We start from the raw sequence: 71,288 nt of genomic DNA on the forward strand, positions 1-71,288 counted from the left end.
TGTGTATAGCAGGATAGCAGACATACTGCCAGTTGTTAGACAGGCCGGAGAGGTAAGGTCACAAATGTCTATAGCAGGATAGCAGACGTACTGCCAGTTGTTAGACATGCCAGAGAAGTAAGGTCATACATGTGTAAAGCAGGATAGCAGACATACTGCCAGTTGTTAGACAGGCCGGAGAGGTAAGGTTACACATGTGTATAGCAAGATAGCAGACATACTGCCAGTTGTTAGACAGTCCGGAGAGGTAAGGTTACACATGTCTATAGCAGGATAGCAGACATACTGCCAGTTGTTAGACAGGCCGCAGAGGTAAGATCACACATGTGTATAGCAGGATAGCAGACATACTGCCATTTGTTAGACAGGCCGGAGAGGTAAGATCACACATGTGTATAGCAGGATAGCAGACATATTGCCAGTTGTTAGACAGGCCATAGAAATAAGACCACACATGTGTATAGCAGGATAGCAGACATACTGCCAGTTGTTAGACAGGCCAGAGAGGTAAGGTTACACATGTGTATAGCAAGATAGCAGACATACTGCCAGTTGTTAGACAGGCCGGAGAGGTAAGGTCACACATGTGTATAGCAGAATAGCAAACATACTGCCAGTTGTTAGACAGGCCGGAGAGGTAAGATCACACATGTGTATAGCAGGATAGCAGACGTACTGCCAGTTGTTAGACAGGGCGGAGACGTAAGATCACTCATGTGTATAGAAGGACAGCAGACATACTGCCAGTTGTTAGACAGGCCAGAGAGGTAACGTCACACATGTGTATAGCAGGATAGCAGACATACTGCCAGTTGTTAGACAGGCTGGAAAGGTAAGGTCACACATGTGTATAACAGGATAGCACACATACTACCAGTTGTTAGACAGGCCGGAGAGGTAAGGTCACACGTGTGTAGAGCAGAATAGAAGACATACTGCCAGTTGTAAGACAGGCCGGAGAGGTAAGGTCACACATGTGTATAGCAGAATAACAGACATACTGCCAGTTGTTAGACAGGCCGGAGAGGTAAGGTCACACATGTGTATAGCAGGATAGCAGACATACTGCCAGTTGTTAGACAGGCCGGAGAGGTAAGGTCACACATGTCTATAGCAGGATAACAGACGCACTGCCAGTTGTTAGACAGGCCAGAGAGGTAAGGTCATACATGTGTATAGCAGGATAGCAGTCATACTGCCAGTTGTTAGACAGGACGGAGAGGTAAGGTCACACATGTGTATAGCAGGATAGCAGACGTACTGCCAGTTGTTAAACAGGCCGGAGAGGTAAGGTCACACATGTGTATAGCAGGATAGCAGACGTACTGCCAGTTGTTAGACAGGCCGGAGAGGTAAGGTTACACATGTGTATAGCAGGATAGCAGACATAATGCCAGTTGTTAGACAGGCCGGAGAGGTAAGGTTACACATGTGTATAGCAGGATAGCAGACGTACTGCCAGTTGTTAGACAGACCCGAGAGGTAAGGTCACACATGTGTATAGCAGGATAGCAGACATACTGCCAATTGTTAGACAGGCCGGAGAGGTAAGGTCACAAATGTCTATAGCAGGATAGCAGACGTACTGCCAGTTGTTAGACAGGCCAGAGAGGTAAGGTCATACATGTGTAAAGCAGGATAGCAGACATACTGCCAGTTGTTAGACAGGCCGGAGAGGTAAGGTTACACATGTGTATAGCAAGATAGCAGACATACTGCCAGTTGTTAGACAGTCCGGAGAGGTAAGGTTACACATGTTTATAGCAGGATAGCAGACATACTGCCAGTTGTTAGACAGGCCGCAGAGGTAAGATCACACATGTGTATAGCAGGATAGCAGACATACTGCCAGTTGTTAGACAGGCCGGAGAGGTAAGATCACACATGTGTATAGCAGGATAGCAGACATATTGCCAAATGTTAGACAGGCCAGAGAGGTAAGACCACACATGTGTATAGCAGGATAGCAGACATACTGCCAGTTGTTAGACAGGCCGGAGAGGTAAGGTTACACATGTGTATAGCAAGATAGCAGACATACTGCCAGTTGTTAGACAGGCCGGAGAGGTAAGGTCACACATGTGTATAGCAGAATAGCAAACATACTGCCAGTTGTTAGACAGGCCGGAGAGGTAAGATCACACATGTGTATAGTAGGATAGCAGACGTACTGCCAGTTGTTAGACAGGGCGGAGAGGTAAGATCACTCATGTGTATAGAAGGATAGCAGACATACTGCCAGTTGTTAGACAGGCCAGAGAGGTAACGTCACACATGTGTATAGCAGGATAGCAGACATACTGCCAGTTGTTAGACAGGCTGGAAAGGTAAGGTCACACATGTGTATAACAGGATAGCAGACATACTGCCAGTTGTTAGACAGGCCAGAGAAATAAGATCACACATGTGTATAGCAGGATAGCAGACATACTGCCAGTTGTTAGACAGGACGGAGAGGTAAGGTCACACATGTGTATAGCAGGATAGCAGACGTACTGCCAGTTGTTAGACAGGCCGGAGAGGTAAGGTCACACATGTGTATAGCAGGATAGCAGACGTACTGCCAGTTGTTAGACAGGCCGGAGAGGTAAGGTTACACATGTGTATAGCAGGATAACAGACATAATGCCAGTTGTTAGACAGGCAGGAGAGGTAAGGTTACACATGTGTATAGCAAGATAGCAGACGTACTGCCAGTTGTTAGACAGGCCGGAGAGGTAAGGTCACACATGTGTATAGCAGGATAGCAAACATACTGCCAGTTGTTAGACAGACCGGATAGGTAAGATCACACATGTGTATAGCAGGATAGCAGACATACTGCCAGTTGTTAGACAGGCCAGAGAGGTAAGGTCACACATGTGAATAGCAGGATAGCAGACATATTGCCAGTTGTTAGACAGGCTGGAGAGGTAAGATCACACATGTGTATAACAGGATAGCAGACATACTACCAGTTGTTAGACAGGCCGGAGAGGTAAGGTCACACGTGTGTATAGCAGAATAGCAGACATACTGCCAGTTGTTAGACAGGCCGGAGAGGTAAGGTCACACATGTGTATAGCAGAATAACAGACATACTGCCAGTTGTTAGACAGGCTGGAGAGGTAAGGTCACACATGTGTATAGCAGGATAGCAGACATACTGCCAGTTGTTAGAGAGGCCGGAGAGGTAAGGTCACACATGTCTATAGCAGGATAGCAGACATACTGCCAGTTGTTAGACAGGCCAGAGAGGTAAGGTCATACATGTGTATAGCAGGATAGCAGACATACTGCCAGTTGTTAGACAGGACAGAGAGGTAAGGTCACACATGTGTATAGCAGGATAGCAGACGTACTGCCAGTTGTTAGACAGGCCGGAGAGGTAAGGTCACACATGTGTATAGCAGGATAGCAGACGTACTGCCAGTTGTTAGACAGGCCGGAGAGGTAAGGTTACACATGTGTATAGCAGGATAGCAGACATAATGCCAGTTGTTAGACAGGCCGGAGAGGTAAGGTTACACATGTGTATAGCAGGATAGCAGACGTACTGCCAGTTGTTAGACAGGCCAGAGAGGTAAGGTCACACATGTGTATAGCAGGATAGCAGACATACTGCGAGTTGTTAGAGAGGCCGGAGAGGTAAGGTTACACATGTGTATAGCAAGATAGCAGACGTACTGCCAGTTGTTAGACAGGCCGGAGAGGTAAGGTCATACATGTGTATAGCAGAATAGCAAACATACTGCCAGTTGTTAGACAGGCCGGAGAGGTAAGATCACACATGTGTATAGCAGGATAGCAGACGTACTGCCAGTTGTTAGACAGGGCGGAGAGGTAAGATCACTCATGTGTATAGAAGGATAGCAGACATACTGCCAGTTGTTAGACAGGCCAGAGAGGTAACGTCACACATGTGTGTAACAGGATAGCAGACATACTGCCAGTTGTTAGACAAGCTGGAAAGGTAAGGTCACACATGTGTATAACAGGATAGCAGACATACTGCCAGTTGTTAGACAGGCCAGAGAAATAAGATCACACATGTGTATAGCAGGATAGCAGACATATTGCCAGTTGTTAGACAGGCCGGAGAGGTAAGGTTACACATATGTATAGCAGGAGAGCAGACATACTGCCGGTTGTTAGACAGACCGGATAGGTAAGATCACACAGTTGTATAGCAGGATAGCAGACATACTGCCAGTTGTTAGACAGGCCAGAGAGGTTAGGTCATACATGTGTATAGCAGGATAGCAGACATACTGCCAGTTGTTAGACAGGACGGAGAGGTAAGGTCACACATGTGTATAGCAGGATAGCAGACGTACTGCCAGTTGTTAGACAGGCCGGAGCGGTAAGGTCACACATGTGTATAGCAGGATAGCAGACGTACTGCCAGTTGTTAGACAGGCCGGAGATGTAAGGTTACACATGTGTATAGCAGGATAACAGACATAATGCCAGTTGTTAGACAGGCCAAAGAGGTAAGGTTACACATGTGTATAGCAAGATAGCAGACGTACTGCCAGTTGTTAGACAGGCCGGAGAGGTAAGGTCACACATGTGTATAGCAGGATAGCAAACATACTGCCAGTTGTTAGACAGACCGGATAGGTAAGATCACACATGTGTATAGCAGGATAGCAGACATACTGCCAGTTGTTAGACAGGACGGAGAGGTAAGGTCACACATGTGTATAGCAGGATAGCAGACGTACTGCCAGTTGTTAGACAGGCCGGAGAGGTAAGGTCACACATGTGTATAGCAGGATAGCAGACGTACTGCCAGTTGTTAGACAGGCCGGAGAGGTAAGGTTACACATGTGTATAGCAGGATAGCAGACATACTGCTAGTTGTTAGACAGTACGGAGAGTTAAGGTCACACATGTGTATAGCAGGATAGCAGACGTACTGCCAGTTGTTAGACAGGCCGGAGAGGTAAGGTCACACGTGTATATAGCAGAATAGCAGACATACTGCCAGTTGTTAGACAGGCCGGAGAGGTAAGGTCACACATTTATATAGCAAGATAGCAGACATACTGCCAGTTGGTAGACAGGCCGGAGAGGTAAGGTCACACATGTCTATAACAGGATAGCAGACGTACTGGCAGTTGTTAGACAGGCCGGAGAGGTAAGTGTCGGTGATTTAGAGACAGTTTTACTTACGCGTCAAACGTTAACATTACTTTTAACGCCGTTTTCCATTCACATTGTTAACGTCATCATTATCTTCTGTTAACGTTGTGCTATTGTTATGTATCATGTTACTATATTGAGTTGAGTTTATACGATCAAACGAACCAGACGTTGTTTTACTGCCTGTCTAAACTTTTAGCTAACCCATCCGTCACAGTAAGGTTACACATGTGTATAGCAGGATAGCAGACATAATGCCAGTTGTTAGACAGGCCGGAGAGCTAAGGTTACACATGTGTATAGCAGGATAGCAGACGTACTGCCAGTTATTAGACAGGCCAGAGAGGTAAGGTCACACATGTGTATAGCAAGATAGCAGACATACTGCCAGTTGTTAGACAGACCGGAGAGGTAAGGTCACACATGTGTATAGCAGGATAGCAGACATACTGCCAGTTGTTAGACAGGCCGGAGAGGTAAGGTCACACAGGTGTATAGCAGAATAACAGACAAACTGCCAGTTGTTAGACAGGCCGGAGGTAAGGTCACACATGTGTATAGCAGGATAGCAGACATACTGCCAGTTGTTAGACAGGCCGGAGAGGTAAAGTCACACATGTCTATAGCAGGATAGCAGACGTACTGCCAGTTGTTAGACAAGCCAGAGAGGTAATGTCACACATGTGTATAGCAGGATAGCAGACATGCTGCCAGTTGTTAGACAGGACGGAGAGGTAAGGTCACACATGTGTATAGCAGGATAGCAGACGTACTGCCAGTTGTTAGGCAGGCCGGAGAGGTAAGGTCACACATGTGTATAGCAGGATATCAGACGTACTGCCAGTTGTTAGACAGGACGGAGAGGTAAGGTTACACATGTGTATAACAGGATAGCAGACATAATGCCAGTTGTTAGACAGGCCGGAGAGGTAAGGTTACACATGTGTATAGCAGGATAGCAGACGTACTGCCAGTTGTTAGACAGGCCAGAGAGGTAAGGTCACACATGTCTATAGCAGGATAGCAGACGTACTGCCAGTTGTTAGACAGGCCAGAGAGGTAAGGTCATACATGTGTATAGCAGGATAGCAGACATACTGCCAGGTTGTTAGACAGGACGGAGAGGTAAGGTCACACATGTGTATAGCAGGATAGCAGACGTAATGCCAGTTGTTAGACAGGCCGGAGAGGTAAGGTCACACATGTGTATAGCAAGATAGCAGACATACTGCCAGTTGTTAGACAGGCCGGAGAGGTAAGGTCACACATGTGTATAGCAGGATAGCAGACATACTGCCAGTTGTTAGACAGGCCAGAGAGGTAAGGACACACATGTGTATAGCAGGATAGCAGACATACTGCCAGTTGTTAGACAGGCCGGAGAGGTAAGATCACACATGTGTATAGCAGGATAGCAGACGTACTGCCAGTTGTTAGACAGGCCGGAGAGGTAAGGTCACACATGTCTATAGCAGGATAGCAGACATACTGCCAGTTGTTAGACAGGACGGAGAGGTAAGGTCACACATGTGTATAGCAGGATAGCAGACGTACTGCCAGTTGTTAGACAGGCCGGAGAGGTAAGGTCACACATGTGTATAGCAGGATAGCTGACATAATGCCAGTTGTTAGACAGGCCGGAGAGGTAAGGTTACACATGTGTATAGCAGGATAGCAGACGTACTGCCAGTTGATAGACAGGCCTGAGAGGTAAGGTCACACATGTGTATAGCAGGATAACAGACATACTGCCAGTTGTTAGACAGGGCGGAGAGGTAAGGTCACACATGTGTATAGCAGGATAGCAGACGTACTGCCAGTTGTTAGACAGGCCGGAGAGGTAAGGTCACACATGTGTATAGCAGGATAGCAGACGTACTGCCAGTTGTTAGACAGGCCGGAGAGGTAAGGTCACACATGTGTATAGCAGGATAGCAGACATACTGCCAGTTGTTAGACAGGACGGAGAGGTAAGGTCACACATGTGTATAGCAGGATAGCAGACGTACTGCCAGTTGTTAGACAGACCGGAGAGGTAAGGTCACACATGTGTATAGCAGGATAGCAGACGTACTGCCAGTTGTTAGACAGGCCGGAGAGGTAAGGTTACACATGTGTATAGCAGGATAGCAGACGTACTGCTAGTTGTTAGACAGTACGGAGAGTTAAGGTCACACATGTGTATAGCAGGATAGCAGACGTACTGCCAGTTGTTAGACAGGCCGGAGAGGTAAGGTCACACGTGTATATAGCAGAATAGCAGACATACTGCCAGTTGTTAGACAGGCCGGAGAGGTAAGGTCACACATTTGTATAGCAAGATAGCAGACATACTGCCAGTTGGTAGACAGGCCGGAGAGGTAAGGTCACACATGTCTATAACAGGATAGCAGACGTACTGGCAGTTGTTAGACAGGCCGGAGAGGTAAGTGTCGGTGATTTAGAGACAGTTTTACTTACGCGTCAAACGTTAACATTACTTTTAACGCCGTTTTCCATTCACATTGTTAACGTCATCATTATCTTCTGTTAACGTTGTGCTATTGTTATGTATCATGTTACTATATTGAGTTGAGATTATACGATCAAACGAATCAGACGTTGTTTTACTGCCTGTCTAAACTTTTAGCTAACCCATCCGTCACAGTAAGGTTACACATGTGTATAGCAGGATAGCAGACATACTGCCAGTTGTTAGACAGGCCAGAGAGGTAAGGTTACACATGTGTATAGCAGGATAGCAGACGTACTGCCAGTTATTAGACAGGCCAGAGAGGTAAGGTCACACATGTGTATAGCAAGATAGCAGACATACTGCCAGTTGTTAGACAGACCGGAGAGGTAAGGTCACACATGTGTATAGCAGGATAGCAGACATACTGCCAGTTGTAAGACAGGCCGGAGAGGTAAGGTCACACAGGTGTATAGCAGAATAACAGACAAACTGCCAGTTGTTAGACAGGCCGGAGGTAAGGTCACACATGTGTATAGCAGGATAGCAGACATACTGCCAGTTGTTAGACAGGCCGGAGAGGTAAGGTCACACATGTCTATAGCAGGATAGCAGACGTACTGCCAGTTGTTAGACAGGCCAGAGAGGTAAGGTCACACATGTGTATAGTCGGATAGCAGACATGCTGCCAGTTGTTAGACAGGCCGGAGAGGTAAGGTTACACATGTGTATAGCAGGATAGCAGACATAATGCCAGTTGTTAGACAGGCCGGAGAGGTAAGGTTACACATGTGTATAGCAGGATAGCAGACGTACTGCCAGTTGTTAGACAGGCCGGATGTAAGGTCACACATGTCTATAGCAGGATAGCAGACGTACTGCCAGTTGTTAGACAGGCCAGAGAGGTAAGGTCACACATGTGTATAGCAGAATAACAGACAAACTGCCAGTTGTTAGACAGGCCGGAGGTAAGGTCACACATGTGTATAGCAGGATAGCAGACATACTGCCAGTTGTTAGACAGGCCGGAGAGGTAAAGTCACACATGTCTATAGCAGGATAGCAGACGTACTGCCAGTTGTTAGACAAGCCAGAGAGGTAAGGTCACACATGTGTATAGCAGGATAGCAGACATGCTGCCAGTTGTTAGACAGGACGGAGAGGTAAGGTCACACATGTGTATAGCAGGATAGCAGACGTACTGCCAGTTGTTAGACAGGACGGAGAGGTAAGGTTACACATGTGTATAACAGGATAGCAGACATAATGCCAGTTGTTAGACAGGCCGGAGAGGTAAGGTTACACATGTGTATAGCAGGATAGCAGACGTACTGCCAGTTGTTAGACAGGCCAGAGAGGTAAGGTCACACATGTCTATAGCAGGATAGCAGACGTACTGCCAGTTGTTAGACAGGCCAGAGAGGTAAGGTCATACATGTGTATAGCAGGATAGCAGACATACTGCCAGGTTGTTAGACAGGACGGAGAGGTAAGGTCACACATGTGTATAGCAGGATAGCAGACGTACTGCCAGTTGTTAGACAGGCCGGAGAGGTAAGGTCACACATGTCTATAGCAGGATAGCAGACATACTGCCAGTTGTTAGACAGGACGGAGAGGTAAGGTCACACATGTGTATAGCAGGATAGCAGACGTACTGCCAGTTGTTAGACAGGCCGGAGAGGTAAGGTCACACATGTGTATAGCAGGATAGCTGACATAATGCCAGTTGTTAGACAGGCCGGAGAGGTAAGGTTACACATGTGTATAGCAGGATAGCAGACGTACTGCCAGTTGATAGACAGGCCTGAGAGGTAAGGTCACACATGTGTATAGCAGGATAACAGACATACTGCCAGTTGTTAGACAGGCCGGAGAGGTAAGGTTACACATGTCTATAGCAGGATAGCAGACATACTGCCAGTTGTTAGACAGGCCGGAGAGGTAAGGTCACACATGTCTATAGCAGGATAGCAGACGTACTGCCAGTTGTTAGACAGGCCAGAGAGGTAAGGTCATACATGTGTATAGCAGGATAGCAGACATACTGCCAGTTGTTAGACAGGGCGGAGAGGTAAGGTCACACATGTGTATAGCAGGATAGCAGACGTACTGCCAGTTGTTAGACAGGCCGGAGAGGTAAGGTCACACATGTGTATAGCAGGATAGCAGACGTACTGCCAGTTGTTAGACAGGCCGGAGAGGTAAGGTCACACATGTGTATAGCAGGATAGCAGACATACTGCCAGTTGTTAGACAGGACGGAGAGGTAAGGTCACACATGTGTATAGCAGGATAGCAGACGTACTGCCAGTTGTTAGACAGACCGGAGAGGTAAGGTCACACATGTGTATAGCAGGATAGCAGACGTACTGCCAGTTGTTAGACAGGCCGGAGAGGTAAGGTTACACATGTGTATAGCAGGATAGCAGACATACTGCTAGTTGTTAGACAGTACGGAGAGTTAAGGTCACACATGTGTATAGCAGGATAGCAGACGTACTGCCAGTTGTTAGACAGGCCGGAGAGGTAAGGTCACACGTGTATATAGCAGAATAGCAGACATACTGCCAGTTGTTAGACAGGCCGGAGAGGTAAGGTCACACATTTGTATAGCAAGATAGCAGACATACTGCCAGTTGGTAGACAGGCCGGAGAGGTAAGGTCACACATGTCTATAACAGGATAGCAGACGTACTGGCAGTTGTTAGACAGGCCGGAGAGGTAAGTGTCGGTGATTTAGAGACAGTTTTACTTACGCGTCAAACGTTAACATTACTTTTAACGCCGTTTTCCATTCACATTGTTAACGTCATCATTATCTTCTGTTAACGTTGTGCTATTGTTATGTATCATGTTACTATATTGAGTTGAGATTATACGATCAAACGAATCAGACGTTGTTTTACTGCCTGTCTAAACTTTTAGCTAACCCATCCGTCACAGTAAGGTTACACATGTGTATAGCAGGATAGCAGACATACTGCCAGTTGTTAGACAGGCCGGAGAGGTAAGGTTACACATGTGTATAGCAGGATAGCAGACGTACTGCCAGTTATTAGACAGGCCAGAGAGGTAAGGTCACACATGTGTATAGCAAGATAGCAGACATACTGCCAGTTGTTAGACAGACCGGAGAGGTAAGGTCACACATGTGTATAGCAGGATAGCAGACATACTGCCAGTTGTAAGACAGGCCGGAGAGGTAATGTCACACAGGTGTATAGCAGAATAACAGACAAACTGCCAGTTGTTAGACAGGCCGGAGGTAAGGTCACACATGTGTATAGCAGGATAGCAGACATACTGCCAGTTGTTAAACAGGCCGGAGAGGTAAGGTCACACATGTCTATAGCAGGATAGCAGACGTACTGCCAGTTGTTAGACAGGCCAGAGAGGTAAGGTCACACATGTGTATAGTCGGATAGCAGACATGCTGCCAGTTGTTAGACAGGCCGGAGAGGTAAGGTTACACATGTGTATAGCAGGATAGCAGACATAATGCCAGTTGTTAGACAGGCCGGAGAGGTAAGGTTACAAATGTGTATAGCAGGATAGCAGACGTACTGCCAGTTGTTAGACAGGCCGGAGGTAAGGTCACACATGTCTATAGCAGGATAGCAGACGTACTGCCAGTTGTTAGACAGGCCGGAGAGGTAAGGTTACACATGTGTATAGCAGGATAGCAGACGTACTGCCAGTTGTTAGACAGGCCGGAGGTAAGGTCACACATGTCTATAGCAGGATAGCAGACGTACTGCCAGTTGTTAGACAGGCCAGAGAGGTAAGGTCACACATGTGTATAGCAGAATAACAGACAAACTGCCAGTTGTTAGACAGGCCGGAGGTAAGGTCACACATGTGTATAGCAGGATAGCAGACATACTGCCAGTTGTTAGACAGGCCGGAGAGGTAAAGTCACACATGTCTATAGCAGGATAGCAGACGTACTGCCAGTTGTTAGACAAGCCAGAGAGGTAAGGTCACACATGTGTATAGCAGGATAGCAGACATGCTGCCAGTTGTTACACAGGACGGAGAGGTAAGGTCACACATGTGTATAGCAGGATAGCAGACGTACTGCCAGTTGTTAGGCAGGCCGGAGAGGTAAGGTCACACATGTGTATAGCAGGATATCAGACGTACTGCCAGTTGTTAGACAGGACGGAGAGGTAAGGTTACACATGTGTATAACAGGATAGCAGACATAATGCCAGTTGTTAGACAGGCCGGAGAGGTAAGGTTACACATGTGTATAGCAGGATAGCAGACGTACTGCCAGTTGTTAGACAGGCCAGAGAGGTAAGGTCACACATGTCTATAGCAGGATAGCAGACGTACTACCAGTTGTTAGACAGGCCAGAGAGGTAAGGTCATACATGTGTATAGCAGGATAGCAGACATACTGCCAGTTGTTAGACAGGACGGAGAGGTAAGGTCACACATGTGTATAGCAGGATAGCAGACGTAATGCCAGTTGTTAGACAGGCCGGAGAGGTAAGGTCACACATGTGTATAGCAAGATAGCAGACATACTGCCAGTTGTTTGACAGGCCGGAGAGGTAAGGTCACACATGTGTATAGCAGGATAGCAGACATACTGCCAGTTGTTAGACAGGCCAGAGAGGTAAGGACACACATGTGTATAGCAGGATAGCAGACATACTGCCAGTTGTTAGACAGGCCGGAGAGGTAAGATCACACATGTGTATAGCAGGATAGCAGACGTACTGCCAGTTGTTAGACAGGCCGGAGAGGTAAGGTCACACATGTCTATAGCAGGATAGCAGACATACTGCCAGTTGTTAGACAGGACGGAGAGGTAAGGTCACACATGTGTATAGCAGGATAGCAGACGTACTGCCAGTTGTTAGACAGGCCGGAGAGGTAAGGTCACACATGTGTATAGCAGGATAGCTGACATAATGCCAGTTGTTAGACAGGCCGGAGAGGTAAGGTTACACATGTGTATAGCAGGATAGCAGACGTACTGCCAGTTGATAGACAGGCCAGAGAGGTAAGGTCACACATGTGTATAGCAGGATAACAGACATACTGCCAGTTGTTAGACAGGCCGGAGAGGTAGGGTTACACATGTCTATAGCAGGATAGCAGACATACTGCCAGTTGTTAGACAGGCCGGAGAGGTAAGGTCACACATGTCTATAGCAGGATAGCAGACGTACTGCCAGTTGTTAGACAGGCCAGAGAGGTAAGGTCATACATGTGTATAGCAGGATAGCAGACATACTGCCAGTTGTTAGACAGGACGGAGAGGTAAGGTCACACATGTGTATAGCAGAATAGCAGACGTACTGCCAGTTGTTAGACAGGCCGGAGAGGTAAGGTCACACATGTGTATTGCAGGATAGCAGACGTACTGCCAGTTGGTAGACAGGCCGGAGAGGTAAGGTTGCACATGTGTATAGCAGGATAGCAGACATAATGCCAGTTGTTAGACAGGCCGGAGAGGTAAGGTCACACATGTGTATAGCAAGATTGTAGACATACTGCCAGTTGTTAGACAGGCCGGAGAGGTAAGGTCACACATGTGTATAGCAGGATAGCAGACATACTGCCAGTTGTTAGACAGGACGGAGAGGTAAGGTCACACATGTGTATAGCAGGATAGCAGACGTACTGCCAGTTGTTAGACAGGACGGAGAGGTAAGGTCACACATGTGTATAGCAGGATAGCAGACGTACTGCCAGTTGTTAGACAGGCCGGAGAGGTAAGGTCACACATGTGTATAGCAGGATAGCAGACGTACTGCCAGTTGTTAGACAGGCCGGAGAGGTAAGGTCACACATGTGTATAGCAGGATAGCAGACATACTGCCAGTTGTTAGAGAGGCCGGAGAGGTAAGGTCACACATGTCTATAGCAGGATAGCAGACATACTGCCAGTTGTTAGACAGGCCGGAGAGGTAAGGTCACACAAGTGTATAGCAGGATAGCAGACATACTGCCAGTTGTTAGACAGGCCGGAGAGGTAAGGTCACACATGTCTATAGCAGGATAGCAGATATACTGCCAGTTGTTAGACAGGCTGGAGAGGTAAGGTCACACATGTCTATAGCAGGATAGCAGACATACTGCCAGTTGTTAGACAGGCCGGAGAGGTAAGGTTACACATGTGTATAGCAGGATAGCTGACATACTGCCAGTTGTTAGACAGGCCGGAGAGGTAAGGTCACACATGTCTATAGCAGGATAGCAGACATACTGCCAGTTGTTAGACAGGCTGGAGAGGTAAGATCACACATGTCTATAGTCATTAGTGTGTTTTATCTCAAACTGAATAAGGGGATGGAATTTTTTTTCTTCAAAAGGGCATTAGCGCCTTGATTATACCAAAAAGGGCACTTTGGGCCTCGACTATACCAAAAAGGGCACATAGATAAAATAGTAAGTTACATATTCAGGGCTCACACTACTGACTTCTCTTTTTGAAACTGATAGGGAAACGTGGTTAGATTTGAGAGACAAGTTCTCATTTGCTGGAGTCCCTACAATGTTTATGTTTTACTATAATAAAAAGGCCCATATGTACATGGTGTACATATATTTTATTTTTATACGACCGCAAAATTTTTGTGTCATATATATATATAACAGTGTATAATGCTATCATGTTGTTTGCGTCGTCGTCAAAGGACGCATTTAGCATTTAGTGTCCGGATTTAGTGAATAGATCTTTTCTGGATTATATTTTGTTATTCATTATTTCTCTGGCTAATTTTCTGTAGTATTCTGTTTATTCATCCAGATCCTTACATGTATATTATTGGACAGTGTATTATATGTATTACTGTGTGTAGGACAATTCTATGTTTTTCAGGTGCAGATCCTGCATTTTGTGCTGGGAAAAGGGGGGATAATTCCTTTAAACTGAATAAATACTGGTACATGAATACATATAAATATATTTGTAATAATGATGTTATACTAATTTTTTTCAGATGCATCTGTTGGAGCTTCAGACTATACTCCATTGTATGTTAGAAGGATTTAAGGTCATGGGAGAGCCAATGATACAAATTAATCTTTATAGATAGAATTCTAAACATTACTGTTTTTGGCGAGAGTGAAACGGTCAGACCATTAGTAAAATGTTCATTTGACAATTCTATAGATAATGGAGTCCTACACTGCTTAGTATATGGTAACCACGAGGATCAAATTTTAATTGAAGAGAGACGATCTCAAAATAGTCCAAATCGTGGTAGAAAACGTCAAAAAGTATTGTGTCCTTAAGTTTATACTGAAAGATTCCGATCCAGATCACGTTCTCCTTCGCCTGGAGAGAATAATATCCTGGCTGAAATAGAAAAGACACAAAATCTAGATCCAGATAGAGCAATTAATATGGAATGTTTGATTCAAAATCCAAGTAACTATCTCGTCAAGTCTTCATGTTTACATAACTACGTTCAGTCATATGTACCAGATGTAGTTTATCTAAGAAATACAACTGGAGGACGAGTAGCCAAAATTATAGTGGAAATATCTGCCTATGATAAATATGGATCATATATATCCTTTGAAACACATTTGAAATGATCTACGGAGCAGTGCTTTCAGAAGTGTATGGTGGGTCTGTCCAATAACCAGAAAGAAATAGCAGGACTTGTTGTAGTGCCTGATGGAATGAAACTCTTAGTGGTTCATAAAGTTGAAAAGACAAATAATATGTTTTCTTATGAAGTGAAAGAAACTGAGCTTGTCATATGGAGTGAAACAAATAAACTGTTTGCGATTATGTTGAAATTGATAGATTGTAGTTAGTGAATATTAAGTAAGAAATAAAGAAATCATAATTGAAGTTTATTGACATGCTGTAGAACTTGAATTGGCTATTTGGGCTAAAACTGTAAAGAATGATAAGAAGTATTATTTCATCACTGAAATTGTAAAAGTCTTAAAATTTCTCTGACCTTTCAATATTATTACAGTAACATTTGATAAATGACAAAGACATTACTTCTGTCCAGAAAAGTAAGTTTTGATATCCTTATGCCGCAGAAATCAAACCAGAGAAAATGATAATCTTTTTATCTGCTTACTTAATTTCAAATAGCATGAATAGTCCGAGCTCATACATAGATAGGTCAAATATACAATTTTGATGTTTTTGTTTTAAGGAGTAAATTTTTGAAGGGACCATATTTTTTCCTAACAATTGAGTTAAAAAATGCTTAAAGACAAAAAAAGTTGACGAAAAGACATACAAGAAATTTAGATAGAACTATTTTTGTAAAAATTTTATTTAAAATCATTGATTCTTACACATGTTACATGTTAAGCACACAATGAAATGGGCCAAAAAATTAGACTTTTGTGTAATTTGATTTTAACCAAATCTAGGCTTATGTAACCTAGAGCATTGTAGAGTGCAAAAGTTGACAACCAAAATATTGAAGTGAGATATATTTTTTAAAATGTGATAACAAACATTATGTTAAAAGACCTTTTTTGTTGAGGCATGGACTCTTATCATGCTTATAGTTCCTCTTTAAAAAATCAAATTTACCTGTTGACATGAAGATCTAAGTGAATGCTATCTGTGATGCATGAAACTTTGAATTTTTGAAATACTAAGGCTTTTCTACCTCAGGAAGAGATTACCTTAGATGTATTTGGCAAAACTTTTAGGAATTTTTGGTCTTCAATGCTTTTCAAATTCGTACTTTTTTGGGCTTTTTAACATTTTGAGCGTCACTGATAAGTGTTTTGTAGATGAAACGGGAGTAGCGTAAATATAAAATTTCAATCCTGGTATCTATGATGATTATTTTATGAATAGAACGCAAGTACCTAATTCTCCATAAAAAGACATCTTCTTGTCTAATCCTTATTTGAAAATTTAGCTGTAAATTGGAAGCCATTTAAGAGTATAATATCAAACATACTTCTTTGTATTCAGTTATTTCATTGGTTGTCTCACTTTAGTTAAAAACAAAATACCTATTAAAAAAATTTAAAAAAAAGTGTTGAACAATATATATTAAGGTGAATCAAAAATTGGAACTTTCTACTTCTTAAAGTCCCGTCTCTGTCAGTCACACCATCAAACTGTATAATATGGCATTTGCAATATATCCAAAGGATACAGAATCACACATCAAATTCAATATTATGCCACAAAACTTTATCTATTTTATACAATCTCTGACCATAAAGGATGAGAAAATACTTATAAACAGTCAAACATCAACATGAAATGAAGCCAAGGTAATGTTTAATAATATGGAAAAAATTATTAGTGAGTAAAAAAAATATGTTTTTTTCGCTATATAAGCTATAAAACAACTGCCATATTCCTGACTTGATGCAGGTTATTTAAAAAAAAATGTTTTTTTTTTTACTGGTTTGCAGACAATAACTTGAGTACAAGTGTATGGATCTATTAAATTCTAGTATAAGGTTGAACACTACAATAAGAAGGTTGTGGTTTAGCGTGAAAGGTATTTTCGTAACTGTTAAATAGTTAGAGGCCAACAAGGGATGAAAACAAGCATTTTTTTATGTTTCAGAACAATGATTTGTGTTTTAGAGGATGGATCTCTTTGAAATTTGACCCTTAAGAAAGTTGGAATGTTTGTACACGAGTAGCATTTGTTAATGCTATCAACATAACGAGCTTCAATGTAACTTCTAGTAAAATTAAGATATTTACAGGTGAAAGCTTTCTCAAGTAGTTCAAAACTAATGATACATCCCATACACAAATGTTCTTAGATTTTGTTGGTCTAAGATTATAAACTCCTATCATAAATCTGACTACTAAAGGATGTGCTGCTACAAGGACATTATCTATCACTTAACCTAGTGCAGAAAGAGCAGATCTTGCTGTATTTATGGAACTGTAGCCAAGACCATTTTCAAATAAAATAGTCAAATAACCTAGCACTATATTTATAGAAATTTGAACTTCACTAATTTTCCTTTCAGGACAGTAAGAAAACCACTTTTTGACAAATACTTGTTTTTAGTGCTTTTTCTCCAAGAGCATAACATGATGCTGGCAGTTTTTGTCGAAATTTCTCTGTCAATAAAATGTTTCCTGATACATGACATATCATTTATAGATTCAATGTTTTGTTCAATGGATGGACAGTGTCTTTGTAAGGAAGAGTCAATAGATCTTTCCTTGCCATAACCAGTATGGGTGTATCAATTAACATCTGCATCACCAGAGTAAACCATGCTTGAGTCGGCCATAACGGCGCTACGTAAAATAACTGTTGTCTTGTCTTTCAAGATCTTCAGTACACATCTGCCTAGTAAACTGAAAGGAGAAAATAAATTGCATTTAAAGTCACTCCAGTCTATAGAAAAAGCATCTACAAAACTAGCATCAGGGTCAGGTTTCCATGAACAAAACCTTTTCAATTGTGAGTTTAGGCGAGATGCAAAAACATCAATTTTGGTCCACCCCACATTTCACATATATCACACAAAATGTCTTTGTTTAACTGCCATTCACCGTGAACATTGAACTTTCTAGATTCGGCATCTGCAATAGTATTTTCAGTTCCAGCAATGTGTCTAGCAGTGAGCCACACATTTTGTTTTTTTGCCCAAAACCAAATAGATTTTGCGATAGTGTTACAACATATTGACTTGATTCCACCCATTTTATTGACATAGCTTACTGCTGTAGTATTGTCAGTTAATATTTTCACATGCGTAAAACATTTGAATTGAGATTCAAATGATTTCAAACCATACAAAATTGCAAGTAATTCTAAATAATTTATATGATATGTTCATCAGGGGTCCATCTACCTCCAGCAAGAGAGTGAAGCATCAGTTTGTAAAATAATTTGTGGATTAACTCTGTCCAAAACTCTGAACTGTGTATACATATTACATGACCACCAAAGAATTTCTTTTTTTCATTTTATCAGTTATTTCCATATTGACATCAAAATTTACCATAGCCATCTTTAAGGCATGTATTTTTTTCTATTTCAATATCTCTATAATACAGTTGACCATAATCAACAGCAGAAAACTTGAGATAATCAAGCCTATATAACGCCTGTATAACTAGCAACCTCTCTTATTTTAGAGTTTTGTCTTGAAAGTAATTTATGACTTTCTTCATGTATCATTTCTTTTTGTCTTGTGTTATTTAAGTTACAATCATTTTTTCAGAGTCTATTAATAACTCTAAAAATTGATTTGTCTTTGTAGATACTAGTATAAGAACAGATTTTTCTCATGTATAATGAATCCCAAATAAGATACGAATTTCAGAGTATCTTGGATATTTAGACTACACTCTACAATTGTATGTCCTATCAATAAAGAATCATCAATATAACCTATATTGATATGACCTGATCTGCGGAGTGTAGCATATACCACTTTCATAAGTTTAGTGAATAAACGTGGTGCACTTGCCAATCCATTTGGTAAGCAAGTATATTGACAAAAAGAAACTTTCCAAATAAATCTCAAGTATGTTTGATATTGCTCACCAATGGGCACTGAATAATAAGCATGGCGCAAATCGACACTAGCCATGTAACAATTTTGTTTTATCAAATGCAATGCAATTTCAAAAGTGTCCATTTTAAAATGGTGATAATGTACATGTTCATTTAACTTTTTAAAATTTAGCATCATCCGGTATTCACCATTCTTTTTTGGTGTCACAAATATTGGTGAAATATATTCTCCTTCAATAGAGTTAACCTTTTCATTTACTTTAATATTCAGTAAATTTTGAATTTCTGCATTTATTATTCTAGTATCATTATTATTTGCTATTTTATTTCTAATAGTTGCTTGATTTTGAATAGAATGTATACCATCAATAAACTCATTGGGACATTTATGAGCAATATCTAAAAAATTACTATCTGAAGTAATTTCTTCTCATTTATTTATAAATATTTTCAATCTAACTGCTTCAAAATTTATACTCACAACATCAGATTTTAATATCTGTATTTGTTGTGAGTCCACCTGGTGCTTTTTTTATTCTCCTGTCTTAGTCTTATCTGAGCCTGCACGAGATGCTCTACCACGGCCTATACATCTACCACGGCCAGTGTCTCTACCAGAGATCCTAAAAAACCAAGGTCTACGACAGCCTCTAAAGCCACTGTTGAAACCACCCCTTCCTCGGATTTTATTTGATATTCTACTACACTTATCAACAGTTTTGACCACATCACTACCAAATAGGTTTTTATCATAAGGGACTGTAGCATTCAGCAAATGTCCATATTCACCAATGATATCATACTTCATGAGAGTTCTTCTCATTAAGCATACTAATCTGTTAGCATGCCCCATCAGAGCGAGTGAATCCATACAGTCGTCTAACATATTACTATGCTCAGTACACTCCTCTTTCTCTAATATTAAATCTAGTTTATTAATAACTTTAGCCATGACAGTAGCTGTCTCCACAACTACAGACTGAATAGTTGTCATTTGGTTATCCACTGTTAGTCTCGGGACTTAAAATATCCCAAATAACCTGGTCAGTTTGAACAGAGACGAGACCGTCACAATTTTGTGGTGTCTGAAGTTTCTCATCTTTCATGACATCTGAAAATCTCTCAGAAGAAATCCTTTTTTTTTGCTCATGCTAGCAAATCTTGTCTCTTCACAAGAGTCCGATTTGTATTTCTTACTAGGGGGTTCATCCCTTTTTCATTATCTGCTTGGACCTCGTCACAAGCGTCATCACAACAGTCAGACTCGTTTTGATTTTCATCGTCATACTGATATTCATCATCATAAAGAGCGTCTATTCTCTTGTTCATGTTATCAACCCTACAGTTTTTTTTTACTTGTTCAGATCTTATCTGCTTAAGAATATCAAGCATTTCAATGTTATTATTAGAGTCACCACTGACACTGCTAGACTTTCCTTTAGAAGTGGACGGCGTATTCGAGGAAGGGGGCTTACCCTGAGCAGCAGACTTGGACGAAGCCTTTAAAGTTTTCGACCTTGTTTTCGACTCCTTTGGTTTATCAGAGAGTAAAGCATCTTCATCCTCTAATCTTAAATAGTCATCGCCTACATTCAATGCCTTCTTATCAGGCGTTTTCTCTGATTTCTTATCACGAGACTGTATCATGGCGTCCGCCATATTTGTTTACTGAATAGAAATCCCAAACCCATACGAGAATGAAATTAAATTTTATAAAAATTATAAACCAGATTTAATCACGTTAAATTTTCAACAAATTAATTAATTGACTTCCTCGAAGTCATATAATTAAAAAACAAATCAATTTTCAAGGTTGCATTACGAGGTTACTAACACACGTCAGTCCCCAACGAAAGTTGACAGTTCACTGGTGTCGCGGTTGCGCAGTGCTTCTCATCTGATTGCGGAAGTGATATGACGTAATAGAATTACGCATCTTCAATCCACATACCTTATTTTCAGCTGTAACGTACCAGACAATGTCCGTCTTAAAAAAAACACAGACTGACATGCCCATCTCTTTGTCGTCCTGAGCACATGAGATCACCCCCAGTTTTTTGGTGTGGTTCGTGTTGCCCAGTCTTTAGTATTATATCTTGTGTCTTGTGCACTACTATTTGTCTATTTGTTTTTTTCTTATTAAGCCATGGCGTTGTTAGTTCGTTTTCGATCTATGAGTTTGACTGTCCCTCTGGTATCTTTTGCCTTTCTTATAGATGTGTATATATATAAAGAGTTATCAAAGGTACCAGGATTATAATATAGTACGACAGACGCGCACTACGTCTACATAAGACTCATCAGTGACGCTTATATCAAAATATTTATAAAGCCAAACAAGTACAAAGTTGAAGAGCATTGAGGATCCAAAATTCCAAAAAAAAGTTGTGCTAAATACGGCTTAAGTTATCTATTTCTGGGATAAGAAAATCCTTGGATACCAGACTAACATTCATTAAAAACAACGGTTTAATTCTGTGCTGACCTGATTTATCTACTAGATAGATTTTTTCTGATTCAATAGATAAATTTTTAAGAACAATTGTTCTTCTGCTGCTGTAGTCCCCTTAGTCGCGTTGTTGTGTCTTTCACAAAATCCCTAATTCAATTCTCAATTTTATGTAATAAAGTTTACAACTCCTGCAAACATAAAAAGATGTTCGATTGGTCACATGACTCCTAAGCACACATACACCTTAAAAAGTATACAGATAATTCTTGATCACCAGAATGCATTTAGAAAAGAAGATGTGATATGATTGCCAATCAGACAGCTCTTCACAAGAGACCAAAAGGACACAGAAATAAACAACTATAGGTCAACGATCGGCCTTCAACTATGAACAAAGCTCATACCGCATGGTCAGCTATAAAAGCCCCAAAAACGACAACGCAGTCTGTTTGATAAAGACACTGATGCACACATTTACTAAGTTAATTTTTAGTTCCTTGAATTCATGCTGCATTGAATCAGTTCTGACCAGTTTTATAATTGTTGAAACATCAAATGTAGTTTGATTAAGCCGAAAGTAGTTCGCCCATGTATACAAACTTGTATTCTACTTCAATTAAAAGACACTAGATTTGCCAACACGAAAATGGGTAACAAACAAGCAACAGTTAGACAACACAACATGGAAAACGTTTATTGAACAACATGCATGCCCTTCCCGAACTCGCGCTCCTTGCATGGTATACTATCCAGTTTTTCTAGTTGCACACAACCACAGCATACCACAACATATTAGACGATATAAATCCGCTACATTTGTTTGCATATGTCGTAAGTCAGGAACCTGATGTTAAGTGGTTGTTGTTTGTTGATGTGGCTCATAAGTGGTTCTCGTATCGGATATAGATTACACTATTGATTTTCTCGGTTGAATGGTTTTACACTTAGTAATTTTAAGGGCCCTTTTTAGCTCAATGTTTGGTGTGAGTTAATACCCCTTGTTAAAGACCGTACTTTGACACATACTGGTATACTTTTACAAAATGTGACTTGGATGGAAGGTTGACTCATTGACACTCATGTCACATCTTCTAATATTTATATAATTGTATCAAAGTTAATTAGATATCTGGCGTAAAACACGAGACCAACTTTTTAGTTTGTCACATATAACAACAAAGACTTCAACAAATGTTTATTAATGTAATTTCTAAATGTCCATAATGATTTTATATACTAGTAGTACTCTTCCCGTTTTCTTGGTTTTAGTCTTAAACATGTGTTGCACTGAAAATAAAAAAAAATATGAATAATTGTAATGCAAAGAAGACAAATTATATATAGTACTTAACTAGTATTGAAAAAAAGAACGTTACTTGTGAAAAATGACTTATATAGATATAGGTTTACAACACACAGATTAATAATTGCTGTCTGTAAAATTATTTGGCCAATTATATCAGATCTTAACCTATTGAACATATTTGTTTATCAACGTTTGCTTCGTTTCGTCTCAGTGTTCATTGGTCAATTTAAAATAAAACGTTGAATACTATTGCAAGTCCCGGAATATCATATCATGACCTGACGAAAAAGTTGACCATGCTTTATGACGTCACATATATAGAACATATCATTTGGCAAATCATTGAAAGAATTTTTTGTCATTCATTGTCTTAACAGTTTCAAACGTCTGGAAAGTTGAATTTTTTAAAATATTTGAGTGGAAAAATATCATATCATGCTTGATACAAAGGAATTATTAGGGAGCTACCATTTGATTTTAATGGAGGGGGGGGGGGGGGGGGGGGGGGGGGGGGGCTAGGATGAAATTTGAAAAAAGGCAGGTCAGGATTTTGAGTAAAAAAAAAGGCAGGATGAGTAACTTGGCAAAAAAAAAAAAAGCAGGATGACAATTGTAAAAAAGTCAGGATAAGCTAAGAAAAAAAAGGCAGGACCGAATAGACTGAAAAATAAAAAGGCAGGACAGAGATAACAAATAAAAAAAAGGCAGAACACAATTTTTCATCCTAGCCCCCCCCCCCCCCCCCCCCTTAATTTTATATGGTAGCTCCCTTAGAGAGATAGCAGTACCGATAACAAACCTTTTTTGACAGATATATTTTTTTCTTTCTGAACAAGTATTGTCGTTCCACTTATGATTAAATTGTTTACGCATTTCCATACAGTTTTCTTGGCGGTCTTTATAGTTATTCGGTTCACCATTATTCCAATCAGTGGCTCCAATTTTTACTCTGACATCTCTTGAGGTCCAAACAAAATCCATTTTGTGCGGTTTGCGATCTTTTCCACCAATCCAATAGCCTAACATGAAATAGTGTATTTGATACTTTAAAAGGGACAAATAATTGCTTACAACAAGTTAAGTTAGTTAATTATATACCTTCTAAGAACTTTTCCTCCTTATAACAATGAAGGGTCTGGATTGGGGGTTTTCTTTCTAAATTGGCCGTTTAAGAATCTTAAACATCATGGGTAATTTCATTGTTCGTACCCCAAAATGAAAATAATGTCACGTCATTGGTTTAAATTTCCAAATTGTTTATGGCATTTTTAACCAATCATGACGTTTTGATGTACACTTTTGAAAATATTACTCAGGATGCATTAGATTCTGAAACGACGAATTCTCTAGATACATATAGTTATCAAAGGTTCCAGGCTTATAATTTGATGCGCCAGACGCACGTGTCATCTACATGAGACTCATCAGTGACGCTCAGATCAAAATGATGAGAAAGCAAAGCAAGTAAAACATTGAAGAGTATTGATCACCCAGAATTCAGAATGCTGCGCCAAATTGGTTTAGGAAATCTATGCCTGGGATAAGAAATCCCTAGTTTTTCGAATAATTTATTCTTTTGCAAACAGGAAACTTATAAAAATGACCATATATTTTACATTCATGTCAACAACGAAGTGCTGGTAATACATTCGAGGACGAAATGTACTACTGGCATCGATCTAATACAATATTCACTATTTATTTTGTCGTTGTTCTCCACGTTTGTTGGATCCAACCTCTATTTGTTATGTTTTAAGCTTATTTATCTGCTGTGTATTTTGTAGTTTTTGTCCATTTTTTTTCTATTCTTTGATATCCCATCCAAACTCTTCTTTATACATTCGTTGATGCAAATGGCGAAACATATGAGTAGGACTATATCTTGCATTTCGTAGGTATAATAAATCAGTTAATCTATAAAGTATTATCAATTACAAAAAAATGTGCATTAAGCGTTACATTCTAGGAAGGATAACTCTTCACTTACTATCACGGCAATTAGAACCAGGTATCTTAGCTAGAGTTTTCAGAAAGTCTATCTCTGCTCTGTTATCAGATTCGGCAAGGATTGCTTGTTGTCTTTTGCATTGACTCTAGTAAAAAATACTAAACAAATAAGCTTAAATTGACATTAATACATTCATGAGGATTTTGCTTTTTTTTAATGTCTGTACAATTACATTTATTTTACGTCATGTTATCTCATTGAAGATTAGTGGAGATTAAATCAATTGGCGATAATATTTCATCTCCATATTTCATGATATGTTTTGACATCTAAGTAGTCTTTGTGAGTATTATTCGCTGGTTAGTGGTAGGATTATAAATCTTGAGATTTATCTACTACCGTAAAGCGTGTATAAAATAGATAGCTTTAATGTATATTATCGTTTGTTTTATGTTGCACTTCAGTGTGTCAGTTATTCCTTAAATAACGTCTTCCACCTAATTTTGTCCGAGAGGTTTCTCCCAGAGCCAAAAGAACTAATCTCGATAATTGTCCTCTATAACAAGGAACCCTGAATTTTGAGTATCACTGCAATTTTGGCACTAAAAATTGCTGCAATCACTTTTGAAACCGTAACAAGGTGAACAAGGTGGAGTTTGTGAATTGTTTAAAACTGCATAAATTTGAAATTATCAATTTATGGTACAATTTAGTTGTCCACTGTTTACCGGTTTGGGATAATTTTGACAATCATTTGAACTTCTATGTAGCCGTTGAAAAATTTCAAAAAATCAGAATGCTTTTAACTCGATGAAACCTGGCAGTAATAGTTAACATTTGCAGATGTGGCTTTTGGCTTTGGAATCAGAGTTATTTTTTTTTGAGGGGGGATTTTACTTTAATGTGACTGTGTAGAAAACAGTGCATCTAAATGACATACCTTTGCACTGTACCAGGTTTTCTTATTATGGAAAACTTTATAGCATAGCTCTTTGAATAAGATCCAACCTGCTGGACAAACAGCAGCTAAAATGGAGAAAGCATTATTTTATTCTTTTTATAAGGATTTTTGAATCTCAGTTTTAAATTAACAAGCTTTTTAAACAGACAGCATACAATGTATACATATCAGACCTATATAGAAACGAAAACGTAAATTTATCTCCAATTTCTTTGTTTTTGAGATCAATAGCCATCTAAAATGTGGTGGCGAATGAACGTACATGTATATAGATTTTTCATACAATTAACATTGGCATTTGTTACCATGAAACATTAACAAGGTGATAAATTGGTTTTAAACAACACCTTGAATATAATTATTCGTCGCGGATAGTTTTGATTGGTGAAAGAAGCCAGTGTGTTCAGAGAAAACAATCGACCTTTGGCAAGTATACGGCTGTTGTCTACTCTATGGTCGGGTTGTTGTCGCTTTGACACATTCCCTATTTTCTTTCTCAATTTTTTGTCAATAATTATGTCGATAATAAACTCATCAAAATATCAGGATCAAAATTTTATATATTTTCGCCAGACGAACGTTTTGCTTAAAACGCATCTTCCACCTGAGTGATTCAAATCAAAACCTCAGAAAACGAAAAGAAAGATTTTACAATATTGAGATATGTAATATATATATATATACGATTCTAAATATATGTGTATTTAATGAAACCACGAAAAGAAAGTGTGTTAATGCTCTGCAAAGTGAAAACAATCGGATTCCGAACATCAGACACACAGTGGATGACCGATGCCAATAAAATCAAGAGTAGTATATAATACCACTGTTTTTTAGTCATAAAATGATTAAGCAATTGCATCTTTAATTTGACTCGGATTTGTAGACGAATTATGAATTGTAAGAGTAAAATGTAAGAATACTGTGGATTCACTTATGTTCGTGGGTACCAATTTTCGTGGATGAATGAAACCGTACATGTTTAGGTATTCAATTTCATGGTTTTGCCGAAGTTTGCATATATGCTTTAAGAAAAATGGCATTCGTTGAACTTTTAATTCGTGGTTCAACTGTACCCACGAAAGCCAAAAAGATTGGTATCCAACGAATAACAAGGAATCCACAGTATCAGATGTGAGGAAAACTATCATGACATAAAAATAAACCATTATGATGAAAACCTACTTTTTATGGGTGGTGGTGGTGGACAAACCAATGGAGGACATGGTGTTGTAATTGGTTGTGGTTGACACATCGTTGGGCCCATCACTGGGACCATTGGACTTCCAGTCATCATGCTCATCAATCTCATCATCATTACTTGGGCCGCTGTCATCATTGTTCCGTCCGCCATAGGTACTGGTGCAAGCAACCTTCCGATTGTGAAACCACCCAAGAAAGCACCGTCTTTAGAAGAAAAACAAATGTAAGTAGAATGAAACTTATTGTTATTGCAGTAATGTCTTTGGAGTATCAAGGATGCAATCAAAAACAAATTAAACCTCAATATCTTACCTTATAAAAATGAATATTCGTATTTGTTCGTGTAAACAATTTTAAGTGTCCCAAATTTTAAACAAGAGCAGGGTGAATATTTAAATATAATAAATTTAAACCAAATGAAAAATAATATTCATAATATTAATATTCAGTTGTTATTATTGCACTTTGGTCTTATCGAATTTTATGTTTAGATGGTACGGGAGTCTATATTAAAAATGATGGAATATGTTCATACTTTGTAAAGACAAAGAATATATCGATATATGTTCAAAAATATAATAAAATTTATAGGTCAACGCGCATTTTCTTAAGCTACAGGTTGTGACAAAATGACACATTTTGTATGAATTATACAGGATGAAAAATCATTATGTGATTGAAAGCTAAACTTTATGATAGAATTGTAAAATAAAATACGAGGAGATAACTTTAAGAAAATGCTTTGCGAATATCAAAAGAAAAGATCGGGTCACTGTACCTTTTTTCCGACTAAAATACAAAATAGCAAAATTCCATGTAGATTCTTTCGGAAAATGCAATATTTCAGAGTTACTTCCCGTTAAAATGCCAATTTCAAAACATTAAAAATTTAGCAAAAAATAATCTAAACTGTAAAAATATTATTATTTATAAGTTATCATCTTATTAATTTGTTCTTTTACAAAATGCAAATTCACATAAGTTATCTGCATTTCTGCATCAAGTTTTGCTAATTTGATTGAAAATCTGGACCTGTTTTTTTCACAATCCAAGATATAGAAATACATCCATACCACCTTACAGTTTATATGATATTGATAATACCAATTATTTGAATATACGTTTAAATTAATATATGAAACAACATCAAATGAAAATAAAGTTTTGAGGTTGTCTAAAACGTACTTTTAAGCAGTAATATTGATCCAACTTATTCCTATAATTTTTATTATTTCCATTCCGCATTACCAGCTAATGTTTCGTTCTATCATATTTACAGGTTAAATATTAGCTACTGAACTCATAACAGAATCATAACTAAATTACATCTAAGGTGGATCATCAAAATATGTTTCCTCCGATAGAATTTTTAATACTTTGTCAAAATGAAGACTTCACTATGTTTTATTAAAAAAATATAATAAAAAAACTTTTGTTACTGACAAAACTTGCAAAATTGTTCAAATTTGCATTGCTTATTCATGAAAAACAAATCATGAAAAGCAAATATTCGTGAAAAAGAAGTAATCTTTGAGATTGAATGTCAAAATAAAATATAATAAGATGTGTTTCATAATCTGCTTTACCTACAAGTTTGAACCCGCCACATTATTTATGTATGTGCCTTTCCCAATTCAGGAGCCTGTAATTCAGTGGATAGGTTTGTTTATGTGTTACATATTTGTTTTTCGTTCATTTATTTATTCAAATGAGGCCGTTAGTTTTCTCGTTTTATTTGTTTTACACTGTCATATAGGGGCCTTTTGTAGCTGACTATGCGGTATAGGCTTTGCTCATTGTTGAAGGCCGTAAGGTGACCTATAGTTGTTAATGTCTGTGTCATTTTGGTTTCTTGTGGATAGTTGTCTCATTAAGAAAATAAAAATAAAATATTGTGTTTCACCGAACTTGTTTTCTTGCTAAAAGTAAAAAAAACGAAGAAAAAATCACTATTATTTTGGTGTAAAACTTTAACTAGAAGAATTATCCTTTATTTGGTATTTGATTTAAACAATGCAATATTAAAGTCACTTATTTTGTAAATACAAAGAAAAAGTTTTAAACATACATTTCTAAATCTATTTCGAATTTTGCAGATTTAGGAAAAGATCTAAACCGATGTTTTACTGCAATTGTATTATCCAAGATGGCGGTATTCAGTGAATCTACCTTAACATACAATCTTACCACATGATTGTGAAATGGAACCAGGAGAACCAGAAGAACCGGGAGAAACGCCTCCTTCAAAAACGTCATTAATCAAGAATATGTCATTCGGTTGATTTAATGTATCTTGGTCATCTATTCCATTCGCACCAGTTATAATCCCATTCACATTTGGAATTAATTGTTGATCATTTATTCCATCTAAATTAGGAAATATCTGTTGAGTATATATCGAAGTCAGACCAACAACGATCACTAATGATATCTGAAAACAATTGATAGATCATGATGAATACAATTTTTCTATAATTAACTGTTTTTTGTTGATTTTTGTTTAATATTTCAGATTTAGGTTGCTATTCTTCAAATACTTTATTATCCAAAAATATATATAATTGCATCCGGTACCCAATTTATGTATTCCATTTTTGTTGTGGTGAAAATGCCACTCAGTTTACATTTTCAAATCATGAGGGTTGTATTAAAGCTGTAAACGTAACCAACATATAACTTAAAAGAACAGTCAAATCTGACTATTTAAGACTATGATAATCGCAGACTTTTTGTTCTGTTTGATTTTTAGTTCGTTTTATATTGTCATGTGTTCTTTACTCGAGCCCTACTGAAGATACATCAATTATCAAAATGCGCATCTGGTACAATACTATACCACTAAATTACATGTTATGACTAAGTACTTAATATTTAATTGGTGGTACCTTGGTGTAGGAATAGCAGTTCATCATTTTCAGTACAATCATATTCAGTACAAAAAGTATATAATCATAAAAATAACATTCAGTACATTTGATACGTACACAATATTTTTCAAATGATTTTCATTATAAATTACTGTATTCATCGATTTATACCAAAAAGTACAATAGTCATTATTCGTCGTTCTCTATTTTTTTTAATTTTTTTTAGCAATTACTGTTTAAAAAAAAACATTGCATATATATATAAAAATCAACCAGTCAATTTACAGACTGTCACAAAAAGAGTCGAAAGAGACCTTATAGAGATGCAAGATAGGGAAGTCAGTTATAAAATACAATTCTAGCAACAAATATGAAAAATATTATTGAGAAAATATACGGAAATTTAAACTTACCTGAAAAATGAGAGACATGATCGAACAAACGTTGCAGGGGATTTCCAATGATAAACATTTTTAAAGTTGTACAGTTTTATATAAATTGATTCCTTGCCCTAGTTATCAGATGAATAAAAAATGTATGTTCTATAGATAGATATAGATAGACTTCCTTGTCATACTTAAATGAACGCAAATAAGACACTGACATAAATCAGTGTTATATGACTAGTTGAGTATCATAAAAAGTAAAATCACAAAAATATCGAACTCCGCGGGAAATTCTAAACGAAAGGTACCTTATCTCAGTGCATCACCATAAAATCGAACTTTTTATTAGAGATAAAAATATCATTATATTTGAAATTTGACTAAATGTTTTTAAAGATTTAAACGCTACTATCAGATTGAATATTTTTCTCATTAAGTTTGTTCGGTCGTAAAGTGCTTTAATCAGAAATATAATTGCTGTTGGACTTTCTTTGTGGAAATGTTGTACGTCTATTAGTTTTTTTTAAGGTAAATACATGGTATACCACTATCTTGGATTGTACAATCACAGTACACAATCGGTACAGTTCTTTGCCGATGTCTGCAAATTTTGAGACAGATTTTTGATTTAATGATTAAACTGATTATTTATATAAGGAAATTTGATGATTTCTTTTATTATAAAAAATATTTACAAAAATATCATATTGTTTTGTTTTAAAAATATTTTTTTCAAATGAGCCATTTAAGGGGAGATAACTCTTTTAGTAAAAAAATGTACTGGACTAATAGGGATTTTTTAAAATTTTTACTTGCATCAAGAAAACAACTTCGATGCCCCCCGTTTTTCTTTTTATTTTCTTTAAAAAATGTAATAAAACCTATCTTCTCTCAATTTTACACAATTCTTTCATATAGATTTTTTTTTATGAACACAAATGGGTTTTTTAATGAACAATTTTACCAAATTTATACAATTCTCAACAAAATAGCACGATGACCCATACTTTTTATTACATATTTGAAAAAAACATAGTAAAATCTTCATTTTGGGAAATTATAAGAAAATTCTGTCTCAAAAAGTATATACTTATGATCTATACAGTTGGAAAAAAGTATTGCAACACCAAATTGAAATTGAAATTAAAAAAACACTTTTCATTTTTTTGGGATCTTATTTTGTAAAATAGAACTAGTTAAACATTATTTAAGTATCACCTGAGTATAATCAATAAATATCGACTTGATAATTTTTTATCTGCACATGCAGCTACTGTACCCGTAAACAGCAAAACCGTTGTTTTTATCGTCATTGTTTTCAACCCTTTGAATAACCAAATTTATAAAATTTTGTGATTGACACCTTATAATGGGTTCTTGACAACTCTTAACTGCAGCAAGATCGCAGATTATTAGCATAAGGGAAGCAGGGATGTCTCTGTAAAACTGCACGTATTGTTGGTCATCATCATTTCACTTTAAGTCGTTTTGAGAATAAATCAGACAATAAAGGCTGTTAATGACATTCCGAGATAATGAAGACCCCCTATATCATTTGCTAAGGAAAATCAAGCATAATAAAGGTTGGTCAGAAGGAAACCCATCACATACAAGACAATCCTAAGAAGAGAGTGGTGGCCATACAGAAGCCTTTTAACAAGAACTGTTCAAGATCGACTCATCGCTACTGGTTATCGTGCGATAAGACCATTTCGGAGACCTTTGCTAAAGAACAGACACACAGTTTTCCGTATTCAATGTAGTGCAGAGCTCGCCAAATTTGGAAATTAGCATCGTGGAGGAAGATCCAATGTTCAAAAGGAATTCGGTTCATCTTCCTTGGCACGATCGTAGCCCGGATTTCAACCATATCGAGCATATTTGGGACACTATTGGGCGGAAAGTGCGCGAAAGGACACCCCAGTTCAAACACATCATGAAATAAACAATACCCTTCATCAGAAATGGTTGCTGCTACTTTAGCAACAAATTAGTCGATTTATGGCAGGAATCAGAAGACGTTTAGATGCGGTTATCCGTTTGATTGGAGGCTTCGCACACAGTACTAATTCTTTGTCGTATAACGATCAACCATGAAATGAACAGTCATCTAAGGATTAATTTTGAAATGTCTGACATTGTAAAGTTCGACTACAGTAAAAGTTGTAAAATGCATTTATTTGTATAAAAAACACTCCATTTTGGTATTAAAATTGTGGTTATATAAATCATTTTTTTTCAAACATTTTTTGTTCGTGTCAATGCCAATGTTATCATAAACTATGTTTGAATAATATTATTCACATATTTTATTATATTTCATCCAAAAAAAAGGTTGATTTTTCAAGTTTTAAAAAATCAAGGTGTTGCAATACTTTTTTCCATGTGTAATCATTAAGCTTTTTTTGACTTAGACTGTTTATAATCGTAAAAACAATTTCTCATTAAAACATCACTTGATATTGAATTCATTAATTTTCGTGGGTACACATTTTGGTGACTTTCATTTTCGATGATATCATATTTTGTGGTTTGGCTTTAGTCTGCATCCAATTTTATAGATAACCTGAAATTAGTGAAACATTTGAATTTGTGGTTCCTCTGTTCCAACGAAATCCATGAAAGTTGGTTTCCAACGAATACTTAAGAAACCACAATACCTGCACAATTCAGGACCGAATACAATTCCTATTATTTCGTTGTAGTATTGTGTCATATAATTTCTAAAACAATAAATGACATTTCCGTATTGTAAAAGTTTCTTGGAGATTGATTGATTGACTGATGGTTGCTTAACGTCCAGTGACAAATATTTCATGCATGGTCAGGACAACATTACATATTGAAGACAAATCATTAAAAGAAATGTACAAAAGGGAAGTTAATCATAAATAAAAAACATATCATTAAAAATGAAACAAATTATTTTAAAAAAATAAGAAAATTAGAACTTATAAAACCCGCTATAAACATTTCAAGAGTTTTTTCAGTGGTACATTTTTAAAAGTGTACACTTTTATATCAATGAAATAAAAAAGTAATGTTCTATAGATAGACTTCCATGTCATACTTTGATACAGGCAAATTAGACACTGACATATATCTATAGCAAATAACGTATTGAGTATCATAGAATAGTAAAATCACAAAAACTCCAAAGAAAGTTCAGAACGCAAATTTCTTTTTCTGAGTGCATCAACCCTAAAGCTAACTTGTTATCAGAATTTAGAAATATAATTACATATGAAATTTAACTACACGTATGTCATACTTAAATACAGGCACATGTATTTATATCAAAATTGATCTTGTGCATCACCAAAATCCGAAAATGTGATCAGAATTTAAAAATACCACTTGTCGTAATTAATTTCAGCGCTTTTATTAGATTAAATAATGCCTTTTACTTAGTGTAAGCATGCTAAGGTTGGACTGTCGTACATTACTATCACCATACATATAATTGCAATTCCTAAGGGACATACTAGGCAAATCATATTTTTTCAACAATAGTGTTTAAATTTACACCAGAAATATTTCTCAACTTGGGGAAATGGAAAATCCTGTAAATTACTTGCATGTGCAATATGACTGCTATATATATATTTAGTTGTCATATTTTAATGATGTCTCGCAAAATATTCAAGAAATAGTTATCAAAGATACCATGCTGATAATTAGATACGCCAGACGCGTGTTTAATTTACCCAAGAATGCAAAAAGGTAAACACGTTCAAATATACACATGCTACAAGTACGTCTTATACAGATAAACTTGTCATATGTTTTTAAAAGATTTAATACCTTAACTGATCAGAGCGTTATGAATTAAACAAGTCTTCCTAGTAAACAAATTTATTGTTATAGAAAAACATTGATCAGAGAAAAACACACCACTGAATAAGCGATGGCATGTAAACTAAGATCATTGGTCGTTTTCGTTCATGTCTCCTCGGAAAAAAGAGGTCGAAATTATCAGTACACAATATATCGGAGGTCATTATTTCGAATGGAACTGATTTTTATTCATTTATAATAATTCGTTTGAAAGTTTATATTTAACAATTTGGACTGGTCATGAACATTCTAATTTCATTCGAATGACCATATAACTCGTGTTAAAACATATTAAAACCAATTTTTAGATGCCATTATAACGGTATAATTTACAACACTTACGAGGATGCGGGAGTATGGTTTCAGCAACACGATTCACGATTAATATAAGGGAGAAAATCAACAGTTAGTCCTATTACTCAGTATTAGACTTAAAATAAATTATTATTTTTTAATGAAAAATATGAATATTGGTAAGAGCATTGTTTTCCTATGGAAATTCACAAGTTAGAACCATATGCATGATGTTGGAAATTTAAACATCACATTTGCCATCGATAATATCTATATTTTCTTTGCATACCCCATATGTTACTACCAGTCTAATGTGAGCTTGAAATCAGTAAAATAGTGAATAAATGTAAGCTTTACATGTTTTTATTGCTGGAAGTTGATCAAAAAATTAAATTTAGTAATGCTGAAGTCAATATTTCAGCTTTGTTATAGGTGTAACAACACTAATTCTGTCCCGGTCAGAAAGAACATATCAGAAAGTAGTGCAATATTAAAGGTGGTACCTAACACTTTCACTAATATTAATTTTCATAAAATTTTAACACTGTATTTACTTTGACCCTTGAACAAAAATATAAAAATTTCAAAAATTTTGAACCAACCGTTTTGTCAGAAAAATTACACTGGTTATATAACAATTGACAAACACCAATTTTGATCAGTGAGAAGCTTAATATTCCCTTACAACGTAACGTAATCAAAACGTTTCTTTGAATTTACAGAGTTATCTCCCTGTAGTGTTAGGTACCACCTTAAAGTAATTTTGGTAACAATTGAAAGCTGAATGACTGTAGATCAATATGTATCACTTTTTGACTTATAATTTTGATAACAAAAAAAACAACCATGAAATTTAAAAAACGGGAACATTTTGTAAGCTTGTCAGATCTGAAGTACATCTTTTGGTATATTCGAATTTCAGGGACCATTTTTTCTTTCTTATATGTCATTAAAGGTATGATGATGTTTTTTAACACAAGACACCATGAAGTGTTGCTTTTATATGCAAAAACTTTCACTTTATTTGAATTTATATCAAAAGTGGGGAATTTACCATACAGAGCACTCGGGCCATGCATTAGTGGTGTACTTCTTTCTGGTCCTTGTAAAGTCTTATGCCTTAAACTTGTATTATATGTTATAAATGTGTCCAACAAAAAATTCAGTAAGTAAACAAATGCTCTATGGTATAACCTGTATAAGTGTTTCTGGTGTTTTGTTGTTTTTCTCTCATAGTTCATATGTTTCCCTCAGTTTTAGTTTGTAATCCGGATTTGTTTTCTCTCAATCGATTTATGACTTTCGAACAGTGTTACATGTATACTACTGTTGCATTTATGCACGTACACGTAAAGCTTTTTTTGTTTATCTAATATACATGATAAAACAATGCAAAACATGTTTCCTTTTGCGCATTTATCAATGATATTTATTTATTTTTCAAGAGACATAAACAGGGAAATTTTGGCGGCAGTTTTATTTTCACTATTTTCGAGGTAAGAAATAAAAACGCGAAAATAAAAACGATCGCAAAATCTGTTTATAAGATAAGGATCAAACATGCACCTTTATGAAAGAATACACAGATGACCACTGTATAACACCGGTTTTGAAGATGACAGATTTATTCCTCAAATCATAACTGTGTTTTTAAATGAAAAGCAAAACACAGAAATTATGACTTTAACTTGATAAAATATATCTCAAGCAGTCGGATATTAGGGATATTTTTATGTAAACAACACCTGTTACACATATGTTCATGAAACTTGTCAATAATTTTCAAAAGTATTACCTGGTTTAACAAGTTATCAAATGATCGATTAATTAACATTTATCCTATCATCATTTTATTTTCATTCACTATTAATAAGTTCTTCTTTTCTATCATTGTGTATATGTTTTTAAAGCAAACGTGACACAATTTTAACATTAATGAATCGCAAACAGTAGATTTTTGATTTTATCACAAAATTACGATACATGAAAATCTGTTCACTTTCTAAATCATTTGTGAAAATATTTAGGTCACAGGGAAATTGCGAATTCATAACTGCGCCAATTAAGAGTGTGTTAATAGCTTGGTGAGCGTGACCAGCTTTAATAATAATAATAATAATATCTTTAATTAGAGAGAGTAACTCATTTAGATTACACCAATTTTCAATAAGGCTCTCTTAATACAATAATAATTACATTACAAATAAACAATGCATCAATAATAATGATAAATAAAGATTATGTACAATTTAAAATACAATAAACAATTATGATATGGCATTACAGTAAAAATATGATGGTAATGTTAAAAGTACATAGATTTGTATTTATGTTTAAATTCGGATACTGTATTTGATTTTTTTTATTGAATTAGGAAGAGCATTCCACACTCTTGGTCCATTGTACGAGAAACTAGACTTATACAACTCTGTATTTGGTTTTGGAATAATAAAATTATCTGAGGATGAAAATCTCGTATTATATTTTTGGTTTGCAGAAGCTGATACAATAAGACTTGACATATATTCTGGAGCTAAGCCATGTTTTGCCTTATACATTAGTAATGATTTGTGATAAAGTATTCTTTGTGTGATTGGCACAATGTTACATTCGTGAAATAATTCTCTTGAAGGTTTGGTGTAATCATGTTCGTCTAAAATTATTCTTGCTGCCCTTTTTTGCAGTTTTAGTAAACTATCTAATAAAAAGTTTTTACAGTTTCCCCATATTGAACAACAATAATCTAAGTGAGGTAAAACGTAAGCGTTATAGTACATTTGTCTAGCTTTATGATTTAAATATTTCTTTATCCTTTTTAGTAAAGCTAAAGAAGAGTTAACTTTTTTGATTATATAATCGATATGAGAAGACCAAGATAGAGATGCATCAATATAAACACCTAGAACTTTTTCACATGTACTTTCTATAATTTGTTGTCCATTTAAAGCAAGATTAATGTTTTCATTTGATGTAACGGAAAGCTTTTGTTTAGATCCAATGCATATAGCTTTCGTTTTAGATACATTTATAGCCATTTTATTGTCATCACACCAGCGATTAATATCTTGTAAAACTGTATTAAGTTTTTGACTGATGCAACTTTTGTTTTGTCCAATGACTGATATGGTGCTATCATCAGCAAATAAATCGGTGTTATGATTAGGATTAGACAAAGGAAGATCATTAATAAAAATTAAAAACAACACCGGTCCTAATACGGATACTTGAGGTACACCCGTTTTTTGTTTTTGTACGTCTGATAATGTATTTGAAATAGATACTTTCTGATATCTGTCAGCCAAATATGATGTAAACCAACGTAATGAAGTATAAGCTAATTTGTATTTGTTTAATTTTTGAATAAGCAGTTCATGATTGAGAAGATCAAAGGCTTTTGCTAGATCTAGAAATACTGCTCCAACAAGATCGCCATCATCAATGGCTTTAAGCCATTTATCTATTAAAGCTGTTAAAGCAGTTTGACAAGAATGGTTTGCACGAAAGCCTGACTGCATTCTATACAATAACTTGTATTTATTAAGATATTTTACTAAGTGTGTTTTCACATGTTTTTCAAGGATTTTAGAAATGAGTGGTAAAATTGCAATTGGTCTATAATTAAAAACATCCTGTTTTGAGCCTTTGTTCTTATAAACTGGTATGACTTTTGCCAGTTTAAATGAGGATGGAAAAATACATTTTTTGATACTCAAATTAAAAATATGACAAAGTGGTAGTGAAATAGCATGAGAAGACATCTTTACAAATTTTGCACTTATGGTATCAAGGCCTGTTGCTTTTGATTCATCTAGTGCTTTTAGTTGTAAACACACAAAATCATAACTCATAAGTGGTATAGAAAAATACACGTCATCTGGTACATGACCCGATATAAAATCACCAAGTTTGTTAAAACAACTACTAGAATTGTTGATGTTTTGATCTATATTAAGATTATCTGTGATATTTGTGAAATAAGCATTAAAAACATCAGCAATGCCTTTTGGTTCTAAAATTCCCTTTTTGTTACAATCACTTATGATTTTTATACTGGTATGATTGTCGGTACCGCTGACAGTATGTAGGTGCTTCCATAATTTACTGCTGTTGCTCTTTTTTTGTTCTATGATATTGGTATAATAATTTTGTTTAGAGTTTTCGATGAGATATTTGACTTTATTTCTCCAAAGTCTATAACTATACATATCTTTTTTCTTATGATAAAAATCACGTTTTCTCATGCTATCTAGAATTTCATCATTCATCCACTCATTTTGATACAAACGTTTTACTCTCTTTTTAATGAGTGGAGCATGATGATTTAATACTTTAGTAAAAATATTCAAAACAGACAATAGTGCTTCTTCGGGGTCATCAATTTCTAATACACAATTAAATGAACACTGTGATATGTGATTGACAAAATCATTTTCATTAAAATGTTTAGTAGATCTGAACGTAATATATACATTTGTACATTTGTGGTGCTGTCGTGGCGAAATCAGGTCGTAGTAGAAACGTAGTGAGAGCGCAGTGAGATCGTGGTAAGATCACCAAGGTCTCTGTACCATTGTAGCAAGAGCGTTTCGAAATGGTGATTCGATTCGGCGAGACTGCGCTACGATCTCACAGCGATGTTATTACGACATCACTACGACCATCACGTTCTCACTACGATCAAACTTTGCTTTCACTAAGACTATGCCTTGATTCCGCCATGCTGTTGAAGATCATAGTACGATTCTAGCACGCCAATGCCGTCCTCATCACGCTCTTCTTACGACCTGAATACATTCGAACTACGACCATCACGCTCTTTCGCATTGCCACAATATACCGTATAGCGGGTTATTTACACGGGGTATTAATTGTAGCTTATATTCGCGGATAGAACAAAATCGATAAAATAATTCTGCTAATTTAAAAGTGCACACGCTAAGGTATTGTTGAAAGTTTTTTATCCACAAAATCAATAATCGCCAATCTTATGAAGTAAAAAATGTCCAATACATGTATACCTCGATTGAATGACATTTCCTAAATGTCCTTTAGTAATGATGTGTTTGTACCATGTAATTCTCACCGCAAGTATTTCAATTAATTATTATCTGAGCCTGGAGCGTACAATTTACCGAATAACCGTCAGCTTTACTGTTTTTATTCATGCAATGTGATGTTTTGCATTCAGGTGCATAAGCTAAATTCATCATCAAAATTAGTGGATATAATATTATATTAAGTTTGTAAATTTTTCAACTTCCTGTTTAATTAATTAATTTTGATATGTATTTGAATAATACTTATAAAGTTTCTGTTGTTTTCTTTTTTTCTTTTTAATTTAACTTAAGGCGAAGTATGCGTAATTGCACACCTCTAGCATAATTCGGGATGAAAAACGTGCGTTGTTAGTTGTGCGATAGCGAGTTATCTCCCGTACTCTAAGAACGGGAAATGGGCACATGAAACCGGAACATGAAAAATAAATCATCATTTTAAATACTTCGTGTGGTCTATAATGACTTCAAAGAAATGATCAGAAAGACTCCAATCAGCAATCGTAGTAAACTATTGTTTGTTAATCGGCATTTTTGTTTTCGTACTTTATTCGACCATTTTGACTTTTTTGAATTCGAGCGTCACTGATGGGTCTTTTGTAGACGAAACGCGCGTCTGGCGTATATACTAAATTTATTCCTGGTATCTATGATTAGTTTATTTACCACTGTTTTAAACACGCTCGTATTTATTTAAACAAAAATAACATAGAGGCAAATAAGCCAGTGACAAATCTGCTTCGAGTCGTATCACACTCGTTAAAATCAAACCAGAATTGACCCAATAATCTTATTTGAAAATGTAGTTTTAACTTAAATTCACATTCTAGCGTAAACTTGTAGGTAAAGAATAATTACAGGTTAATTTAATGGAAATGTGTTTGTTGAAATAAATAGACACGGACATGTCCCATTTGTATACCACAGTATAACAAACTTATTTTAGCGGAACTACTTGACCACTTCGAGGCTATTCAATTTCTCGATTTTCGAATTTACTTTGAAGCAACGGTCTACGTTTTACATATTCGCGACGATTTATATTCCAGTTATTTTTCTATTCGCGAAAGTCACGAAAATAAGTAAGTTGTGTTATTTTAATTTTAGTTTATTGTGTACAATTTGGAAATTAGTATGGCGTTCATTAGCACTGAACTCGTATATATTTGTTTTGGGGCCAGCTGAAGGACGCCTCCGGGTGCGGGAATTTCTCGCTTCATTGAAGACCTGTTGGTGACCTTCTGTTGTTGTTTTTTTATTTGGTCGGGTTGTTGTCTCCTTGACACATTCCCCATTTCCATTCTCAATTTTATTTATTACAGTACGTAATTGAAAGTTTTTGGATAATTTATATTTGTGTGAAAAGAATAAACGATACTTTTAGGGGTAATTGACGGTGCCAGTCAAACATTTATAACTTGTATAAGTGGTAGAACAAAAACTCGAAATTATAGTCAGATTCCGTCTACAACATGTACAAAACATGACACAGAAACTAAGAATTGAGCACTATGACAGTTATCTTTTGTACGATGCAAGTTAATTGAACTTAAATAGACAACAACCCGAACAACAGCCGACGGCCACCAATGGGTCTTCAATGCAGCGAGTAACTCCCGCACCCGGAGGCTTCAGCTGGCCAATTAACAAAAAGAGTATGCTAGTTCTCTGATAATGAACGTCATACTAAACCCCGAAATATACACAACAAACTAAAATTAAAAATCATACAAGACTAAAAAAGGGCAGAGGCTCCTCACATGGGAAAGGCGCAAACATGATGCAGGGTTAATCATGTTTTTCCGTCTCAATGTATCTTTGAGTTCAATCAATAAGTTAAAGCAACAGCAGTTTTCCGATGGTCACAAGTCTTCAATCGATCATGAAAAACCATAATCATGGTTAAAAACTAAAACCGATGGAAAAATATTGAGTATTAAAAGAAAACAACGGAACATATCATTTAAAAAAGAGTAAGAGACCACAAGGAGAGCCAAGATATCACTAAAAGTAGAAAAAAGTGGACGTTACAATGAAAAAATCAACTGTCTTTAAAACTCATGTAAATTCGTGATTATTTCGGGGGCTTAAGATTGGTTTGCAGATACTGTTTTACGCATTTTTGTCTTATGTTTCAAAATTTCAGAAGGAATGAGCAAAGAATCATTACCACTACAAAATCATGAACTATGAATAAGTTGCTGTTCCCTCGTATTTATAAACAAAAGGAATATGCAAAATATTGTCTTAAGTATGTAGGTGTAATAAAAAAAAATGATTAAAAAAATGATACCATTAACCAAATGAGCATAAGTTCTAAGGTTGTGGAACATATTTTAACCATATCTGAATAACAAACATAAAATCGCTGACAAAAATCATGTATGTTACTTACAACCGCCAAAGGAACTTCTAATAAATGATTTATTCTGGTGACGGTACTTGAGCGATGTTTTGAATATCTTGAAGAAAGAACAAATCAAGGTAAAAATTAATAAATGTATACATTTTATAGATATAGTTTTCACATGTTTTCAATTGATTTAGTACATTAATCACGACGATTAGAACGATATGAACTAAAATGTCTTCCTAGTAAACATGTGTTTAGTTGGAGGCAAAATCGACCAGGTACAACCAGATACGACCACACTACAGAATAAGAAGCGACAAGTACAAAAAGACCATTGTAAGTCGTTTTGTGTCTATGTCTACAGCGAAAAATAGTCCGGGAATATCGGTTTCGACATATCAAAAATAATTATTTTGAATGAAATTGATTTTGTTTACTGACAACAATTTATTTATTAGAAATACATGTTTAACAGTTCGTTCAGGTCATAAAAAGCTGATGTTATACCAATGTATATATAACTCATGTAAAAGAGGGACGAAAGATACCAAAGGGACAGTCAAACTCATAAATCTAAAACAAACTGACAACGCCATGGCTAAAAATGAAAAGGACAAAGAGAAAAACAATAGTATTGATGACACAACATAGAAAACCAAAGAATAAACAACACGAACCCCACCAAAAACTAGGGATGATCTCAGGTGCTCCGGAAGGGTGAGCAGATTTTGCTCCACATGTGGCATCCGTCGTGAAAAAAGTTTTGTCGAATGGCAATGTAACAGTGTATAATAGGACACTAACGAGCTATTAGAAGCATACTGTTTGCCACACGAACAATGGTTTAAAACTATGACAGACAGGATACAAACTAGCATTACAAACATATCAAAATGTAAAAAATACACTGAGTTTGCAACCGTATTCAAAAGAAAATTGCTTAATTTAAACAAGAGGCTCTCAAGAGCCTGAATCGCTCACCTTAATTCTTTTGGTTAAATCTCTCATCAATGATTATTTTGGCTTTTCAATTTATTTAAATGTTTTTTGGATCGTCCTATTTTCTTCAAAAGCCAAAAAAAATAATAATTTTCTCCTATGTTCTATTTTAGCCATAGAAGCTATGTTTCTTGACATACAAGGAAATAAAATATAAAATTTATACTAGATACTCTGAAACTCATTTAGCCTAAGTTTGGCTGAAATTGATACAGCAGTTTCAAAGAAGAAGATTTTTTAAAGTAAGTCAACATGATGAACAAATTGTGAAAAAAGTCTTTAAAGGACAATAACTCCTTAAGGGGTCAATTGACAATTTTGGTCAAATTGACTTAATTGAAGTCTTACTTTGCTGAACATTATTGCTGTTTACAGTTTATTTCTATCTATAATTATAATCAAGATAATAAACAAAAACAGCAAAATTTCCTTAAAATTATTAATTCAGGGGCAGCAAACCAACAACAGGTTGTCTGATTCATCTAAAAGTTTCAGGGCAGATATATCTTGACCTGATAAACAATATTACCCAACTTCAGATTTGCTCTAAATGCTTTGGTTTTTGAGTTATAAGCCAAAAACTGCATTTGACCCCTATGTTCTATTTTTAGCAATGGCGACCATGTTTGTTGAAAGATCATAACTTCGGATACAATTTACAATCTAGACACCCTAAGGAACATTCAGTTAAAGTTTGGAAGTATTTGGCCCAGTAATTTCAGAGGAGAAGATTTTTGTAAAAGATTACTAAGATTTACGAAAAATGGTTAAAAATTGACTATAAAGGGCAATAACTCCTAAAGGGGTCAACTGACCATTTCCGTCATGTTGACTTATTTGTAAATCTTACTTTGCTGAACATTATTGCTGTTTACAGTTTATCTCTATCTATAATAGTATTCAAGATAATAACCAAAAACAGCAAAATTTCCTTAAAATTACCAATTCAGGGGCAGCAACCCAACAACGGGTTGTCCGATTCATCTGAAAATTTCAGGGCAGATAGATCGTAACCTGATAAACAATATTACCCAATGTCAGATTTGCTCTAAATGCTTTGGTTTTTGAGTTATAGGCCAAAAACTGCATTTGACCCCTATGTTCTATTTTTAGCAATGGCGACCATGTTTGTTGATAGATCAAAACTTCGGATACAATTTATAAATAAGATACCCTAAGGAACATTCAGTTAAAGTTTGAAAGTATTTGGCCCAGTAGTTTCAGAGGAGAAGATTCTTGAAATAGTTTACGACGACAGACGACGACGACGACAGACGACGGACGACGACGGACGCCAAGTGATGGCATAAGCTCACTTGTCCCTTCGGGACAGGTGAGCTAAAAATAATATGATGCATTTACGTATTATTTCATTCAAATAGATATATATATATATATATATCTTTATTCTCATGAAGCCAATGCATTACATCGGTACAGAGATAACACATACAACACTTGCAAGATCCATAGAAAATGAAACAGTATTTAAACTATCAGAAGTGGTTTGTGCTACATTAAACAACCAAGCATTCATCAATACAATAATTCCTATGATAGCAGAAAAATATCATGGATCAAGTGAAGCCCAAAATAATAGAAATTGTTGATGACAGAATCCAACCATATATTGACACTATTACCCAAAACAAAGATGCTCTAATACTGCAAGAGCAGTGTATGTACAGTGCGGATCCTAAAATATCATTTTTACTGTATATGCTATAAATGTCTAATGTAGAATGATAAATAAACAGACGAACTTTTTTTTTATTTTTGAAGAAAATGAAGAAAATGAGTTAAAATGTATATGTTCAGAAATACATAATACTAATAAAACAAAATAGGAGATGCGAGCGGGGTTTTATCGCGCCTAAAGCCATCCAGCTGTTAAATATATACCAAAATAGGTATATATTCACGAACAGACATTTCACGAACAGATCGTGCAGGTGCTTTATAACTAACAGGTAAGATGTTGTTGCAGTAAAAAATATTAATTTTAATACAATTATTAAAGTTGTATAACGTAGAATATGTTTTTTCATTCAGTTTCTTTATATTTAACTAAATTCCACTATGATGATTTCGTAATGCTAGTCATGTTTACTGTCGAATAATGATACTATTCTTTCATTTTTACTGTGGAGCGAATCATTAGTATTGTATATGCGGTGCATTTTCACTGTATAAAGTTTTTTTTTTTTATCTATTACAGCTCATTTCTTTAAGTATGTAGAGCAAGACTCTAGTTGACTTGCTTGCTTTTTTTATTGGATAATCATTATGATAACACCCAATTTAATTCAAATATTAAAAATACAGGTTAAACTATGCCTATTCATATTGTTTAAAAATGTCAATCTTATTTACAAAGTTTGTATAAACAATTATACAAACAAAGCAAGCAAGCCAACCAAAGTTTTGCTTTACATGCATTAGGAAATTAGCTGTAAAGCCTCAATTTAGCCGACTTGCTTAAACAATAGATTAAGTAAGAGAAAGATCTGATAAAATTTAACTTACGGAGGAAAGTTTGGTTTTAAAACACTCTAATAAATTCAATAGAAATAACATTTATTTCAAATGTATTCCATTAAGTTTCTTATAAAGCGTATAGGGACCTTTATCCTAATTACGTACATCTTAATATAGATTGAACCTTTGTTTTCCTGTTTAAAAGGTTTTACACTGGAACCCTTTATAACTTGCTGTTCGGTGTGAGCCAAGACTCCATGTTGAAGACCGTATTTTGACGTATAATGGTCTACTTTTATAAATTGTGACTCGGATGGAGAGTTGTCTCATTGTCACATACGACATCTATATATGGCTCAAAAACGAAACGAGAAGGGATAAAAAGGGATAAAAAAATCCACGCTTCTTTTTTAATATATTTATAATGGGCTTAATATGAGTCAGAATAGAGTAAAATAGTAGGTCGCATTTGGGTATAAGCGTGACGCCGGATTGCCGATTTTTTGCATTGTGTGGAAGATAACGGCCCCAAATGTACTCGTCTGAATTTTACACATACTGCACTTAAACTCCGCCATATCAATCTTTAACTGCAAAAAAATATAAAAATATTTTCTAAATTTTGGCTAAAATCAAGGATAAACGTAATCTGAAGATTACAATATGACATTTTGAGAATAGCTTTTGTTACAAGTTTGAAAAGCTATATATTTGATGAAGAATTAAATGAGGAGTTTGTATTTCAATTTGAAAATACATGTATCATAAATCCTAAAGTCATCGACTAAGTTTTTTCATTTGTTGCAAGCGCATTTATTACATAATTCTACAATAAAAATTCCTCGCATCTTTGGAAATTCTACATTAATAATGACTGCACTAACAGTGATAATTCATCGCATCTATAGTTAAAATGGATCGCTTTCAATAATCGATATGCTATATTATGATGCTTTTATAACACTTATTTGAACTTTAATGCTATGTTTGTATATTATAAAGACATATCACAATGAAAAAATGTTAAAACTTATGTCCAAATCACTTAACTTGATATTTTCAAAACGTAAACAAATACAGTTTTCCCATGATCCTTTATTCTACAATAGACATACCCGCATATAACAGTAAAAATGAACAAGCTGGATTCGCACTTTATATACACTGAAGAGGCAGAAATGAAAAAAACAAAGTGACGAAATAAAATCCTTAAAATACAAGCGAGTTAAGGTAGAATCTAGAATAGAGCAACAAGAGCAATACTCCAGGAGAACAAGTTTAAGGTTCCATAATGTTCCTATACCAACCGATAATAACGTTGCAGTCATAACACCAATTGATACAGATGATCTTGTTTTACGCATTTGTAACAAAAAGCTCAAAGTCAAACTGATTTTTTCGACATAGGTCGATCCCATCCCATTGGTGAAATGAAAGACGGAAAGATCTCCATCATCGTAAGATTCCTTTCTTATCGTCAGCGTAACATGGTCTTCAGCAATAAGAAGCAACTTAAAAACAACCCCGACAAGATTTTTATAGCTGAGAACCTAACTAAACACAGATATGATCTGATAAACAGACTAAATACTCTGCGTATCAAGGGCAAGATACATTCATTCTGGACACATGACGGCACAATACTTGTTAAGAAAACTGATGTATCCAGCCCGAAAAAGATAAAATCTAGACAAGACATATATAAACTCGGTGGGGAAGTCATTGAGGGTGATAGCCAAGATGAGGATTAGACATTCCGTTTCCACCAAGTTTAGTATTCTTGTACTGACAAATTCTGTATAATATTGGGTTGTATTTAGCAAACTCATACGAATGTGTCTTATTATTTTTTTAAATTTTTTTTTCTTGTCGTTTTGAACTGTATTATCCTGTGTTTTGTTATTGTTATTATATGACATAGCACGTGCTTCTGTTTACATACACTGTTGAGTGTGTAAATACTGTGGTAAATGTATGAGTAGAGTTCTCAGTTTCAAAACCTATATACAAATTATTTTGTGTTGTTTAATTAACACTCAAGTGTCATGCTTACTCTAGCGTGACTAGTAGTAAATAACATATGGCCTTAATATCAAACCTTATTAGACTCCGCCTCTTATTCATTTTATCGACAATAGTAATTGGTAATACAATAATTTTTGTTTTTTGCACCTAAACATCAATAATACATATATAACTTTTGTTTATCTCATCAATAGAAATGATATTTATCAGATTATTACAAACTTCTCTCGTTCAATTTCGCAACCACCACCCCCCTTTTTTTTCAATGTGTTCAACTTTTACGTGTTATACCTCAATTTGTACATAATTGTTACAGCATGTAATGCCGTTGAAAAACTCAATTTTTATCATTCGAAGTGCTATTGTTTGTATTCTTTAAATGTCTTAAAACGGTCCTATTTTTTAATACTAGAATACTTTGTATTCGACAATGGGTAGTGATATTGTTGCACACAGAATATCAATAGGACTGTTGTATTGCAAACTGAGCTCCGGTTGTGTAAAAACAGTTATTAAACATACTGTTAGTTTTATTGATGTACTTTTTGAAATATGTGTAAATTTGGAGAAATTTAAGTTGTGGATACTAAGTAAATACAAATCATTTCCCGATATTGTATCATTTTATATGTTGTTATATAGCTTATGGTTAATATTTGGCGATATAGAAAGTAATCCTGGTCCAGGAGGCACACCAGACCCGCCTGAAAGAACATTGTCAATTTTCCACGGTAATATTAGAAGCCTAAGAAACAAACTGAATTATTTTACTGACATAATTGAAGATTTCAATATAGTATTTTTTACCGAATCACATTTAGATGTTAACGTTACTGATTTCGATTTATCATTATTTGGTTGTAAGACACCAGTTCGAAAAGACCGGAATGCCAACGGCGGAGGCATAATTATGTATTATAAAAGTTTAATTAATATTGTTCGTCGTGTTGATTTAGAACATGATAAAGTGGAAGTATGTGGTTCGAATTAAAAACGAAACTTCAATCAATACTGATTAATAGAGGTCGGTCATTTACAAACGTATCAACCGTATCAGATACGTTGACGTATCCGCATCTGCAGATATATCAAAAAGTATTATGTGATCCCGAGCTTATTAATAAAACCGTTCTTTATTTAGGAAAAAACTAATTTCAATCTCTTCGAAACAATCAAACATACACTTTCAATATTTGTGATAGTGGTGTTTTGTAAAAAAGAATAAGGGGTTCTATCAACTACTTTTACATGCCCTTAAAAATGAGCAAATGTAGAGCAGGTACACGAATATCGTATACAATCCTCTAACAAATATTTCAAGTTCTTATAAATTATGAATAAATACCAAAAAATTCAAATGTACTACTTATATACATGTAACGAACTTTGAATATTGTTCATTTGCGATTTTATCATTAAAGGTAATAGAAAGTACTGAGTATCACTCAACAATTAACAATTTCAATTTTGTCAATGCTACGTGAGCACAAGTTCATACACAAACAAACGATTTTACCGTAGTCACTCATATCGTGCCTGTAAACTATTCCAACTATCCGTGTAACATATTCCACAAAAATTCGAAATTTCCTTATTGCATTTGAAATTAATCAGTCGCCCATTTGCATTATTGAAAGTACAGAAAATTAAAGCTCGGGATCATATACTGTTTTTTGGTATATCTGCAGATGCGGATACGTCAACGTATATGATACGGTTGATACGTCTTTAAATGACCGACCTCTAATATAAATTATAGATCAGAGCGACAGTCTTCAGTTTGTTTCTGGCAATATTTTGATATGATGTTGAAAAGGGCCTTAGACATGTTAGATGTAAATAATAGTATAATTTGTTTGGGTGATCTGAACAAAAATTTCATGTCAGATATATCGTCAAATATAAGAGATATTGTTTTCATTAACGGCCTCATTAACATTATAGATAAGCCGACGCACTTTGATAAACATGGCGGACAGTGGTCAGTAGTGAATTAGTAGTGAGTTTCTGTGTGGAAATATGCCTAGAAAAGGAGTAAGAAGAAGATCAAACAGAAGCAATAGTAGTGACAATAGTATTGTAAATGACTTAAAAGAAAAAAAGCCATCCAGAAAGAAAAGTAAAAAGAAAGACATACTCAGTTCGTCAAATGTAAACAAAGGTGAGCTGTACAAAGGTGACATAACGAATGTAAACAATCACACATGTCCTTCATTTGACAACCCAAGTTTAATGAACAATATGAACCAGCAACGTTTTACTCAAGATACAAACTTCATGTACTCGCCTAGTCCTAACCCGATGTTTCAACTTCAAAATTAACAGCTATGCTCTACCCCGAACTCCGGTACAATATATCCTATGCAACAGGTACAACATTCATCGCCAGTCATGCAATACACATCCCAACAACGTCCAGTCTGGGTTGATGAGTTATTCCAGAGAATGGATACATTTGAAAATAAACTTGATAAACTTGAAAAAGTAGGCTCCTTAGTTAGTTCTTTAAATGCAAAGGTTGTAAAACTAGAAGTTAATGCCAAAGAAATGGACGGCCGCTTGGAACAAGTTGAAAAATCGACGCAGCTTATTAGTAACAATTTTGATAAAGTTGGATCATTTAAGACTGAACTTGATAAAGTATCGAAGCAAATGAAATCTGTAAGCGGGAAAAAAAATTCTGTAGACGACATAAGTGCGTCCGTCGACAACATGAAGAAGGAAAACAGCAAACTTAAAGACGAATTGATTGATATCCAAATGAAGTCGATGCAAAATAACTTGGTCTTTTATAATATTAAAGAAACTGAGGAGGAAGTTTGTTCCGAAATTATTGGCAGGTTCTGTGAAATAACATGAAAATAGACGGTGCTGCCACGAAAATGCCCATCGATTAGGCAAAAAGGGTGAAAAAACACGTCCAATTTTAGTAAAATTCTCAACATTTGAAAGTAGAGATTTGGTTAAGAAAAGCGCAAAAATCTGAAAAATTCGACATTTGGCGTCTCGGAACAATTGCCTAAAGAAATCCAGATACGGAGGAAGGAAAAACTACCCATACTTAAGGAGTTGCGCGAACAAGAGATAAAGGCGTATTTCGTTAAAGACCGCATTTTTGTTGGTGGTAAAGAATATAAACCATAGGACATTTCCAGAGAACTTTCGGAGACATTAAAATGTTTATGTTGGAATATTAACGGCCTAACATCAGTGTACAATGATAATAACTTTTTAAATCTAATAGACAAGTATAACATTTTATTATTTAGTGAAACTTGGCTAAAAGAAAATAACTTTATAAACATTGAAGGGTTTGAAAAAATTACTTGTCTTTGTAGAAATAAAAATATTGGTAACAGAAATGAAGGTGGTTTAGCTGTATATTGTAAACAACACTTATGTAAAGGTATTTCGGTTGAAAAAGAAATCATGGTATTTTGCTTTTAAAATTTGAGCACACATTTTTCAATACAACTAAAGATGTCTTTGTTTGTTTTTCTTACATTCCACACGAGAAATCGAAATATTATAATATTTGTGATATTGATTTTCATGAGATTATTGAAAGTATTGTTTTAGATTATAGTGAAAAGGGTATTGTATTAATATGCGGAGATTTTAATAGTCGCATTGGTGAAGTGAGTGACGTTTTGTATAATGATCAATTAGATAAATTTGTAACGAGTGTAAATCATTTGAAAACCCCATTATTTCTGATCGATGCTCAATGGATAAAGTTGTAAACTCCTTTGGACGTAAATTATTACAGGTGTGCTATAACACGGGATTAACTGTAGCTAACGGTAGACTCGGAAGCGATACGAATGGTAAATTCACGTTTTGTAACAGTAAAGGGACGAGTGTCAACGATTATCTTCTTGTGTCTCCGAACGATTTTGATATTATTAGTGACTTTGAAGTTCTAGATATGAATGAGTTTTATTATTTGAACTTAACTTTTCCACTATATGTCAAAAGAGAACAAATACTACATCACGCAATTACATTAAATGGGAAACAAGTAAAAATGATGAATATGCAAAATCTTTACAACCTCATAGAGAAAAACTATTGTCAGTTGTGAATAATATTAATTCAGATGTCGATATACATAACGCCGTAAGAGAGATAACTCAAATTATTTACGACAGCGCTTTCAAAGTGTTTGGACACTCAGTTTCTACCCATAAAAACATAGATCGTAAAAATCGTCCGAATAATGAATGGTTCGATGTCAATTGCAAAAACGCCCGAAAAAGATTTCATGTCATGAGAAACTTTTTTCAACGTCACCAAACAGATTCAAACAGGAGTGAATTCGTGATTGCTAGAAATGATTATAATAAAGTAAAGCGAAAAGCCCAATTCAACTATAAGAGGAAAAAAGGTCTGGAACTTTGCAGTATTGCAAAAACCAATCCGAAGAAATTTTGGTCAACCGTAAAGCCAAAAAATAAATCAAAGTGTGTAGTGGACAACGAAGAAATGTTAAATTATTTTGAAAATGTTCTTGGTATGAACCCACCCGAGCTATCTGATGCAGTGTTAGATCTTTTAAATAACAGTTATTTTGATAGTGTAAATATAGAATGACTAGATACAGACATTTCGGAAGACGAAATTTTCAAAGCACTAAAGAGACTCAAATCTGGTAAAAGTGCTGGTAACGATGAAATTGTAGGTGAGATGTTTTCGTCATGTCCTTCTTTTTTCGCACCTATTTTAAAAAGTTTATTCAACTCGATCTTTGCTATCGGAATATGTCCAGAAAATTGGACTGAATGCCTTGTTATTCCTGTTCCCAAAAGTGGTGATCTTACAAATCCGATTAACTATAGACCTATAATATTAGTTAGCATCCTGTCAAAGTTGTTTACTAGCATTCTAACTGACCGTTTGTTGTTGTGGTCACAGGACGAAAATCATATAATAGACAACCAATTTGGATTCCAACCAGGACGTTCGACTGTTGATGCTATATTTACTCTGCATGGAATTATTACACATACTCTTCAACATAAATAAAAATTATATTGTGGTTTCGTTGATTTCCGAAGGGCGTTTGATAAGGTGGACAGACGAATTTTGATATACAAACTTCTCAAATCTGGAGTTAGCAGTAAATTCGTATCAATGGTAAATTCTATTTATTCATCTGTGCGTTTACGTGTGCGGTCTGGTGGAGTAATATCAGAGGCTTTTGACAATCATATTGGCGTAAAACAAGGCGAGCCCTTATCTTCGTTACTTTTCTTATTCTTTATAAATGACATTATTCAAGATATCTCCACCGATGTAAACGAAGATGTCATATCTTTGAATGGAGTCCTTATATATCTAATACTTTTTGCTGACGACACCGTTTAATTTGGAAAAACACCGACTGTTCTGCAACACTTACTTGCTAAACTTTTACTTTACTGCAATAAATGGAATATCGAAGTCAATGCTGATAAAACCAAAGTAGTGGTATTTAGAAATGGATTTAGACCAGTAGACACTATTTTTTTCTATGATAATAAGGAACTGCAAGTTGTAAATTCATATGTGTACCTTGGTGTATTATTACATTACAACGGAAAGTTTGTACATACTCAGAAACGTTTAGCACAACAAGGATCTAGAGCCATGTCATCTTTAATTAACTCTCTCAAACAATTCTTTATCCAGAAGAACAGATGTTTCTTTTCGACAGTATGGTCGGATCTATTTTAGGCTATGCATCAGAAATATGGGTTTTCCATCGTGCTAAAGATATCGAACTTATCCATAATCGTTTTTGTAGATTTATATTAAAATTGGGTAGAAATGTACCAACATGCTTTTTATATGGCGAACTTGGCCATTTACCTCTTTTTATTGTTAGAAAACAAAATATATTGAAATATTGGTTACATATTATTACAAATAAACCAAAAGTTGTATATGATGTGTACAAACTCTTGTATGACGATGCTATCAATGGTTATGTAAACTTGGCCTCAAATATTCGTGATATGTTATATGATCTTGGTTTAAATTATTTATGGCTAAACCAAGATGCTAGCACAATTTGTATAAATAACATTAAAACCCGTATTAAAGATCAATACTTGCAGAATTGGTCAACTTCTATTCAAGAATGTAGTAAACTGTCTTTTTATAGTACATTTAAATTAACTTTTTATATTGACAAATATCTGTCTTATAGCAATAATGTTAATCTGTTAACAAAGTTACGTAGTGGAACATTAAAGTTAAATATTGAAGTTGGCCGTTATAATAATATTCCTAGAGAAAATCGTTTATGTGAATGTTGTAAAATGTGTGTTATTGAAGATGAATACCATTTTGTTCTTGTGTGTCCATCTTATAGATCTGTACGAACACAATTTTTACCAAAGTACTATTGTCATTGGCCTAATAATACCAAACTATTAAATTTACTACAAGCTTCTAGTAAGTCTCTTACGATCAAATTATGTAATTATGTAAAAGCTGCATGGAACATTCGATCTTCTATAGTCTCATAACTTAATTTATATGTCATTGTATCATACTATAATTGTTCTCTGTTGTCTTCATGTTTTATATTATGTAATATATGTTGTTAATTTTGCCATAGCATGTCTATGCTTTGCAATAAAGATTCATTCATTTGATACACGTACAGGTAACACTTCGTTGCTTGATCCTATTTTAGTGACAGACTCGATACCTGTTGTCAATAAATACCTATTGATAGAGAGATCAGTGATCACGATGGAACATATGTCACAATTAATTGCAGCTTTACTAGTAGTCGTACTTATAAGCGGAAGATTTGGGATTATAAAAATGGGGATTTTGACCTCATGAATCAAAAGGTATCAAGGACCTATTGGGAGCATTTGATTTCTGACGCAGATAACATGAATGTTGCTTGCACTAATTTCACTAATTCACTCCTTGACATAGCATCAGAGTGTATACCTTCACGAGAAATTGAAGTGCGATGTGATGACAAAATTTGGTATTATTCTAACTTGCGTCGTGAAATGCGCAAGCGCGACAGATTTCGTAAATTATTTCTACGTTTGAAATCATCTTTCGCTGAACTTCAGTTTAAGAAACAGCGAAACAAAGTAAATAACATGAAAAAGCAGGCTAAAAAACACTTTTACGCCAGTTTAAATGAAAATTTAGATGAAATCAAACAAGCGAATCCGAAACAGTATTGGAAGATTATTAATATGCACATTAAAAGCGACAGGCCTGTTCATGACGTACCACCTTTGAAGGATCCGAATCAAAATTATAATTTGGCATATGAGAGCTCTGAAAAGTCTGAAATTTTGAATAAATATTTCTGTTCTATAGCTAACTTGGAGAATCCAGATAAGGATTTACCTGCTTTTAACGATCGTTGTGCTGATTTCCTGTCATCAATTGTAGTTAGTGAACAAGACGTGCACGATATGATTTCCACACTTGATGTTGATAAAGCGGTGGGGCCTGATATCATAAGCAACAGAATGTTACTTGCTGTCAGAAATCAAATTTCAAAACCATTATGTTTATTATTCAATAGGTCATTACGTGATAAAATATTCCCAAACCAGTGGAAAATTGCACATGTTATTTCATTATTTAAAAGCGGTGATAAATTATAGACCTGTCTCTTTATTATCTTGTGTGAGCAAACTTCTGGAAAAAATAGTTTTTAAAAATATTTTTTAATCATTTGCATTCAAATAATCTATTATACAAGTTTCAATCAGGATTCATTCCTGGATATTCTACTACCCATTAATCGATTGAGTTATATAACCATATTTTAAAGTCACTAAACGACAAACAACTTACTAGTATAACATTTGTGGACATAAGTAAAGCTTTTGATACAGTTTGGATCAAAGGTCTATTATACTATAAGCTCGAAAAATATGGCATTAAAGGGGATTTATTATGTTGGCTGAAAAGTTACTTATCGGGACGGTCTCAAAGAGTGGTTATGAAAGATTCACTATCCACATTGGGCTGTTTAAAAGCTGGTATGCCCCAGGGGTCGGTACTTGGTCCATTATTATTTTTGATTTTCATAAATGACATTGCAGATGATCTAAGTGGGTTCAGTAGACTTTTTGCTATTGGCCATACTGCACCCGATGTTACAAGTCTCAACACTTTAATAAATATTGATTTAGATAATTTACAAAATTGGTCTGAGAAGTGGATGCTAAAATTTAATTCTTATAAAACAGATATCATGATTTTTGATACTAGGAATATGCAGAACGTCCTTACTTTTGATTTTGGTGGAGTCTCAATAGCTCCTGTAGATACACATAAACATTGAGGTATTATTTTTAGTAGTGACTGTAAATGGAATAAACATGTTGATAAACTGATAGAGAAGACGTCAAAACAAGTAAATGTAATGAGGACACTAAAATTTAGACTAAAAAGGGAATATCTTGAAAAGATTTATATGATTTTTATTCGTCCTATTTTGGGATATTCATCTGAAGTTTGGGATAACTGTGGGCAAATTAATTCCGAAAGGTTAGAAAAGATTCAGATTGAAGCTGCACGTATAGTTACCGGTTTACCATGTTATGCTAGTATCAACTCTATTTATAGAGAGACGGGATGGGAGAAATTAAGTGTCAGAAGGGAAGTTAAAAAACTGACCATGTTTTATAAAATTGTAAATAATCAAACACCGGATTATTTACAAGTATTGGTTCCTCCGTATGTATCAGATACTAATAATTATAACCTGCGAAATAGACATAACATTAATATACCATTGCATCGTCTATCAGTTTATCAACAGTCTTTTTTTCCATCTTCTATTACATTGTGGAATAAATTAGATTTGCATATTCGTCAAATTCCTACTTTCTTTTCTTTCAAGTTACAATTGCAACAACTGTATTTTCATAATGTAAAACCTCTTAGGTACTATTTTTATGGAGATAGACTGCTATCTATTAGACATTCCTGTTACAATTGAATTGTTATTGTTTGGTAATAACAGCTTCAAGACCTTCAACTAAAATTGGAAATTGATCACGTTACAGTTTTATCTAAGGAAATGGAAGCTCGCGCAAGTCACCTTTGCGCTTCGTGTATGATCGTCTGTGTATTTCATGTAATAGAATCCCTGAATTTGCAGAAAGTAAAGAAAATGATTTTTTTTAGTTTTGCGCCCTGTGGATGATGTATGCGCAGGTATAATTTCATAATGCCAACAGACTGAGGTTAACAAAAATGTCGGATTCCAGCAACAAGGATTAAATAATTATTCTAATGACGGTAAGATTTTTTTTCAATGTATCATACACATGGGCGGATCCAGCCATTTTAAAAAGGGGGTTCCTAACACAGGATAAAGAGGGGGTTCCAATTACATGTCCCCATTCAAATGCATTGATCGTCCAAAAAAGGGGTGGTTCCAACCCCCGGAACTTCTGGATTCGCGCCTGATACAAATTAATCATATTTCACAGAATTTTCATTTAATTGAAAAATGATTTTCTTCCGTTACTTTATTAATTCGATTATATGATTATTTATTAAAACACAATTTTAATGATAAAACAATGTATTTTAACAGTGGCGGGTCCAGGAGGCGTAGATAATGTACATTCCCCTAATTGATCGCAAAAAAAATAATAATGTTTTTTTTTAACAGATATTTGTAGCCGATATTTATTCCTTTTTCTAAAGGTACCCCCTTTTTAAATCGAAATTTAATTAAAATTTTCGCAAAGGAAATGATAGTTTTACATTTTATATTTTTCAAAACTGAAAGAAGAAACATTTAGTAGTTGTTTCCAAAAATAAGTGAGTTCGTAACAATCTATATAGTTTAAAAAAGGTTTCTCAAAATGTGGTACACATAATTTATTGCTTTTTCTTATAGAATGAAAACAAATGAAGATCTTGACCTTTTAGTACGTTTTACAGTTTCCTAAATATTTTAGAGGCGGATACATTAAAAAAAAAAGGTGGAGCTTCAGCCATGGAATAACATGAACATGAATATGTTAAACCATGGCTGAAGCTCCGCCTTTTTCCTTTGGATTCTAGTTGAGTTGCATATTTAATTGGCAAAGAATGGTACAACATCAATTTGCATATAATATACCATGGTTTTCCCTCACCACACTTTTTAAGCAAATTATTTCATAAAAACATCAAAGGAAAAAATTCAATTTATGTTACAATATGTACAAAACAAGCGAGAGAGGTTACAAAAGTTACAAGCCAGGAGTACAAACACTAGTATTTATATTTTCTATAAAAGAACAAAGCTTCTTCAGAACTTATTTTCTTGTACTTGACATAAGTTCAGAAAATTTAAGAGGCCAAGTCAGTAAGCACTTAGCTTCATAAGGAATGTGATTTTTATTAATTCACATAAAAACTATGCTAAATCATAGGAAATATAACCTAAAAAACATTTTTTACCATATTTGTGCAAATATCGTACTTAAACTGTTTCCATAGTAACGAAGCTCATATAGCATGCTATATAGTCTATAATTTTGGGAAAATCATCAAAAATATGGCATTTTAGCATGTCAAAACAACAAAGAAACTGTAGATAATATTTATTTTCAATAATTCCCATAAGGATATGATCAATTATAACAAATAACAACATGTCAGTTGTAACTTTATATATTATTTTGTAGTTGCTATGGTAACTTGAAGAAAACATGTGTTTTCGGTTAAAAATCAAGAAAAATGCGTTACAATTGTTCAAGTCCCCTGCTTAAAAACGCAACAGAGCTGACTTTTCTAAATCACATTTTCTTGAAGCAAATTAGCTGTACTATCAACTTATCGAATAAAATTTGGTAGCCCATGTTCTTAAAGAAAAAAAAATTTAACAAAAAATTTCCATTTTTTGGGTAATTTCACAAATTGATCAGGAAATATTTGGATACAAAGTGATGACCAACAATATTTTTTTTGTCATTTTAGTAAACATTTTAAATGGAAAACATGACAGGGTCAAAGAACAATATGATAACAGTCATTTTCACAAGTAAAAAAGCCCATAGCAACCGGATTTAAACCATAGCAACATTAAAAACTAACTTTGAACCAGGCCTATGTTCCTTAAATTTTAATTTCTGGTCATGTTCAAATGTTTTATCATGTATCTAGAAAGTATTTACAAGCAACATTAAATTACAACAATACTATAAAAAAAAATATGACCCAACAGCCCTTTTAGCCATAACAAATATTCCATTTCAACATAATTGGTGTCCAGTAAAAGAAGTTTTTTAGTAAAAAATCACATTTTTTTTACATAGCAAGGTATGATAATTGTTTTAAAAAAAATATATACATGCAATGTCTGAATATAACATCTGCACTGAAAGCAGCAAAAATGAAATACTAAGCAACATTTAAATTACCTTAACAACAGGGTAAAGTTTTTGCTAAAATTTTCAATCTTTTAATGACACTTTGGAATTGCACCCTTTTTTTTTATAATATTATTAAACAAGGTGTTTACATTTAATCCTGTATTCCATTAACAGTAAACACAATCAATAACAACCTGCACATCTTTCTTCAACACGGTTAGCTGTGAAAGTCCATACTTTATCAATCATTGTCAGCACAGAAGGTACACATTATCTCAATTAACTTTTTTGATATTCACAAAACCATGCTAAAATTTACAAACACGAGATTGTACCACTTTCTTTTAAAAATCAAGACAAAATAAGCCATGGCATGTGTTCATTGCACAAAAATGTATTTGTTTTACCAAAACCAGCTTGATCACACATCAAATTACATAAATACCTTAAAATTGCATCATCAGATGATACTATATAATAGCATCAGTTTTACATCAATTGGGACTTAATGTTGTTTCTGCTTAGTTCATTCACAATTTATGTAAATGGTTTAATTCTTCATATATTTAGTAAACTCATGTCTATTGTTGAAGGCTGTATTATTCCTTTTTTGTATTCATAATAATAGTGGGAGTGAATTAGCTTTGTATTAAATATATTTAAGGCCATGTAATTTTTTTACAGATAGTTGATCAGGTTTTTGGTCAATTCATCATCTACTAATTATTCAACTGAATATTTTCTAAAATTGCAATTTTAACCTCAGTGATAATTACATCAGATATTTGTTAGATATCTTTCCATGAAGAAGTGAAATAATGCTATATAGGTATTTTGTTGGTTAAATATATATATATAAGGGTATGATTTTTTTAATATTCAAAATACATGTATAGGAAAAGGCTGTGGTACTGGATATTTTGATGTCAGATGTAGAGCTTTTCACAAAAAAGATGAAAGTTTCAAATCAGATATTTGCTACTTGATGTTAAACTTACATCAAACAAACTAAAGTATTATTTTTTAAGCATTTATAGAGAAGAATTTTTTTAATTTAAACTACATGTATCAATCAGATCAGAGGTATTGGAAAAAGACCAAAAATGTTAAATGTTTACTGTACAGTATTTGCTAATACAGTTAGCTGAGACATCTCAGTTCTTGATTCTTCTGCTATCATATCACAATCGTCATAAACAGTATTTGATGCTTGTCTTTTTTTTAGTGAAAGTCTGCTAAAAAAACTAGCAATTTGAGAAGGAGAAAGAAAGTGTTCAAGTTGAAATTTCCGGATGCCCTTACTGTTCTTTACATGTCTCATCTCTTTTGCCACATCATCTGGGTCACACTTATATCCAGTAGATTCACCAAACTGAAATTTCTCTGTCATGTATTCTATTTGCTCTTTTGAAAATCTCTTTACTTCTCGCTTATTCTTTAATGCCCATCCTTTCTTTAATGTAGATTCTGCTTGTAATGCATGTGTTGTACCAGAATGAAGTACTTTTTCAGCAGAACTTTTGCTTTCCATTAAAGAAGCATGTGTGATTTGTGTACGCTCCTTTATATTCAAATTATTCTTAGGGAAGGTATGTTTACCTCTGTCGAGGTGGTTACATAATTGTCCATATTTCAAAAATGTTGCAATGCAACTGTCTTCAGGACATGTAAATACATTACTACAAATGTTGTCTTCTTCTTCGAGCTCTTCATTTCTAGTTACAGGTACTGGAATGCTTGTATTCAAGGATGATTGAGCAATGATTCTCCATATCACAGTACTTTCACATTTTTTAACAAGAGATGGAATTTCATTTAAAGATTTGGAAGAGAAAACTTTGCCAATGCCAATTTCGAATTGCTTCCAAGCTGTAATTTCATTGTTTGAAAAGAAAAAATTGTACAGAAAACTTATATTTTCAATCTTGGATGTTTTTGAACTTTTGATGGGACTAGGTGGATATGCAACAACTACTTTAACATTTTTCATTGTTTTTTCTACAGCTGACTTGAATTCTATAGCTGTTATTACATTATTGCCTTCATTTACATATCTTCTTATGCATGCTTTGACATGGGCAGCCTTTCTGTCACAAATTGACTTTCCACCTTGTGGATCAGAAAAGTCCATCCTATTTACTTTTATATTGTACGGATTGTCATTCAGAGCAGTGACTGACAATATGCCATATGATGAATGGTAACATCCAGCATTGTCCGATCTTAAATACAGAGTGTCAACATTGTTGTTAGTGGAATTGACATGGTGTAGTAGGTCTTTCAATATAGCATTGGAAGTGACAGCATCTTGCGTAGCAGTATCAAAGATGTGCAGAACTGTCAAACTGTTTTTTCCTTCTTTTTCTTGGAATGTTATGACACTGACATGCCAGGAAAGACCACGTTTGGCAAACCAATTAGACTGAGATTCTCTGAAAAATAAATTTACTTTGAAAAACAAAAAAAATAGCACAAACACAAGTGTTCAAGTAAAATATGTATGTTAAGGTGCCTTTAACAATTTAAAAAAAAAATTGTGCTAGCATATTTATAGGTGGGGTTGAGCACACACAAAACTGTAAAACACATGTCCTGTCATATGTTTTTGTGCCTGTCCAAGAATGAGAACCTGTAATCCAGTGAACTAAGATTGGGTTGCTGTCTGCTATTTTTTCTCTTTTATTATGTGTACATGTTAGTTTTCTCTGTTGCATTGTTTTGCATATTGTCATATCAGCCCTTTTCTAGCTTACAATACATTATAGATTATGTCCATTGTTGAAGGCTGTAACCTGTATCTGTAAGCATCTTTGTCCTTTTGATCTAGTTTGGATAGTATTTAATCACATCTCCTTATTTTTAAACAGAATGTGTGAAAAGTATTGATGTTCAAATGCAGAAACTAAGAATATAGACATACACAAAGGCTAGTCATTTTCTATCTAGAGAGAACACTATAAAATCTTTATGACCAACTCACATTTTTTGGTCAGATTGTAGATTGTATAATGAAACTATGTATGCATCTATAACTTGTTGGGACTGATTATCTAAATATTGATGTAATTGTTACATAAAATATGGCAATTATAGTTGTAGAAGAAATGTGAAAATATAGTCTATATCATGTGGCTAAAAAAGTATTTGCAAACAGGAAGTAGTTATATGGCAGTTCCACATTTACAACTCTTCATTGTCAAGTTGCAGACCAAATATGAATTCATTTAAAATACATTTAATTTAATAAAACACACATATATATATATAAAACATGTATATACCTATACTGTAATGGAAGAAATTTCATTGCCCAGTCTCTTTCAATTAAAGCTTCATTTGGTTGCAATGTGTCTAAAACTTTCCCCCTTGCCCTGTCTTGGTTGACAGATCTCACAATGTGTTTCTTCCACTCTATAATTGTTTTAATACCCTGTAATTAAATAAATAAAAATGTGTCAAAGTCTCAAAATAGCCAGGTTGCAAAATATATGACTTATCAATGTAGAATGTTTACTATGTAACTGCAATTACATCAAATATAAAAAAGAAGATGTGGTATGATTGCTCATGAGACAACAACTAACCACGAAAGATCAAAATGACACAAACATTAACAACTATAGGTCACGGTACGGCCTTCAACAATGAGCAAAGCCCATACCGCATAGTCAGCTATAAGTTTTACAATTTACTGAAAAGTTACCTCTCAAATCTGGACAAATAAGAAAAAAAACTCAAACAATTCCTTAATATCAGGCAAACAATTTCATCATAAGTGCAGTCTTCCTTTTAAGTTTAAGGGATCTAGGTAGAAAACTCTAGTAGTTGGCTACACAAAATTTGTACTCTCTTTCACAAATTTTGCTGAACAAAGTTCCTAACTCTTAATGAATGAAAAATCATTACATGCTGCTATTCGGGATTGTGATTATGATTAAAATTGTGTACATGATATGGGCATGTGCAAAAGTCTTTAGTAGTTGGGGCTAAATAATTTTGAACATTTATCATGTTTTTTTGCTACATTTTTAAATGTATCCTAGTGCATGTAGTGTGTAGACACTGTCCAATATAAAAAAACAAAGCAAATAGTGCCCTATATAATGTTGAATAAATACCTGTACAATAATGTATTTTGTGTCATCTTGTTGTTCTTGGTTTGTATATGTTATGCTATCTGCAGCATCCTCTATCAATTTCAAAGTTGTGGTCAGAGCTTCACAGTCATTACAAGAAAGATGATGGGTGTGTGTACATTTACTACAGAAACTGTTTTCTTCAGATGACAGGCCAAATCTGCCACAATGATCAGGAACTTCTGAGTCCAAACTAACATGTAACTGAAAAACAAAAAATATACTTTAAGCTGTACCTTTAAAGATAGTAAAGCAGTACGAGACTGAAAGTTTAAAAAAAGCCTCACTTTTGAAGGACGTACAGTGACATACACATGATACAGATGTAATTGTTTGTGTCAGTCTTCACTTGAGGAGAGTTGTCTCATTGGTTATCCTACCACATCTTCATTTTTTATATTTCGTATACACAAATACAACAATTTCTTATATTTTGGTATGCACAAAGAAATATGATAAAAATATCAACCAGATTCTCAAATTATTTACTAAATAATTACTGACAAATCACTAATTAGCTGAGTGTCATATAATTTGTTTTTATTGAAACATACATGTACCAGTCCTTTATTTATAGTAAAAGTTTGACTGCATTTAAAAATAAGTTACAATTATGACATATATACAACATTTGAACGAGATCCATCAAGAAATGAAGGTTATTAATACAAAAACCTATCTGGTCAAAACAAAATGGTTGAAGACAAGTGGTCTGACAGATAGGTCAAAATTATGTTGATGATGATCACTATTTGTAATTCACCAATCTTTTACCCTTTTCTGAAACAATAGTGATAACATTACAAATAGAAAGGGTTCATAATATAGAAATACCTTGTAGTGCAGTTTTAAATACTGCTTCCCTTCCATGAGCTGCTTGCTGATCTTTTCTGCCCATTCTTGTCCTTTACCTCCTTTTCCTAATGTCATTACCACACTTTTCAGGTTATCGAAAGCCTAGCTACCATCAGCAGCAAAATTGTCTAAACCTTTCATGGACTTTCTCACATAAGGCTCAATGGCTTCAAGCAGTCTCATGTAAGTCCTTTCAGATAGAATATCAGCGTTCTGGGTTTCTTCACAATACTTCAAATACAGTGTTACTGTTCTTGTACGTACACTATTTAGAATAATCTTAGGAACTTTGAGTGTAATACCAGATGAGATTTTATAAGTGCATTCTCCAAATGGTGAATCAGTCATTATAGCTGGTGAAAGTATGAACTCTAAAAAGTTTTCTATCTGTTGAATAGTAGCCTTTTCTCTAAATTGTTTTTTCTGTAAAACTGGCTTGCCAACACCAACAACCTCAGCATGTTTACGAGCAGATGAAAATTTGTATCTTGATAAATCTGGAATATAGTCTTTGAGTTGATTGTAACTGTAATCTTGTACTAGAAGAGACAGAATTTGTCTCTGTGTTCCCCAACTTGACATACTGCTATATGCTTTTGAAAATGACTCAAGAGTCTGATCTTTGTATGCATTAGATTCATATAGAACCTCCTCAAATAGTGATTCCTGTTGTGGAACCAATATACCAAGTACACTGTGCATTATTCTTTTTGCTTTCCTGACATAATCATTTTTTGTCCTCTCAGATGCAAGATCAAAGTCAACAGTTAACGTTTTTTTCACAGGACTTATATCTACTGTTTCCAGAAAAGAATTCAGTGACATTTTCCTTTTTCTTGATGGACTTTCCTGTGAATCTTGCCACTCTGAATATTGAGATGACTGTGAATACACAGATTCTGATATGCAGTCGTCCATGCTGTCCATGCTAAGGCAGTTTGTTTGCAAATTTTCCTGAAACATAGATGTAAATTATTTAATTTCCAATTTCAAACGTATCAAATTCAAAAACAATTTAAGTCAATATATCTGATAGAATTAAATATTAAAAAAAACATACTCAGTGCCTTGCAAACCACTTTGATAATTGCATGTCCCATTAAAGATTAATCAAATAGTTTTGAAGCAGAAAATCACAACATACAATTTGCTTAAAATATGTGGTTTTGTTTCAAATATATATGATAAACCTGATTTAATGGTTTCTTAGTTGAATAAACACTAGAAACCATTGAAAACGAATATTTTCATTTCATATGGTTGAAGAGTAAGTAAATCAATATCAAAATATACATGTATAAAATTTGCATACCCTACAATTATAAGTACCCGTTATGAATTTAAATATACAGCACTATCATTACAGTCTGAACCAATGAGCATATTGTGTAATAAATGAAAAGACAAATGTCATCAATTATTGAAATTGAATTTTTAAAAAGTTAATCAATTAAGAGTTATCTCCCCTTGACTATAAATAAATTAGAGATTTTTTTTTGGCATGTCTTTTATTTGAAGCCTAGTTATAAATATGATTGTAATCATTAATTTGATTTCATCTGTTATAAAAAAAGAGCCTCTAAAGAGCCTGCGTCACTCAAATAATTCTATGTGCATAATTAGTAATAGACTCTCTCTTTCAAACATTGCAACTAGAATATAATTAATGACATCCATCTTTTATAGTTAGAAATAATAAACAGAGGACAACAAAGAAAAACAAGTACGGATAATGAAGGCCATAGACTAAATAAGCTTACTTGGCCTGTGGGTCAGGTGAGCGAAAAAAGTTATCGAATTATATAACCATGAACAATTTTTCAATAGCAATTTGTTTATACCAGCAAGACACAAGTCTAATATTTCAACTATTGCTGCTTTCTGTATAAATCTCAATCATTTAGGAGACAACCAGGTGTATACAGTTGCAAGCAGTCTACCATCAAATGGTTTATTATAAATAATTATATAGACTACCAAAATGTGATTGAATATGATGACTATTACCTCATCAATCTGTAAAAATGCAGCTTTCTTTGCACCCTGTACTGTCTGTTTGCATTGTGTGACTTCACCATAACCATCAATTTGTGAAATCTGTAAAAGAAAAATACCTTTACAACTATTTTATCATTTTTATTAGTCCCTACTGATGAAGAGTAGGCAACTTTAGGTTTGTCTGTCAATTTGTCTGACAAGTTTTTAACAACTTTTTTCTTCATGCTTGAAGATAATGATTTGATAATTGGTATATATTTGTTTATCATGAGATCAAGTTTGAAATTTTGTTCCAGTCTGATGATTTTGTACAGAGTTAAGTTCCTTTAACTTAGAAAATTTACTAAAATAATGAGTGTTCTGCCTTTTTTTTTTACCCGGTATGGGACTTTCTATTGCCATGCAATAGTCACAGCAATAGTCACATAATGCATGTTACCATATAATATGGTTATCATCAGTTTTACAGGACATAATGTGTGTACCAAACATAAACTGTGGAATATAGACATAGAGTAACCTCTTTGGTTTTATGATTACAGGACTACAGAATGTATATATTATACTATTGTTCTTAAAACAATTGTATAAAAGACTTGCCTCTTCTTTTGTTTCTTCCATTATAAATTCAGCATTTGTAGACTCAGAAGCTTCAACATTGCAATTACTATTCATGCTACAGTACAGGTAGGGACTTATTTTTATGGAAGCCTTAATCCGTCTAGATGATCTAGACGGACAGTAGTCCCTGTGTAATAAACACCTGCTGTGATATTACCTGTGCAATATCAGTGGAGGGTCGTAAATATGTCCCACCTTGATAAGAATTGAATTTTACCTGTACATATATTTTATTATTAATAGAGGATAAATAAATGTTAAATATTGAATAAAACTTCAATAAACTTATGAAAATTGAATAAGATATATAACTTTTATATGTACATGTATGTGAAGTTGTTTTACAAATGAAAAAAATACGATTTTTAACAATGTATTGCTAATCGTAAATATTTCATATTATTCAACATAATAAAAACCAGGACGATTTTCAATGGAAGTTTTCATAAAAAAATAAGAAATTGTTACAGATGTTTATGGTCATATCTTCTCTCCAAACAGATTTGATGCCATTGATGAGATCTTCTTTTGTTCTTGGTTCTTTTTTGGACAATCTAGACTTCATCATGCTCCACACCATCTCTATTGGGTTAAAATCGGGACTCTCTGCTGGCCAAACATCCCACCAGTTAATATTGTGCTGCCTCATAAAGTCTTTTGTTGCATTTGCAGTATGCTTAGGGTCATTATCCTGCTGAAATCGATGAGTGTCAGGGTATACTCGGTTAATGAATGGTATTAGGCCTGTCACCAGTATCGAGTTGATATAGAAGTCTGATGTCATGATGTTTTCAAATATCAGAATACTTGTGTTCCCCCGACGACTTATACCAACCCAAACGTGTACCTTCAGTGGGTGCTTAGGTTTAGGTAGAACTGGAGCAACGGAGTCTTTTTCTCGGTAGATGATGACCTTGTTATCGTGCAGTTGCACGGAACATTCGTCAGTGAAGATTATATTGTCAAAGTTATCGTTGTCGGCAATGGCCGCCTTAGAAAACAGAACCCGTTTCAACTTGTTAGGTTCTCGAACCATCTGTCCATATCTAGGTGAGGAAGCTGTATAACCGGCTGCTTTAATGACTTTTTTGACAGTTGATTTGCTGGTGTGTGTACCCTTGTCTGCTAAAAGACGCTGAATGTCGGTAGACGTTTGAGTAGGTTTTTTAGCCAAAGCATTCTTTACAAAGTTGACATCATGATCGGTGATATATTGGAAAGTTGGTAATTTTTCTTCTTCCTTGCTCAAATTGTCGTAGCCTATCTTGCCACTTTGGTATCTTTTAATGACATGTTTAACGGTACCCCAGGTAACATCTATGCTTCTGGCGGCTAGCTTATTTACAATGGCATAAACTGGCCAGCTCTGTCTATACAAAGCGATGATTTCTAGGTTGTCTTGATGTGTAAGCTTAAACTTCGGCATGGTATGTGAAGATATCGAACTATACTAATAAGTTAAATTTACAAATGCTATTTAAATGCATCCCCTAACATGACATGTGTATTGCACGGGAAATGACCAGGAGTCGACTTGTCTGGGTGAACACCTGTAGACCATCATCTGGTTACATTAATACACATGTCAAATTAATCGTGAGAAAGAAAGTTGGAACTTCAAATCGTGTGTTACCGACACTAGCCCCATACAACTTTTGTAAAAGAATATTTCATATCAATTAAAGATGCATAAAAAACGGATACACAACAAAACAACTAAATATACTTTAAATAACTTAATAAACTATAATGCGTGGATGTAGATATTTAACTCATAAATCTATATTGTTTTCACTCTTAATTGATCATATTAATTTCAGATCATTAAGATATTCATTACCCATCATCTTAACTTAAAAGATAAGAAAGATACTTTCTATGTATAATTTATATATATTAAAATAAAAACGGGGGAAAAACAAAAAAAGAAATAAATAAAGATATTCTGAGAATTATGAGGTCCTTAAATATAAAGAATAAAGAATAATGGACAAAAAATTTAAAGAATAGAGAAAATGAATACAAATTTAATGGAATTAAAAATTAAACCAAAGGACCTCCATTTAGACCCCCATAAATACATTACATAAGTTTTGTCACTGGCGTATATTAAAGGCTGAAAATTATTAGTAATTTACCTACTTCGACAATAAAATGAAACAATTTCCATATATGAGTTATTAAATGAGGTGTTACGAATATTGACCTAAAATAAAAAAATACTTAAAATAATTAATAATTAATAATCAACTTTTGAAATTTAATTGGAAATTAAGTATTGAATAATCATAGTATAATTATATCAAAGGAAATCCACACAAGCTGTGCGATTGTTTGATGTCCTGAAATGAACTCATAATATTATTCTGACTTCAAAGAATGTTTTTATTTCAAAGATTGTTTATTTTCCCCAACCTCTGCCAGATTTGCCACTAACACCTACATCATCGTTACCAGACTCGCCTCAACCTCAGCCAATTATGCAACGCATAGTCATGCCTATGCATTTGTTCAATGACATTCCCGAGCACATGCGTCTAACAGAAGATGACTTCAGCAAGTATTCCAACTGTGGAACAAACCCTGGATCGTTTGGGGTTTTATTGCTAAAGCACTTTTTCCCTGAATTATTCACCTCAGATCCCGCCTCAGATCAACTACGTATCCACTATTCGTACAGGGGCGGTGGTAAACTTAGCAAAAACCCTTTAGAAGACAACAGAAAGAATGTGATTAAGAGGTATGTCACTGCACTCTTCCCATCAGTCAACACAGAGTCAGCCTATCATGCTTTAGTCGTTGAGAAGTTGAACCAGTATCTTCGTCGACCAGTCCAACCAGCCACCAGGAAGTGTTAAAAACGTTTATGTGTGACATTATTAAATCATAAAATGTTTAAACTGTGTAATATATCATCATCATTACATGCCATACATTTTGTTTTATTAATGAATTAAATCTCATATTCACTTGTTCCATTCTTGTTCTTCAATTATTTAAATAGAATATTTGCATTTCTTTTCTACCGACGACAAAAAAATCAGAAAATTACGACATAGAAACAAAAAAAAAATCAGATCGTCTATTCCATATTCAAATACATTGTAAATTGTCATATTAGGTCTTGATTCGTAATCTTCTTGAGTTATTATTTGCGTTCTATTCAGTAATACTTTACCATCAATCTTACGCCGGCAGACACACAAAAAAAAAGAAGGAAAATTCACAACTTGACTACTAGTATTAAAGAAACGTCAAACAATACAAGTATCAATGTATATTTCCCGTTAATCTGTTTGAAACAATCTTTTTTTTTAATACAATATATATAACGTACGCCGTGTTTATTCCGAACTTCAAAGCAGATCTCCAAATATATTATTTAAATGGAAATACGGGAAATGACTGATAAATATAAACATAAAATAGTTAAAGAAGACTACAGCTACATGAATGTAAAGGGATTAAATTTCTAATCTCGTAAATCAATTGTTAATGGAGCTCGATCATGAGCCTCAGAAACCGCACAATACTGTCAATCATTCCACATCAAATTTAATCATGAATGATTTTCTCACGGTCGTTCAGTAAGGTCACCTGGGTTTACTGTTACGATATTTCCCGCCATATAAATATCTTGTGCAGTGGACAAAATCGATCTGTATTAATATGTCTATTTTTAGCATTCAATATTGTGAGTGAGGTCAAGTTAAAGTATAACCACGTGGACACACTGTGAATTAAAAATATATGCATCATGGAATTGTCTTTTCAAGGCAAATATTTTTTTAGATTTAACATACAAGTATATATGGATTGTGCGTAAATTAATTTTATGAATTAAGAGTCAATACGGCACCGTTAAATTATTTAAATGTGAGGAATTGCATTACTTTGCAATATTTTGCATTTACCGGGTCAAACTAAAACGTACGCAAATAATTCTGCTAATCAATGGGATGACATGGGAAATAAATCAGTCAAACAAAAATAACCTTCTAGAATAAAAATATATTTAATTTTTTTATGCAAACATATAAAAAAAAAGATACAAAAAAAAACCCAAAACAACATAAAATAAAAATAATTTTGAGAAAAAAACAAAGAAAATATATAGCAGTTGCAATATAAAAACCGTTAAATAAAAGAAATGCGCTATTTTTATTAAAACAAAATGTTCTCCAGTACTTCACCAGTAAAAATATTTTATGTCAAAAACGATGTAGAACTTATGTAGTCAATAAAGTGACTGAGTGGTTAAAATTACAGGTAACCTGATTCTAAAATCAGTGAACCGTAATTCTAGTAGCACGGATTAAGATGAAAGGAAAAGTATATTGCCAATCACACCTGGATCTGTTGATTAATTACCATACTACCTACCATAAAAATGTCCGATTATTCATATCCGACTAGACGGATTAAGACATCCATAAAAATAAGTCCCTACCCGTACTGTACTTGAAGGCTGAAAAAAGATAACAGAGTGAAAAAGATGAACACACACATTTATCTCATCTTTACAACTTTAAACTGACCATTATTACTTATAGCTGACTAAACGTATAGGTTTTCTCCTTTTTATTACAAACTTGGTAAATGGTCTAATTTGGTAGGTCATATTCATGAAAAGGGAAGGGTATGGAAGTTACAATATAAGTTGCATATATATCTAATATCATCTGTGATACGGTTATTGAACTTTGGTGGATTGTTGTCTCATTGGCAAACATACTGCATATTTTTATTTTCATTATGCCATATGTCTATGTAGGTGACATAGAAGGATAATAGAGAAACCAAAGAAGGTCATTGACTGAAATGTCTTACAAAATGGTTTAATTATTATAATAATTGTAAATACTAGTATATAACATAAAGGGGTGGGTAGATGAATCATTGTCCATTTAATGTTCAAAGTCCATGGGAAAATATTACATGCATATCTAGACGAGAAGATGTTAGTGGATATTATTATGAATCCTGCTCTGAACTTAATCAACAAATGAAATTCAAATCTTAAGTAAATATAAATTTCAATACTTTAATAAATATTAGCTATCAGCTGAATTATAAATTACAGCTATTTTCCTAATACAAGTAGAGCAAAACTTTGGTTAGCTCGC

At 34.8% G+C, this 71,288-nt stretch overlaps 3 protein-coding genes and 2 long non-coding RNA genes across 6 annotated transcripts in view; 1 reads left to right on the forward strand and 4 right to left on the reverse strand.

Annotated features, from left to right (window-relative positions):
• Nucleotides 1-12,864: 12,864 nt before the first annotated feature.
• Nucleotides 12,865-15,404, forward strand: LOC134719494 (uncharacterized). 2 transcript variants are annotated; one of them, XR_010107602.1, is made up of 2 exons: nt 12,865-12,921; nt 14,542-15,404. It is a non-coding gene; the product is annotated as an uncharacterized LOC134719494 (long non-coding RNA). The 2 variants fall into 2 exon arrangements; XR_010107603.1 differs by lacking the exon at nt 12,865-12,921 and adding an exon at nt 13,710-13,766.
• A 7,289-nt stretch (nt 15,405-22,693) lies between these two features.
• LOC134719495 (uncharacterized) lies at nt 22,694-24,891 on the reverse strand. Its single transcript, XR_010107604.1, has 3 exons — nt 24,784-24,891; nt 23,596-23,815; nt 22,694-22,777 (listed from the first exon to the last, which is right to left on the reverse strand). It is a non-coding gene; the product is annotated as an uncharacterized LOC134719495 (long non-coding RNA).
• A 33,765-nt stretch (nt 24,892-58,656) lies between these two features.
• Nucleotides 58,657-62,784, reverse strand: LOC134718637 (uncharacterized). The gene is made up of 3 exons (XM_063581287.1): nt 62,671-62,784; nt 61,834-61,982; nt 58,657-60,984 (listed from the first exon to the last, which is right to left on the reverse strand). Exons 2-3 carry the CDS (start codon nt 61,857-61,859, stop codon nt 59,667-59,669), a joined length of 1,344 nt encoding a protein of 447 aa, XP_063437357.1. The 5' UTR covers nt 61,860-61,982; nt 62,671-62,784; the 3' UTR covers nt 58,657-59,666.
• An 861-nt stretch (nt 62,785-63,645) lies between these two features.
• Nucleotides 63,646-66,216, reverse strand: LOC134717720 (uncharacterized). Its single transcript, XM_063580213.1, has 3 exons — nt 66,142-66,216; nt 65,551-65,640; nt 63,646-64,497 (listed from the first exon to the last, which is right to left on the reverse strand). The coding sequence occupies exons 1-3, from the start codon at nt 66,214-66,216 to the stop codon at nt 63,646-63,648; spliced, it is 1,017 nt and encodes a 338-aa protein (XP_063436283.1).
• Nucleotides 66,217-70,564: 4,348 nt separating this feature from the next.
• The window catches only part of LOC134717721 (uncharacterized), a 7,944-nt gene continuing 7,220 nt past the window's right edge, over nt 70,565-71,288 (reverse strand). Inside the window, exon 6 of the mRNA XM_063580214.1 lies at nt 70,565-70,630. Within this exon, the coding sequence (XP_063436284.1) occupies nt 70,565-70,630 (66 nt within the window). The remainder of the gene's footprint in view (nt 70,631-71,288) is intronic.

This window comes from Mytilus trossulus, chromosome 5 (genome assembly GCF_036588685.1).
Source record: "Mytilus trossulus isolate FHL-02 chromosome 5, PNRI_Mtr1.1.1.hap1, whole genome shotgun sequence".
Taxonomy (NCBI): Eukaryota; Metazoa; Mollusca; class Bivalvia; order Mytilida; family Mytilidae; genus Mytilus; species Mytilus trossulus.

Coding starts and splice junctions, on each gene's coding strand:
- LOC134718637 (XM_063581287.1), bottom strand. CDS start 61,859: ATGAAATTTCTTCCATTACAGTATAG. Junction 60,985..61,833: donor TTTCTTCCATTACAGTATAG/GTATATACATGT, acceptor TTTATTTTTCAG/AGAATCTCAGTCTAATTGGT.
- LOC134717720 (XM_063580213.1), bottom strand. CDS start 66,216: ATGAATAGTAATTGCAATGTTGAAGCTTCTGAGTCTACAAATGCTGAA. Junction 65,641..66,141: donor TGGAAGAAACAAAAGAAGAG/GCAAGTCTTTTA, acceptor TTTCTTTTACAG/ATTTCACAAATTGATGGTTA. Junction 64,498..65,550: donor CATTTTTACAGATTGATGAG/GTAATAGTCATC, acceptor TCTATGTTTCAG/GAAAATTTGCAAACAAACTG.